This window comes from Pyrus communis, chromosome 3, assembly GCF_041283825.1.
Source record: "Pyrus communis isolate YQ-2024b chromosome 3, ASM4128382v1, whole genome shotgun sequence".
Lineage (NCBI taxonomy): Eukaryota > Viridiplantae > Streptophyta > Magnoliopsida > Rosales > Rosaceae > Pyrus > Pyrus communis.
In genome coordinates, this window is record NC_142567.1 from 20,108,930 (window position 1) to 20,181,018 (window position 72,089).

Below are 72,089 nucleotides of genomic sequence, written 5' to 3' on the forward strand. Positions count from 1 at the left end.
AAATATAGTGGATTTGAGGTTCTTCGGGCAGTCAAGTGTGAGAGCTTCGTTACTACGACAATATGTTACAATTCAAAGTATAAAGAATAATTTATTGAATGGTTAATGTCCAAAAGTGATCTTTAGGTCAATAATTTTGGATTCATTATCAGATTAATGGACTGCAGGTCACTTTTAATTAATTCAATAAATTAAGCCATACGGGGTTGATTGTAGAAGCAAAATAATATTAAAATAATATTATCTGGTTGAAAACATAGCCCCAAAAATAATTGGGCTCTGGTTAGGTGCCTTGAGTAATAGGCAGGGCCCTAAAAGGGCCTCGGGAGTGGACTGTAGGCCACGAGGGGTGGGAGAAACCCCAGCCGCAGCTGGGTTTCATGTCTGGGCCGACGGGGGGCAGGGGTCAAGTCCAGCAAAAGCTAGCCTGTGGGTTTGGGCGCACGAAGCCTAAGCCCAGCCTTGTGGGCTAGCTAGTGTGGGACGTGGGAAAAATCCTAGCCAACTGCGTTGGATTGGATGGCTGCAGGTCAAGGCAGCGATTAGGCTCGGGGCTTCAAGCCCTGCTAAGGTTAATTCTAGGCCGAGACCTGGTTGCCGCTTCCACAGTGATGGTGCGGTGGGTGTGCTATACCATGTCCAATTCCCTTTCTTTTTTTTTTCGAAATCCCTTAGGGTTTAGGAGACCCTATATATGCTTCTAATTTCATTTTATACATTGACTCACATATTCCACATAACAATTTAATTGTGCGATGCATGAAACAAATATATGAACATATACAATCAATATATATATATATATATCGTAAGGAAAATATAAATATAGAGGGGTTCATGCATCATGGGGAATGTTTTCATGCTTCGTGGACATTTCAAATATCTTCTTTTATTTTAAGCGTACCTGATTAGCAGAAAACGAAGGCTTTGAATTTTTGTGGAAGATCGCATCCTCCTACGATGCGTCAATTCCTCAACTTCTGGTAAGAGCGAGCTTATAACGTGTTGTAGGCCTATTTGATTGAACAATCTAGGGTTTAGAGAGAGGGGGGGCCGGCTACACTTAGAGAGAAGAGAGATTGATTTAATTGTGAGGTGTGTTGAATTCACCCATTGTGCCTTTATTTATAGTAGTAGGATAGGTAAAAACCTTTCCCTTTAGGATTACAACATTTAATAGGTAATCAACTCCTAATAGGAATATAAGATACATTCCCATATCTACTAGGATTTACACAATCACATTCCTACTCTAAATGTTACTACAACAATATTATGATTTATGAGATCTTACAGGCATACATCAACAAGGAGAATTCAACTTTGTCGTCCTCCTTGTGCACCATCTTCTCTTCCAACCACAATCTGCTATCCGTCCCACGTCTTGTTCTGAACATGAACACTGCATACCTTGATGAAGGATTGAAGAACCAGTTATGAACATCCCACATCAGATCAACAAGCAACCCATCAACAAAAATTGTCTGATTCCCTCTAAAATTCCACTGCAGCCTCTTCACTCGAATGACCGTCTTTTTATCGATGCAAACGGATAAAACCGGATGTTTTAAGCCTTCATTTTCCCCACTATATTTTATCAAAATGTCATGTTCAATGCCTGTGTCGCTGAATTGAGCTCTGGTGGAATAAAGAGCATTTCCGGAACAATGCTCTTGCCTCGAAACAAGAGAGGCTTTCGCAACACCACTGGTCTTGAACTTCGTGCTTACAGCTTCTCCGGCCATGTCACCAAGAACTAGGCCTATTTCTGAATCAATCATGACCAAAATGTAAAAACCCTCAACAGGTTCAGGACCACTAACATCATACTTTGCTCTAGAGAGATCCCAAAAGATTTCTGTCTTCAAATTATCAGATTCGATGACTTTGGTGCCTTTCTTCTTTCTGAAGATACGCGAATTCGTGTTCAACTTGAAGGATGCTGCTGAGGGATCGTCAGAAAGCTTAATGGTCAAGCCTTGTGCGTAGTGGTTTTTGCACCAGGAGACTGTGATCAAAAGCTGCTTTTGAGTGGAGGAGAGAGTGATTTTGTAGAAGCATGAGACTGCATTTTGGACTGAAGGAGTTAAGTTTGGAGAAACACAAGCAGTGTTTGCATAGCTAGAACATGAAGGATGAGACACATTTACTGCATATTCATTGAAACAAGCAACTTTGTCTCTCATTGTGTAAACAACAATTCTAAGTTTCTAAGCCAAGAAATAAAACCCTGCAGCAGTCACTACTTGAGAGAGAGAGAGAGAGAGAGAGAGAGAGATATTGGGGGGTGGAGGAATCTAAAGGGTTTGGAGAAATGGATGTGTCTGGTTTGGTTTCGGTATTCGAACTGTGTTTGCGTGTTAGAATTTTGCAAATGGGAAAAACTTGAGAGGCTGAGAATGAGAGGAAGGTAAGTAAGGAAGAGAAATTAATTTAGTACCTTTTAAAAACTGCATCTTATGAGAAAGGAAAGAGGTAGAAGGTTAAGACAGAAAACCTTCAAGCTTGCCTTGTTTGCTGCTTTGCCAGTTCAAACGAGACAAAAGATTCAAAAGAAAAATGAAAGGAAAGGCTAACAAAGGAGTGTCAGGTACCATCACTATTTGTGGCAGGATCATGGCTGCTTTTAATTCTTTCCATTGGGTTTTGTGATTGAAAAATAGATGTGAAAAAAAAATCATCCGCTTGTAAAAAATCCTTTTGGGGAGAACTTTCCATAAAAACAGCGACCTGCTCAGACTGGTAGCCCAATACTACCATTTTCTTCATCAAAAAAAAAAAAAAAAAAAGAAGTGAGAAAAAGGCAAAAGACAATTAATTATAATGGATAATACTTGACTCTTAACATGTGTCTAGAATACTAGGTATATATATTTGTATGTTATTAACTTGTGGAGGGGCACTTGAAAAAAAAAATCCCTACTGTATAATAATATGGCGTACCACTCCGTGTTCCAAACACATTAAAAGATCTCTCCTAACATTGGATCTTCTAAATAGCAATTTCGCTTTACATGATTACACATAGTACTGTTTCATAGTACAAATGTTAATATTCAAGTATTTAATATAAGACTATTTAGTCATCCATATGCATTGAACAAATTGACAGTTATAAATACAAGTAATATCCTCATGCTTAACCGTCAACTTGTTTGATTAAAATGGATGAGTAAACGATCTTCAAATCAAATGAAATTTTCTAAATATGATCTTCATATAATGAGAGGGAATATAAACGGTTTGAATTATGATATTTGTATGGCTTGTTTGATTGAAATGGATGAGTAAACGGTCTTCAAATCAAATGAAATTTTCTAAATATGATCTTCATATAATGAGAGAGAATATAATCGGTTTGAATTATGATATTTGTATGGTGAAATGATGTTACGTAATCATGTAAAACGGAATCGCTACTTGCATGTTAGGAGTCAGGCAATAGCCAACTATATTTTCACGTTCTCTAATTTATAAATGGGTTTTTATCACAAATGGTCCCTAGAATTGACCCTTACCATCAAAATGGTCCCTGAAATTGAAAATCAATCAATGTAGTCCCTAAAAATAGGTGTTGCAAATTAATGTAGTCCTTCCGTCACAATTATGTTAAAAACTCCGTTAAGCGTTGATGTGGGACATAAATGGATCTCATAAATCTTTTTTTTTTTTTTTCACACAAATGGTTTTTGAAATTGACCCACGACATCAAAATGATCCCTGAAATTGGCCTGTGACATCGAAGTGGTCCCTAAAATTGAAAATCGATCAATGTAGTCCCGCAAGTAAGTATCCCAAATCAATGTAGTCCTTCCGTCACAATTCTATCAAAAATTATGTTATGTGCTGATGTGACACATAAATGGATCACACAAGTTTAATTAAATTAAAAAAAATACAAATTGTTTTAATAATTTAATAGTTAATAAAAAGTTGTGAACCCAAAAACCCAGTCCTACAATCACCTTCGATACCAATCCACATTCCTCTGCCTCATTCCTTGTCTATTCTCTAAAAAAAATCTCAATACATCCATCTTTACACACTTCGACAACCTTCACCAAATTGAACCTGGATTGAAATCACCTTTGTTGACAGCTTGGCTAATTGGCAACGACTTCTAGGACATCACCGTTAATATTTAGGCGATCAACATCCTCAAAACCTTAATCTTGGAGAGCTTGTTCGGCGCTTCCCTGGTGGTCTAGTGACTCAAAGAACGAGGATGTCTACCTTGAGATAATGAGGTTATAACCGAGGTGCGTCTATTGTTGGTTGAAAATTATTTCCAAACCCCCTCTGAGGCCTTGGTTAAGCCTTGTGCCTTTGAGAATTATAGAAGGGGTCTCTCTTCGGAGTAGGTCCTACTATAAGAAAAAAATTTCATTGTGCAAAAAGGTATTTAGACAACTTTTTAAATTAATTATTAAACCCAAATCAGCACATAACAAAATTTTTTACAGAATTGTGGCAGAAAGATCATATTGATTTGCGACACCTATTTTCAAGGACTCCATTCATCGATTTTTAACTTTAGGGACCATATTGATAGTGTGGGTCAATTTTAAGGACCATCTTGATGGTGTGAGTCAATTTCAGGGACCATTTTTTATAAAAACCTATAAATTGCGGGGGCCATTTATGTGCCATTTCACATCCCGGCCCGGGACGGATCACTTCCCGGGCCCGCTCCACCACCGTAACACGATATTGTCCGCTTTGGGCCTCGACCATGCCCTCACGGTTTTGTTTCTGGGAACTCACACGAGAACTTCCCGATGGGTCACCCATCCTGGAAATGCTCTCACGTGCTACTCGCTTAACTTCGGAGTTCCCACGGAATCCGAAGCCAGTGAGCTCCCAAAAGGCCTCGTGTTAGGTAGGGATGGGAATATACATATAAGGATCACTCCCCTAGGTAATGTGGGATGTCACAATCCACCCCCTTAGGGCCCGACGTCCTCGTCGGCACACCACGACCAGGGTTAGGCTCTGATACCAATTTTCACATCCCGGCCCAGGGCGGATCACTTCCCGGGCCCGCTCCACCACCGTAGCACGATATTGTCCGCTTTGGGCCCCGACCATGCCCTCACGGTTTTGTTTCTGGGAACTCACACGAGAACTTCCCGATGGGTCACCATCCTGGGAATGCTCTCACGTGCTACTCGCTTAACTTCAGAGTTCCCACGGAATCCAAAGCCAGTGAGCTCCCAAAAGGCCTCGTGTTAGGTAGGGATGGGAATATACATATAAGGATCATTCCCCTGGGTTTGAATCCGACTTATATGCTAGTCATGATTGATGAGATATGGATAAGTCGTACAGGTCACTATAGGTGACTCCGACTTATATGCTAGCCATGATTGATGAGATATGGATAAGTCGTACAGGTCACTATAGGTGACTCCGACTTGTATGCTAGCCAGGATTGATGAGATATGGATAAGTCGTACAGGTCACTATAGGTGACTCCGACTTATATGCTAGCCATGATTGATGAGATATGGATAAGTTGTACATGTCATTTTAGATGACTCTGACTGATATATCACTTTGTATTGATTTAGTTCATTTGGCCTACTTATTAATGTATGGTGGAGTTGATGGCAAACCGTGGTTTTGGTCATTTCTGAGTATGGTTTGGATATATGTATATATGTTGTACTGTCTTATGGAAAACGATACGGGTTTTACATTTAGGGGCATTACTTTTAGAGAGGTAATAACTTTGGGAAGCTTGGTTTTATTGCTTAATCACACCTTCTGTTTGGTGCCCTTCAGGTTTTAGCTGCTGAGTTTGTATCGACAAGAATCTGTGGCGAATCTTAGTATTGATGGATATTTCTGAGGGTATGATTCTTACCCACACTACTGTACCTTACTTATGCTCTGACATCGCGTGTGAAATGGGTTCGCTCCCACTCGTAACGCACTCTGGTATTTAGACACTTTTAGATTCAAATTTATTCACTTTTTATACACTATCACATTTTATGGCTTCGTCACCTTCCAGGTGTCGGCCAGCACAGCTCGATTCAGGGTCCAAGTGGATTTTCTGGGTCAGGGTGTGTCAATTTGGTATCCCGCTCCACCACCGTAGCACGATATTGTCCGCTTTGGGCCTCGACCATGCCCTCACGGTTTTGTTTCTGGGAACTCACACGAGAACTTCCCGATGGGTCACCCATCCTGGGAATGCTCTCACGTGCTACTCGCTTAACTTCGGAGTTCCCACGGAATCTGAAGCCAGTGAGCTCCCAAAAGGCCTCGTGTTAGGTAGGGATGGGAATATACATATAAGGATCACTCCCCTGGGTAATGTGGGATGTCACAATCCACCCCCCTTAGGGCCTGACGTCCTCGTCGACACACCACGACCAGGGTTAGGCTCTGCTACCAAATGTCACATCCCGCCCTGGGGCGGATCACTTACCGTAGCACGATATTGTCCGCTTTGGGCTTACCATTCCCTTACGGTTTTGTTTTTGGGAACTCATGAGCAACTTCCCAGTAGGTTACCCATCATAGGATTGCTCTAGCCCCCTTCTCGCTTAACTTCGGAGTTCCTACGGAACCCGAAGCCAGTGAGCTCCCAAAAGGCCTCGTGCTAGGTAGGGATGGGAATATACATATAAGGATCACTCCCCTGGGTAATGTCTGTCACATGCCACATCAGCACTTAACGGAATTTTTAACATAATTGTGACGAAAAGACCACATTGATTTGTGACACCTATTTTCAGGGACTACATTGATTGATTTTCAATTTCAGGGACTATTTGTGATAAAAACCCTTTATAAATTAATTAATTTTTCAATTGCTATCCAAATCATTATATGGTATGTACACAACTAGACATCAATATTTTTTATCCTTTAAACCTTTTTCTATTCATTTCAGTGTTTATCTTTGAGATATAATTTTTTTTTATACAAGGTGTTTGAGCCCAAAATATTGGGCCTGGGCCAAGTAAGGCTGCTAGCTTGATACGAGTTGGAGATTCTCGGCCCAATTCTTATTCTTCTAAATTAGATCAAGTCCAGTCCATTGAGCTATGGCCGAGTCCTAGGAAAAGAATGACTCTTAAGGGATCAGGTTTAAGAGTGATTCTGCCAAATCCTAATATAGGTAAAATTGTTAAGGATCAGGATGAGCTTTGAATAATTCGTAATATTCCGATAATCAAGCTTCATATTTGATCAGATTGGGAGTTAATCAAATGCAAAAAAAAAAAAAAAAAAAAAAAAAAAAAAAAAAAAAGAGGACTAGGTTCAAAATCCAAATTCTAGTAGGAGTTACCAAAGGCTATGCATGGATTAGGATTATCTGATAAAAGATTGGATCAGGAGACACCAAGGAGTTACAGTCCAGGTAGGATTCTACTTCGGTGTGAGTGATCAACATGGGATTTAACCTTCTTAAATAGAAGTGGTTATGTAACATTTAAAGGACCTTCAACTCAACACACAAAATTGCCCTGTGCAAATTCTCGTTCTACGCAAAATCCTCTCAAACCTTTGAGAAAACACTAACTTCCCTAACTTCGTCAACACACCTTCAGTTTGGATTAACAATAGTGTTTTGGCAACCAACAACATGTTCACTTTGGATTAACATAACTGGAACCTTATAGTCAGGTGACCGAGGAGCATCTTCAGTTTGGAGTAACAACACTGCTTTAAGTTCGTTTGGCTACCTATCCAAGTCTCTGTTGGCAAGGAGTCTTTGGTCTTCTTGTTGAAAGAGGTCATCTCATTAGCCTCTCGATGAAGTGAAGTGTTACCATGTCACTTAGTGTTTAACGCATTAAAAGTCGAACCCTTTTTATAATTGGATATTCTCAAGTACACTTCAGAGTTTGGCATTTTGACGGCTGAGCAACATTCACCATCAAGACACTTATCTCTTTCAAATATTTGTGTCGTTATAGTTTGATACCGATTCGATGCACTTACATTTTCACAAATATAATTAAGGCAGCCAAACCTGGTGCAGGGGACCCTGAACTTCGCAATGACTAGCAGCCTTGTCTTCAAGCTTTAGAACCCAAAGGCGAGACAAGTTCCTTCCTCAGCTGTGATTACTCAGATATAAAAGTCAGCAGTGCATTCGACACCCCCACCTCATTCACTCTACTCACCGACCAAGGATATTAGGGATGGGGTTACGCTAAACCAGGCTATATGCTATCAATAATTTGGTATCGAATTTCCTATAAGAGTTTGAACCTAAAAACTCTCATCTACAAATAAGAAATAATACTATTATACAAGACTATAGTGCTAGTAGCAACATTAATGAGAGGTCCACATATATCTCTTTTAACATATTATTTCATGAAAACCAAATAACCTTTTCTTTGTTAATAACTAGCAATATGGCACATGCTATGAATTTGAAATATTTTTGTTGGAGGATTTTTTTTTATTTGTTAATCATAAATAATACTAAAGAGAGAGGAAGGGTTTGAAACTAGAACACGTTTAGTTGAAAAGAAAGATTAACTACTAAGACAATTCACTACATACTTTTTGTTAAAAATATATAAAAAAAATGAAGAAAAAAGTAGCCCGGAGAGTACAAAGGACAAATTGTCAAAATAGTTGACAAAGAGCCTTCTCTTTATAATAGTATATAGATATATAGATAGATGAATATTTCCACTAGAAATATCTTCTTGCATAAGTTGAAACAAACTCATCTTAAATTAAAATATCAAATTGGACAAACTGGACACAAAACAAATAACCAAGAAAGTCCTAGGGCTGGAAAAAAATTCCCGAAAATTCTGAACCACACCAAAAAGAATTCCAATCCCAAATTTAAAAAATTCCAAATCAAAATTCCTGAAATTTTCAAGATGAAATACCAAACCGGTCCCAAAATTTTGGAATGGGATTTGGTATTATCTACTCAATTCTTCAGTAATCCCATACCAAACCGAAAATAAATATTATATATATATATATATATATATATTATTATACATTTGAAATGTTGCTAACTAATTGTAGCAATATAATTAGTGTGGTCTACAGGCAGTAACCATAGCCCTTTATTGCCACATATGCCGGTACGAACCTCCCACAAATGTGCCTATTTCTTCAACACAAAATCAAAAAATTGTATTGTTAGTTTTCAAACATATTAGGTTTGTAACTTATTTTTTTGCTTTTGGGTTTGTTACTTATCTTATTTTATTTTCATGTTAATTTAACTTGGTATGAATGGTTGCAATTTCAATTTGTATGAAATTTGGGAACACCAAACCATCCCGAAATACCGAAAATATTTCAGAAATCTTGAAAATTGGGAATACCGAAATTTTGGTTTGGGATTGGTCTTCAAATTCTCATCCTGAAAATTTTCGATTTGGAATTTGAGATCCCATTTTCAATTTGGGATCCCATACTAAACCACCCCTAGAAAGTTCTATAGTAAGGAGGCTTGGATTTAGCTAAATTGTCAGCATAGCATTGTGCTTTGCCGCCTAAATTTAATTCGAATCTTCTCCTATCATTTAGATGAAGTTAATGTAATTATTTTATTATATTTTAAGAAGAAGAATTGATCAATACCTTGGTAGATATATTATGTGGAGGGAATATGTTATTTCTCCGAGTCTATTTATTTAGCTATTTTGATTTTACTAAAGGTGCTATGGGCATGCAGTAGGATTATTATGAATTTATGATAATGAGTGTAGACCCACAAAATAAATTCAGTCTGTAGAACCACCAACTCCTGCTCCCAACACATGACCTATAATTAAAAGCAAGGCATAATGTGTTTATGCAATGAGCTATAAAGTTTCCTCTATTTTTTTTTTTTTTCTCCATTTCTTAATGTATATTTGGTCTACCGTTATTCAGTCTTGATTTTGTCTGAAAATACCTTAGATTCAAATCTCATAAACTATAGCTGTTACTGTTAGATAGAAGAGAAATGAAAGATCAATCATCTGTGACTATTTTATACAAGTTTTGTATATATACATTACATCCTTTAATATATGAAAAATATCATGTGGTTGCTGGTTGGAAAGTGGGATTAGGAACATTAAATTAATGGGAACCCATCACATGAACCCTATTTATGGGTGCGTGAGCAGCTCCTGCTGTGTCCCTTCCTTGTGATTATTTGTAGGCTCCAAAATTTGTTGATATACTGATATCTATTAAAGTAGCACTAAAGGTTTTAGAGCAAAAGAACCAGCTATTATTTAAACTTTGAGATTAAGGCTTATAGGATTATTAGATTTTGATTATGCAGGTATTAGCTATGCAGCTGTTATGTTATCATATTATCGAGTTAATTACACACATAAACATCATAGAGAAATATTGTTACCTTGTTAGATAAGTTTGAGGGATTGTATATTGTAATTTGTGAGGCTATCAAATCTAATCATTCTTCATATTAATAATAGTTATTGTTTAAGTTAAGAATATGGTTCTTTTAAAAGAAAAGCTAGGAAAAGGGTTGAGTTTTATTTCCAAATGTGTTAATGTATATCGATTGAATTTGCATTGTAAATTTGCATTGTAAAAAAGTATAATTAATCATACCGGAGAAAAATTCAATATATCTGCAAATTAACGAGGCATTATATATATATATATATATGAATATTTAACTTCATGAGTCTTGTTAGTACAAGCATGACGCGTACTCCTGATCTATAGTCCCCAGATCTTAAATATAGAAATTTGATATATTGTCTGCAAACAACTTCGTACTGGTTATTGTCAACATTGTGCTCAACTAATTTCTCCTCATGTTACTCGTATGATAGCTGCCAAATGGATTTTAAGTTATATCAAAGGTACTTTGGATTTTGGCCTAACTTTGGCTCCTAAGCTTGCTTTTGCATAATTGTCTGTTCAGATGTTGATTTGGCGGGTAACACTAGCCGCTTCAGCACTGGCTACTTAATTGAAGGTGGTGTTATCCACACCATTTTTATTTTCCACACACCCCTTTCAATTTTTTATCATCGAATTGAATGAATTAAAGATAATCAAAGAACATAAATTAACAGAGAGTGTGTCGGAGGTAAAATGAAGTACGTTAATAACAATACCCCCTAATTTATCTTGGCATTTAATTTATCTTGGCACCAACCCCATCTCGTGGTGCTCCAAAAAGCAACTAATGGCCTCTCATTCTGCTAAATTAGAGTACCAGTCTCTTGCTTTGTGTGTGCTGAAACTACATAGATTTGTTATCTTCTACAAGAACTTGGTCATCGACGGAGACATCTTGGGCCCAGGGGGAGGATGCCTCCACTCATTTTTTTTTGGTAAAAAAATGGACATGCTTGTGAAATTAGCAAGATATTTCACTAGTTTATTTGTGCTTGTGACATTATCATTAACTCTTCCAGTTCCTACTGCCAACGTTGAAAGAGCATTTCGGCCATGAAATTTCTAAAGAATCGATAGAGAAATCAATGGATGAATGATAACCTGAGTATTTTCATAGAAAGAGACGCTTTCAAAACATGAAACATATCGAGGGATATTGTAATATGTTGTATATTAAATTTTATGGATTAATATACAAGTATTTTATTTAGTAAATTCTTTAGCTTTTTAATTTGTAACTTTGTTATTAGAAGATGCCTCCATCCATAAAAATCTCTAACTTCGTCTCTAGGGTTCGGTTGTCCTTTCCTGTATTCCTTTATTGTGACAACATTAGTACCAATATCTTGCTTCTAATCATGTTCATCATGCTCGCACTCGTCATATTAAACTTAATTATCAGTTGTTCGTGAGAAATGGTGCTTGTGAGTCATCGGGTTTGGTACATTTCTTCTATTAATCAACCTGCTTACTAAAGCTCTCCATTAGCCTCGTCATGGTGTTCTTTCCTCGTGTGGGTGGGAGAAGAGGGGGGGGGGTGGTGGAATGTTAGAATAAATTTACTTATTCTAGGAATCGTCTTCATAATTATAGAAATGTAATTCTTTCCGCATGTGAATTTTGTCAAACCTAGATATATTGTAAACATTGTATTACGTGTGAAGTCCAACAGCCATATGTATTCCAAGTCCAACAGGTTGTATTACGTGTGAAGTCCAACAGCCATATGTATTCCAAGTCACACGATTTGTGTTGTCCATGTGTTTGGCTTGAAAATTCGTTACAAGTAAGAGAATGTGTTTAGAATGAATGAATCACATTGTACAAAGAGTAGTGATACACTTATTACCTATTTGTACCATCATTTGACCATCTCTCTAATAGAGGTAGGGCTCACCAACACATGTGGGTCCTGTCTCTATAAGAGAGATAATACTAATAGATGGTAAAAATAACATTTTTTGTTGTAATCGGGTTTGGTACATTTCTTCTATTAATCAACCTGCTTACTAAGGCTCTCCATTAGCCTCGTCATGGTGTTCTTTCCTCGTGTGAGTGGGAGAGAGAGAGAGGGGGGGGAGGGGGGGTGGTGGAATGTTAGAATAAATTTACTTATTCTAGGAATCGTCTTCATAATTATAGAAATGTAATTCTTTCCGCATGTGAATTTTGTCAAACCTAGATATATTGTAAACATTGTATCAGATTAATTAAGGAGTCATATAATTACAACAAAAATGTTATTTTTACTATCTATTAGTATCATCTCTCTTATAGAGACAGGACCCACATGTGTTAGTAAGCCCTACCTCTATTAGAGAGATGGTCAAATGATGGTACAAATAGGTAATAAGTGTATCACTACTCTTTGTACAATGTGATTCATTCATTCTAAACACATTCTCGTACTTGTAACGAATTTTCAAGCCAAACACATGGACAACACAAATCGTGTGACTTGGAATACATATGGCTGTTGGACTTCACACGTAATACAACCTGCTCATATACTATAAAAGAAGTTGAGATTCCACAATAAAATCAATTGGCAATATGGAGAGTAACTCAACTCTTTATAAGTCCATGCAAAATTCTTCATTTCATCAATATGAGATTCATTCTCACCAATTGTAAATATGGAGGAAATTAAATCCTGCCAACCAAATTGGTTAGGCAGTTGCATTGTCAATACTGAAGATTATCTTTTCAAAAGTGTATGACACCCCAAGTTTCATAGACTAATATATACATAGATTTGATCTGTCATTCATTAACTAATAATCTACGTATTGCCAAATTAACAACTTCACTTTGCTTAATTAGTTTACCAGAACATTACCTGGAATTGCAGACTTCTTCAGAACCCTTTACAGAGAAATATAAAAAATAATCGAAAACGAACAATTAAGATAATGATGTGCACATTCAAAAGGCAGCCGTCATATACCTAATGTTATGAAACTTGCAGCCGTTATATACCTAATGTTATGAAGTACAGGTCGAAAGTGTATCAGAAAATAGAGTTTTGACCAGAAAAAGGTCGCTCGGTAACTATATATTTCTCGAACAGAATTGTACACATATTTTCTTAATAATGCTTCCCCTAAGCAGCCTAACCTTTCGGCTGGGAAGGATAAACCCTATAAAGCTTAACAGACAAATACAAAGCCTAACTAAAAAAAGAAAGTGGTCCTTCACACAACAAGAAAACTTTTGAGACTTTAATAGGAAAGAACTAAATATGGGAATATTTAATCTCAAATAGTTCGTCTACTCCTATTTTCTGTGATGATAGTGTGATTTGTGACTTTGTCGGCTTCAGGTCCAGAGTTTACTGCATTGAGTTTACATTAGAAACAACAATTAGAAGGAAAATACTTGTATTCATCTCTTCTTCACTCTTTATGGATAACGTATCTTCATTAAACAATTTTCGTAATCGGAACAATATATTCAATTTCTTAAGAATTGTTTGGAGATCATATCTTCACAAAATTGACGATATAAGTATCAAATAACACATTCATGATAAACCATTCATCATATTGATATAGCAATACTACTAGGAAAATTGTACGGACTTTTTTTAAAAAGAGAATCGGTACCATTTGTATTAAAAAATTATTAGCGGACATTATGGAATTGTTAATCATCGTTATTCATTTTTTTGGCTCCCTTCATGTTTAACTGGTTATAACATCACCTTAATACTCAGCGTATGAAATACATAAAAAATATGAGGTTACACTATGATCATCAAAGCTTGCAGTCCAAGACTACAGAGTAGTGATGAGGTTCTAATTAATAACATTGTTACTAGATAACAATGTTTATGTTGTGGACGTCTGTTGCACTATTAAGATAGCCTATTATATATGCATGAACGTGTATGGATTACAAAATTATTGTTCAGAATAAAGGGTACTGGTACTCTTTTTTTAAAGGGTATTGTACACTAGTTCTATTTAGAGACACAATATAACGCACGTGCTAGCACAATCTCTAATAGAAGTGACTCCACCATGTATGTAAAATCGATTTATATTTAGAGATGTGTTAGCAACTGTATTAATTTTATGTGTCTAATGGAGCTATTTAGATATTACATACCTAAAATCATCTCCAAATGAGATGTCAAATCTTAAGCAGAATGTCATGTAATCAAATTTGAATGTATGAGCAAGCTGCAACCGATATGTCAATCCTATGTGGATTGACATATGAGTTTTTATATGTCAGATCTGACATATGAGAAAATGTGATGTCAAATAATTTTTAATTATTTTATTGTGTATGTCCCATTAATGCACCAATTGTAGATCGTGAAAATTTATTTTAATTGATTTCTTTTTAAAAATGAGTCCTACAAATATCATTAATAACAAAAAAACGTATCAGTTGGAAAAAAAAAATTGACATTAACACATCAACCATCAAATTAACATTTGATATTTATTTTTTGATATCTCCATTGGAGATGCTTTAAGAACATTGGTGGAAGGATAAGTATTCCTAAGTACACTAGGGCTACGAAGGCTCCAAAATTCCAAATCTTATCTTATATTCTCCCATACACGAAGGCTCCAAAATTCCAAACATGAACACCTAAATCAGTGGCTGCAACGTGTGAGCAACGATGAAAACAGTTCTCAGGAAAAGTACCCTATAGAGTGGAATATTTTCTCATGACATTTGCCAAATCTGCAGAGTTTTGAATGTGGACCACTTGTTTTCAAAGGAAGATTTAGGCAATTTTTTATATTGGAAGAAGATAGACCACTTGACGAGGTCATGGACCTTTGGCCCTTCTTTCTGAGGAGGGTCTACCTAAAATTATACTAGTTTGGCAATTGTTTGGAAATTGGAAGGCTATTTATGTCATGCATGTTGCAATTTGCAATTTGCAATTGTGCATTCAACTGAAAAACGTGAAATAGTGTCAATATTATAGAGAAGGGCAGGCCTAGGTTGGTAACTTGGTATTGAGGAATGAAAGAGAAATTAATGAAACAACAAAGAAACCCCAACGGGTTAAGTCTAGTAGAAAGCAAGCAAAAATTTGGAATCTCTAATTTGAATTTGAACTCTTACAGACCTATTTTTTTAGGTCACTAGTTTTGCTTTGATGTGTTGTTTGACCCTGGTTCAAAAGTACGATACCGCCTCATATGAAACGAGAACTATATAGAAAAACAAATTAATCTACTATCAATTTGTGGTGAGATACCTCTTATATTAAAAAATAATAATAAACCAATAAAGAAATTGGTTAGGGTTTGCCCCTTTGTTTAAGTGCATAAAATTTCCAATGATCCCAATCAATATTGTGGTGTTCCGTGGGTTTTTGATGATGGGCAGCCAAGAATTTTTTATCTTAATAATCAAATCAGAAGCTCTCTGCCTCTCTTAATATAACATTGTGGAGTGTGCGTGAAAGCAGGCATGTGTGTTGAGAAATGGACATTAGACAGAGACAGATAGCTCTACACCGACAAGATAGAGATCAACCGCTAATGAACATTGGTTTCTTGAATTTCATCTCTAATGATTTTTAAGAGTGCTAATTAATCGTGTTTTCAGGTTCATCGACAAACACCAAGCTTTGGAACTTATTTTAGTTATACCTTTTTGTTTATCCATCATACATGAGGATTGGATGTGCTTCATTTACAATTCACATTCATGACATAAGTTTGAAAATACCTTTTTCATTTTTTTTTAATTCAAGAAAAATTCTCTAAAGTTAGAAAGAATTTCTTGTCGTGAATGCGTTTAGAATTTTTATTGTTATTACAAGCGATATTTAACATTAATTTACATTAAAATGAGAGTATTTAAACATGAGATACAATGAGTTAGACAATCCACTACTTTCATACGATTTAGGATTTAGTAAATATGTGTATCGACTACCCACTATGATATTGGTTGTTATGATTGCTGACAAGAGGCAAATTACATAACTTGAAGTTGAGTTTTTACCAAATGAAATCCATTTTCAATTAACAAGTAATGTTAACAATTTTTGTAAGAATCATGAAGTGACATATATACATACATATACATATATATATATATAGATGTTTTATTAGTGTTTGGGAATCAAGGGGAGGAAATTGTTCATAGTCATAGACTCATAGAGGAAAACTAACTTTAAATTAGTGAGAAGGTGGGTAAAGAATTTTTTAAGTAATCAAATCTTAAAATTCACTACCATTGGGCTATGAAAGTCAACTACTTGAATGATCAAACCAAAACATCTCATAGAAATTAACTAATCTACACTCGGAGGAAATGGCTCCACTCAATTAACTTGTACAACAAATTGGAAAACACCTATAGTTTGATCTAGACCGTAATATCATCGTGTGAATATGTGAGTGCCTCATTTATTATGTGCTCAAAGCACATTGTAAGTCAAAACAATTATATAAGAATTATATCTTCGATGTCATTCATTGTGTGACTAAATCACATGACAAAATTACATATACACGAAATACTCTCAGTGACACCGAAGCCTTCCAACACAGCGAACCTCTCCCACGCATGACAATAACTATAAGAGCGAGTTCCCCCTGTCGATCTTCTTTCTCTCCAAGTATTTTCACAATCACAAGTCACAACCGGTGGGATAGTTGAATAATTGGGCAATTAATTTATCAACCAAATTTAATATGACATCTCATCTACTTCTTAATCATATATATAAAGCCACGTGAAAACTTAGGCTTCCAAGTTAGTCTATGTTTTTTTTTTTAATATGACTGAAATAATAATGCACTGTATCTGCATCTGCCAATTAAAACCTGGTTTAGTACTGAGGTGATTCTGAAAAAGCTGCTATCAAAAAAAGTTGGGAGCTGTTTTTGTGTTTGGTAAACACTCAGCTTCAGCTTTTTTTTCACAGTTTTGGGTGAAAAAAAGCCATAAACAAGAAGCTGCAAAACCCAGCTTTGAAAAACCGGCCTTTTTTCACATCTGTTTTACATAAAAGTTTACCAAACACTCTAATACTGCTTTTTTTTTTTTCAAAAGCACTTTTACAAAAAAGTTTACCAAACACTCTACTGCTTTATTTCACAGCTGCTTATTCTCACAGCACAGCAGAAGCAGCTTTTTTTCAAAGCACATCAATACCAAACCAGCCTTAAGTCAAAGATATTGCATGTAACATAGAAGTTGATGATTCAATTATTACCTAAGCGTTGATTAACGTGCTTAATTTTTATTTGTGACATATCATTTAATTTGTAAATTTAATTTACAAATTTAATCTCTCTAGATACCTTAAATACCTGACGCATTTGTTGCTTCTTGGAAGTTGGTAAAAGTCCATTTAGTTTGTTAAATGAAGATTAACAATGGAAAACTGACTTTTGAAATTCCCATTCAATTCCTGCATCATTAGAATAATATTATATTTCAGAAAATATAATATAATCAGTTTCATTTGCCGGCACATTTGTATTACTATTTTTATATTTGAGAGTATTTTTGTCAATATATTTTTATTTAATGAAGAATTTTTACAGAATAATCAAAATGATTAACGGTGAACAAACTCAAAAATCACTTTTATCGATGTTAAATTTCAAGGACCAAAGTAAAAAATTATGTCAATCTTATGGACACTTTTAGATAAAAATCCATATGAATATGTTGCTAACCAAACCGTTCCTTTTTTTATTTTTTTTATTTTTTTATGTTCAAGTGTACATGTGTTTAAATGTTTTGGTGTTGAAATTGCATGCCTTTTTGCTCACCACTTCTAATCATAGTGTAGTATTATCACCTCACTCGATGCTTGTCGCATATTGTTATTATAGTGTATCATAATCCATCTTGCTAATTACCATTTAGTTTCTGGCATTGAACTCGTTCTACGTTGAACGGTTGAAGTAGGTTCTAAGTTCTAATTTCATGAACTCTAGGTGAACTCCATGTACATGTTCTAATGATTCTGAAACATCTAAATGCTGAACTAACTAATCTCAAAAATTGATGGGTATATAGGGGTAAATGATGAGTCTATGAGGGTGATATAATGAGACTAGACGGTATCAATAAAGGGTGGTGCTATCCATCCAACATTTTTTTTACCTCCTACACACCCTGTTAATTTCTGTCATTTAATCATCTTCGATTGATTCGATCCGAATATCAAAATTTAGGATGAGAGTGTAGAAGGTTAAAAAAAAGATGTGTAGATAGCAACATCTTAAATAAAACACGTAACATGAATGAACCGTAACAAGAGGTGTGTAGAAGTTTTAGCACAACTGAAAAGAGGTTATGCTATTGGGCCGATCCAGTTCACTCTTCTTCTACTCTGCATTTGCATCACAGAGGATTGTGTAGGAGCAGCTTGGTAGCTCTATGTGCTGTTTTACATCAAAGTGGAAGATGATGCGTGGGAAGATTTGATTTTCCAAACCTACTAGCTAGCCGAGAGGTGATTTTCGCACACTATTTTTAATCTCTCTCACACACTTCTTTTTATTTCTAACCATTGGATTCAATAAAACACAAACAAAAACAGGAGACAAGATTAAACAGGAATATGTGGTAGGCTAAAAAGGGTGTGTTTATCATTTCCTATGTAGTCATTGTACGCTGCAGAGTTGAATTTTGTGTCTCAATTCTTCCAGGTTTCATCACACTTTGGTCACTTATATAGCTTCTACCACCAAGGCTCACCTCTCAAACTATTTGTGTCAAAAGAAGCAAATCATCTTGGCACAATGGCAATCAGGCAAATTACTCAATCCTAACATTCTTGTTGACACATTTTACTGGCAAAATTAACTGAGATCTAGGCTCGTTAGCTTTAAAATCAAAGTTCATCTCCAGGTATATAACTCATCCGCATGCACAAATAAAAACAGTTGCAACAGGAGCTATATGATCATTTAAGGATCGAAGCGAAACAAGAAAAGCAATGAATGATCGATTGTTACTTGGCAAATAGCAGTAAGGGTGTTACGGGAGTGATTCTAAAAATAGGAAAGTTTACCATGACCTCTGATCCAACAACTAATAATAGATTTATGCAAAGAAATAAATACAAATGACAGAAAACAATGGATAATATGAGTCCAAGAAAGATAATTCAGACCAAAAAGACAATTTAATCTAATTACCCGAGAAAACAAAACAACTTTTTAACTCCGAGACAACCCTTCTCTTTGTGCTTAAAATAGGAAGCCAACAAACTTCAACAATCCCAAACCACCGTGTCTCTAACATAGTAAAGTAACTACTGCTTAGTAACCAAACGCTTTGCAAGACTAGTTGATAACTTTGCATTCTTTTCGTCTTGCCAGTTGCTACTACATAAAGTTGCATGCAACTCTACAGAAAGCAGCCAGTTTAATAGATACTAATATATTTGCCTCTTAAGCAAATAGAGGAAAAGAGACATGTCGATCTCTCATACGAAAATTTCTCTCATAAATCAATTTTATGAAAAAGGAAGACTAGGTTCACAAACAATTCAGACATTCCAACCCAATAAATGAAGGAGGAACAATTCAGACCTAGACTTTAGGCGTTATCATTCCAACATCAACATCCCTTTTAGTAAAAGTATTTTCCCCAAAAATAAACCATCACCTCATCTTATATTTTATTGATTACTTTGATACAAATTTAACATGACATTACTTCAAAACAATACAAGTACATCATCTAACTAGTGAATGTTAAATTGAACTCCCATGTAACAAACCAGAAGAATTTCAGGAGATGCAAAAGATTTGCTTTTTAATTCAAAACAAGCATGTTCAGCAGTTCACCTCGAAAGACAAGCATTTCGTTTCGACTTTCGAAAGAAACTTATCAGCAAATTCAAGAATAGTACAAGAACTCTTGATTTCAGCATGCACACGCTCCTAGATAGGACTGATATAGTTCACAAATCTGCCTGTGGACCAGGGAAAGAAAGAAAAAACATAGTACCATCAGGTAACTCCCAATAACAACTAATAAAGCTGTAAAAGAAGAAAACCGAAAGTTCAAAGTTCAAACTCACATCTCAGCACATAAATCAGGTAATGTTGCCATATGATTCTTTCCCCTTGTTTCTTTTTTTTTTTTTGTCCATTTGGTTTTGACAGCATAAACCAAGAATGTTCCCAAAAAAAATTTGTTTATGCTTAGTTTTCCCCTTAAATTCCTCATCCCACGTTAAGTTCTAATTCCTAAGTTTTGAACAAAACTACTTGTAAAGCTGAAACCCACCTGTGCAAGTATGTCTCACCTCTGCGAGAGATATAGTCATACTACTATCCTTTATCCAGTATAGACAATTTAACCAATCAATGAGAAAGGATGCTAATTTATGATACTGCATTCAATGAAATTTACCCCTGTTAATTTACTTTTCTAGTTAGAGATTAACCTTCCTAAAGGACGTGTCGTTTGTTAATTGCCTTATCTCGAGGGATGGACATCATATAACAAGATTACAGGCTGAATGACAATTAGCAAACGACACGCCGGTAAACGGATAGGAAGACGTAAACATGGATGCAAAAACACCAAATTAATAGAAAATGAGGACATTAGGGACCTTCGGAGGAGGTGGCCAGGGCCGGAAGCTTGGAGATAAGGCAAGTGGACGCAATGGCATTGTGGAGAGGTTGAAGAGAGCTCAAATCTCGGCGCAACAGCCTTCCAATGCAAATATAAACAAGATTATTACATTCATATACATTTCAAATGTGTATATACACAATATATATACATATGTCAAAGAAAGAAACTACCTTGAGGAAGAGGAGCGACGAGCCATGAAATTGGACGGAATCGAAGGGCATGGCGCTGCTGAAATTCTTGTTCTTGTTGTTGATGTTGCTGCTCGGCAAAACGCGCGCAGAATTGTCGATCTTCCGGCGATTGAAGCTGACATTTTTGTTCTCTGTTCGTCTGTGTGTTTCGTTTCGAAACCCTAAAACCTCTGTAAAACCCCAATTTCAGAGACGAGGAGTGACGGACGCTGAGCTCAATTTCACGTCCTGCTTTGTATTGGGTTGGGCTGGATCAATTCGCATCGTATTTGGGCTGAAGAGATTGTGGGCTTTTAGTTTGAAGTTCTTACAAACGTGTCAAGAAAGTTTTCGTTTTTTTACAAAGCGATATTCTAAATTATTCTAATAAGAAGGGGATATTCGAATTTGGGTGAAAGATGGTAAAAGGGAGGCATCTCTCATGACCAGCTGGCTTATCCCACATATGTGTTGTGGCAATTTATTTATAGAGACACGTGTTACTACCTAGTTTGATATGTTATGTTGCTAAGCTTTGTCTAAACTATTATCCATGCATGAGTGCAAAAATTTACTGAAGTATCTAGTTTACATTTAAATGTATGGGGCAGATTTGTATATAAATGAAGGTAGTTTACTCCAGTGAAAAAAACTACGTCTATTCACCTATAACCTGATGATAGCGTTAGTAGAGTAGGGAACTCTCCAAAAAAACCAATTGCCATGTGACATGCTCATCTATGAAATGATCGTGAATGCCGCACAAGCACATGATTCTCCTATCACGTATCGCACTCTCAAAGCTCTTCTTCTCACTACTGAAAGAAGAATGGTGGAGCCGACTGTTTCGTTGGTTGAAACTGCTCCAGTGAATGCTTATGTGGCTACAAGAGGATGTGGTGGACGTTCTCAAAAAACTAGACATGGTGTTGGTCGGTCCAATCGTGGCATTCCTGTGAATCAGCAAGGGTATGCTCCCCACAACAATAGTCAACAATAACTGCCCGAAGAAAGGTTAGTTTCTAGAACTGGTCGTATAACTTGTCAAATATATGGAAAAGAAGAGCATTCAGCCCTAAACTGCTATCAGCATATAAATGCAGCCTACAAAGGTTGTAATAGGCTGCATCCCAAGGAAGCGCCTCACCGCTATGGCTTCTTCTTCGATCACACTTAATCGTCAACAAAATGGATTTTGGTTATTTGATACCAGGGCAAACACATATATTACTCCTGAACTTCAGAACTTTGTCAATCCCAATGAGTATAATGGTAATGAAAACATTGGCAGAGTAGGTAATGATATTGGACTCTCTATTGCACATTCTAGTTCAAATACAATTATGACTGATTCTTGCTCCTTTAACTTGAATAATATATTACACTATCCCTCGGCCTCAACAAGTTTGATTTCAGCCCATAAATTTACCCTTGACAACCATTGTTATATCCTAATTTTCCTATACTTTTTTCTTGTTAAGGACCTCAAAACCCGAAGGACGCTTTTCCGAGGAAGGTGTGAGAATGGGTTATACCCATTACCAAATGGTGGTGGATCATCCAAATATCCCTTTTCAACATTTGTAGGCGTTCGAGTGTCTACATAGAAGTGGATTGCTCATCTTGGTCATTCTGCGTCTAAAATAATAAGATTTTTAATTGTAAATAAACAAGTGCCAATTAGTGGCAGCTCTGATGAAATTTTTGTCATTCGTGTCCGTTAGGCAAGAGTACCAAGTTGCCTTTTAATGTTTTAGAGTTTGTTTCGCAATTTCCTTTAGAACTTTTGCATTTCGATGTTTGGTGTTCACCTATTGTTTCAATTGAAGGATATCGCTATTATTTATTGTTGGTTGATGATTTTTTAAGGTGTTCTCATGCTCATATTCCTTCAAAATATTGGTTTGATGCGTGTCAAACAACAACTTAAATCATAAATAGGCTACCTACTCGAGTTCTTTTCGAATGAGTCACCTTATGAAAAAATGTTTCAAAGAACACCAAAATATGATTTATTAAAAGAGTTTGGGTGTAGATGTTTTCCGTGGCTAAAACCTTATACACAAAATAAACTTGAAGCTAAGTCAAAATCAAGGATACAAATGCTTGGATTTATCCACGAGATGAGTTTCTTCATCTCGCAGTGTCCCATTTGATAAGGACTTTTTTCCATTCCAGGATTCTACACCTTCAAAGGAAGGCGTCAACACCATAGGTAGTTCTTCTCAACCTAAACTCTAATTTGTTTTTCCTAGTTTATCTCATCCATATCCTGCAACCACCGAGACCCAAGCTATAGTCTCTCAGTCACATGTCATGTCCTTACTTCCTAACATAAGTAGCCTTGCACAACCTCAGAGCCTTCATTGAAAACCATAGCGTATCTGAATCCAATCTTATTGTAGGTTTCCCCGCTATCCTAAGATTACCAAGTGAGCAAGGATCAGCCCCCAAACCTATCCCTCAACAGCCACCTACGTGTGTTCCCACTCTAGTTCGTTCCATGCAAACTCGCTCCAAAACTAGCATACAAAAACCCAATCCAAGTATGCATTGCATGTTGTAACTAATGATAAAAGTGTTTAGCCAACTTGTTTCAGCCAAGCAGTTAAACACCAGGAATGGAGGAGTGACATGGTTCAAGAATTCAATGCATTACAAAGGTGCGGGATGTGGAATCTTGTTCCTTATAAACCCCACATGAACTTGCTTCCAAACAAGTGGGTTTACAAGATTAAATGACACACCGATGGTTCCATCGAAACACATAAAGAACGGCTAATGGCTAACGAATTTCGTCAAAAGCAAGGCATGGATTATGGTAAAACATTTAGTCCAGTGGTCAAGCAAAGTACCATTCTCCTGGTGCTAAGTCTTGCAGTTTCAAATCACTGGCCAGTTCATCAACTGGATATCCAAAACATTACATGTCTACCTGATGGAGGAAGTCTATATGAAATAGCCTGTTGGTTTTATTGATCAACAATACCCTAATCATGTGTGCAAATTACAACTGAGCTTGTATGGTTTGAAATAAGCACCGCGAGTGTGGTTTAAGCGCTTCTAAGATTTCTTGCTTCATTTGGGATTTCAGGATTCAAAATGTGATTATTCACTATTTGCTTTCAATCAACGAGGTGTGTATTTGATTTTGTTGATTTATGTGGACGATATACCGCTTACAAGAAATAACCCACACTAAATGCATCACTTAATCAAGAAGATTAGTACTTTGTTCTCTATGAAAGACTTGGGGCCTCTCCATTATTTTCTGGGTGTTGAAGTCTCCTATGTGAAGAATCATATGTATCTTAGTCAAAAAAAAGTATGCATTAAAGCGGACCAAGTTCGTTGATGCAAAGCCTATCTCTACGCCAGTTCCTGCAGATCAAAAACTAAGTCTTTATGATGGTGAACCGCATCCTGATACTCATAATTACAAAAGTGTTGTGGGTGCTTTGCAGTACCTCACAATCACATGTCCTGATATTTCTTATGTGGTTAATCAAGTGTGCCAGTTTATGCATGCTCCAAACAATACGCATTGGATGGCTATGAAATGAATTCTACAATATGTTAAGTCTCTCTATGATCATGGACTTCTGTACAAACCTGGTAACATGCATCTCAATGCGTTTTCAGACGCTAATTATGCAGGAGATCCTTACACAAGGCATTCTACAATATGTTAAGTCTCTCTATGATCATGGACTTCTGTACAAACCTGGTAACATGCATCTCAATGCGTTTTCAGACACTAATTATGCAGGAGATCCTTACACAAGGCATTCAGAATGAGGCTTCGGTATATACTTGGGTTCGAACCTAGTTTCATAAAGCTCCAAGAAATAGAAAATAGTCTCGCACTCAAGCACAAAGGCTGAATATAGGCAGCTGGCCTATACTGCAGCTGAGCTTTCATGGTTGCGTTCTTTGTTTTGTGATATGTAGCTCCCTCTTCTTCTTCCATAGATATGATGTGATAACATTTCGTCAATAGCCTTGGCCTCTAATCTTGTGTTTTATTCACGAACCAAACACTTGGAGGTTGACTATCATTATGTCCGAGATAAATTGGTTCTTGGTGAGCTTTCTGTTAATTTTATATGTTCACATGATCAAGTTGCAGATTTATTCACGAAAGGTATGTCATCATCAAGGTTTAAGCTTTCGATTTCCAAGCTTCTAGTTATTTCTCGTCCTATCAGCTTGTGAGGTGATGTTAGACCAAGTCCTCGGTCTGTTAAAATCAAATCTGTTTGAATCTTTTATTCTCTTTGTAATTATTATCTCTAAACAGTTTGTTAGGCATAGGACTTTGTCAATATTCTTAAGCGCTCTGATTATATATTTAAATTTCAAACCTTCCATGTAAATAGAAGTTTGAAACCCTATATGTAATCTTCAGTATATTATGAATACATGCAACCCAAGCTTGACGGGGTATGCAATTGACTGTGAAAAACCTAGCTGCATATTTTACAACATTTAGAGTTCTTAGTTTGTACAACAATTCCCCATATGTGCTATGTGCAATGCAGGATGACAGACAGCTAAAACAACTCTTTCTTGTTTGGCTTTAGCGTCTAGTTCATTTACGAGAGACTCCCAGGCCTTCTCAGATTGATCCCACACATGTCCCATGACTGTGTTCTCTAATCCATTTAGCCATCCAGCCTGAAGAAGCATAATATTACCTTCATCCTGCAAAAAAAAAAAAATCAAAAATCAAAAATCAAAAATAATCGATTGGCGAAGTTAACAAGGGCCACTCTTAACGAAGCTTTTTTAGTACAAAGTTAAAAGACTAGCTTGTTTCCCTACCTCGTGGACTTTATTGCATTAACCAAGAATGAAAGAAGAGGTGAAAACATTTATGTTTGATGCTATATGTTGTTCTATCGAAAAATGAAGCCGGAATTGAAGAATGACAAAGTGTGATTCTTTCTTGGAATCTAAGCAAGAGAGAAAGATTATGAACATCAAGTTTAGATGTCTCACCTTAGATGAGCATTAAACGGTGCAGGGCCGGCTCTGAGGGAAACCGGGTAAGGCGGTCGCCTAGGGTCCCCAAATTTTTTTATATAATCTACAAATAATATAAATATATCAGAAGTAAAAAGCATCATCGTTGTGTTGTTAGCGTAGTGGAAGTTTGCCATCTGTTTTTCCTTGAGGGGTTTAAGTTCGATACTTGCAGTTGCGTCTTATAGCATTAGTTTCTTTTTTATTTTTTAAAATTGAAATTAATAGCCTAATCAAGGAGTTGATGACAAATAGCCATCATCCTAGTCCAAATGTATATAGACGCATTAGTTTCTTTTGCCTTCCTCTTCAACATATAAAGTTACAAAACCTAAGTCCCTTTGCAATCCTCTTTTTCATTTTACTTTCCAATTTCTCCATTTTTATTGAATGTTTAAATCAACTCTCACATGTTCTTGAAGATTGTAATTTGAGGTAACCAAAATTATGTTTTTTTTTCAATAATTTATTATTCAACTAGATGATTCTAATATCTTGGCCTCGTTTGGTGGGTTGCATAATGAAGCGGATAAGATTAATAATACGAACCCGATCATTTGGTGTCCTCCCGTATTAAACAGTTGCTGGATTAATTTAGTCAGTTTGCTTATTTAGTAGAGTATACACCTGGATAACAAAGCCTTCCAAAAGGAGTGGATTATTAGTTTGGTTCCCTTCCCTCTCTCTTGCACTTCGTTCTCCATGACACCTGATTGAGCGCCAACACCTGCATGTACAAAATTCGATTGGAGACGACGGGGAGTCCCTAGGACCATGACTCGAGTTCTTAGGGAGATAAAGCTTCGGACTTTTTGGGGGTAGACTTCTTGGGCCCGCACTTTTTCTCCTTAACGACGGTGGGGATTTGGGGGAGGGAGGTGGAGATTACTGTCAGAGTTACAGAGAGCTTGAGGAAATCAAAATTGGATTTGTAGGTTTTATCGTTTTCATCATCATCATCGGCGGGTGAAATGTGAGAGGAGGAGACAACGGATGGAGGGAAGGGTTTTGGTTGGGTTTTGGTGAGGGGTATTGGTTTGGGGTATAGGGATAGGGAAGAAGATGAGCCTAAAAGGCAATGGGAGTCCATAGAGCTTCTCTCTCTTTATCTCTCGCTTCTACATTTGATTAAGCGAAGGTTTTGTGGACGAAAGGTGTGACTCCATTTTTCAGCTTCTTCTCTTTCAGGTTTTTGTGAAGGTGCTGGGGGTGCGACGAAGAGATATGGGGAAGACAAGACTGAAGAGATTATTTTAATTTTTTTTAATTTTATTTTAAGTTTGATTTAAATAAAGGAAGATTTTGTTCTTTTTTAATTTGACCCATTTGGTGGTCGTGAATGTGTAAAAAAAAAAAAAAAAAAAAACCATTTTTTTCCATTAATCATCAATTTTTATCTTAAAAGTAATAATACTATAAATTCCTCCTATCCGGTATAGTATCAAACACAGTATAAATAATACGGTCGTTAGTCCGATACTGCACCAAACGTCAGACAAATTTAGTCAGTACTATCCAATGACTATTTATCCTATCAGACTGAAATAGTCAGTACAATCCGAGCTGCTAAACGAAGCCTTAGTGTAATGTTGATTTTAAAAAGAACCATGGCATTGTTGAACTTATTATATTCATCAATCAAGTTTAGTTGTTATTTACTCTATCAATCAAAGTTTTATTGTTATTTACTCTCTTTATCATATATCGTTGACTGTAAATTCTTGGTACATTTGAGTCCAAAAATGTGAGACGTGTATTATTTAAGTAATATTTGTATATATGTCTTCTTTGATATTAATTTTTAAAGATATTTGATGTAAAACTAGACTTTTTCATGTATTTAGAGAATTCTTTTTTATACATAATCACTATACAAAATACTAGAGGTCAGAAAATTTTAAGGCCCCACTTCAAAGACCCGCCTAGGGCCCCTAAATTCTCAGGGCCGGCCCTAGAAGGATGTCTTCAACATCAAGGTTCTCCATCTCTTTTATCTCCAAGTCACGTGGCCAACAATCAACATCCAAGCAATCTACAACTTCTTGCACCTACAATTGCTTTAGCATATAATTAACTAGGGAGCAAAATTTATAACTCTTTTAATAAGAGGATTTAGATCACCAATTCTTCCCCAATCCCCTCCTAAAAGGAATTAATAGAAATTTTAGTCTCGTCGAATAAGGAAGAAAAAAAGAGAGGGAATACAGCATTCTACAAACTGACTTGAGAACATCTAGGATGAACTTACTTTGGAGATGGCAATTGCTGTTTCAACACAAGCTTTCTTTGGACTACTGCTAACTATAGAACTCACTTCCAGATCCAAAAGTAGCGCCACAGTTTTTTGGGACTGTAATGTGTCTGCGAAAAGTGCATCAAATTCCGATCATATGACAGTGATATATGAAATTGTGAAAATAAAATAAACAGTTGGTGGAGTACCTTCATAACCCCAAACATGTCCATTGGTTGATCGTTGGTCGAAGGAAAACCGGTCTGTTTAACATCGGAGGTGATAATTCAGAAACATATATGAGGAATATAAAGCTTGGTGGTTTCTCTTGACAGTCCAACCTTGAATTTATACTCAACCAAACCAACAAAAGAAGTGAGAATATATCAACAAAAAAATCACACAGCACTTCCAAATGTTCTCCTCATACCTCTATGTCGCTCTGTGTGGATCCATGACAAACAAGTATAATCCCTTACCTATTTTCCTTCCTCTTGAACTTCCACCAGCAACTGGTGAGCTTGGGGTCTGCATTAACATTGCAATATCATTTAGAGGACAACATATCCACTTACACAACCTACATAACAATAAAAGCTTCATGAACTACGCGAATAAATTTAAACAACAGAAAGAGAGACAGAGAGGGAGATGTTTGTCTTCATACTTATAGCTCATACCAGCAGCATAGGTAATTACCATGATGGCGAATGTAATCAACATCCTTTTTCATCAGTAAAGATGCCCAATACCTGGTACAGTCGATTGAGGCAAATATACGGTGATCCACCCTCAACTCATGGGATGAAATCCAACACACTTACACCACAATTGCTCTGAATTAAAACCCTAAAGTACTATGTTCCCAATCCTGATTTTTCGAATGGAAAATTTTAAAAAGTGAGGGCGGTTGTGTAGCTTGTTGCTTCACAAGAGAGCCCAACATATGGAATTCCACAATTTGGAAGGTTGTGTTTCGTTTTAGGAATTCGAACTCCAAATTGCGCTTTCTAATATCGTGCTAAGGTTTTCTTTGAGTTACTAATTTTTCAAAACCTTACAATTTAAAATGTGGCATGACAATTATACATATTCAAATAGGCTGAAACAAGACGGCTTATTTGGCTCCGACTACTCTCGAACTAGTACGGAATCTATTTTCTTAAAGCCTGACATAACAATTCAATTGGATATTGCTCCAAATACTCCGTTTTCCTCAGGTTTTCTTTGGGGATTATTTTCCTAACAATTCAATTGTTTCTCGGGCATTACATAAGCTACAAAACTAATCAAAAATGCAGCAAGTCAAATGTAACGCCCCGACCCGAAAATTTTTATATCGGAAAATAATTGCGGTGATAGGTCAAATTAAAATCTTGTTTATTTAACTATCATAATTTATATTTCTTTATCTAAATTTATTAATCACTCACAAAATCTATAACCAAAATTTAATTACCAAAACATAAGATTTAATTTTACAATTAATCACCAAATTTATTTTCTTAATTCAAATTCCCAACAAAGGATTAATCTCAATTATTTAAGGCTGCATCTAACCCCTGTTAGATTGCCTACGTACCCTTGATGCGGGATCAAGCCTTTCGTAGTTCGCCTTTCATTTTCAATCCATTTCCAAGGACATTCAAGTAACCGAAATAACCAACATTGGGTTTAATAATCGAAACACATTAATTGAATACCAAATTCATATTTAGAATATCAAAATTTGCACAAAATGTCAGCATCGGCCCACTGGCCAAACGCCGCCGTGGGTGGCGGTTAGCCGCCCCTACTATCCGGAAAATTTAACTATTTCCAAAAATTACCAAATTTTGTAGGAATGTACAACTAAAGGAGAGGAACATTTTTCATACTTGGACTGAACCCTAGTTCAAACGAGAAGTGCTCGGATTTTCCTCGAACCAGCCGGAACCCTAGATTTTGGGTGTCCTTGATTCGTCGAAATCGTAGCTCCGCCACCCCCAAACTTGTTTGGGCTTTGATCCAAGCCTTAAGGGGAGTTGAACAAGGGTGGTGGTCAATGGTAGTACATGCAGAAATGACGGAATTGTTGTCGACACCCATGAACTGTCAAGGTGTTTTCCACTAAAATAAAACCAAAATCCTTCTAATTTTTGGTGGAAATGGAAGGAGGGGCTAGATGATGATTAGGAGTGGTGGATTGGTCCAAATCATCAGAAAAAATGGTGGAAAGCCACGGAAAGCCGCCGGAATAATGGGTCGGGTCGCACGATTTGGGTGAGGGATCCATGATCCAATGTCTCCTTCTTCTCTCCCTTCCCCTCATTTCTTCCTTCCTCATTGGTCCACCCTCTCCCTCCTTCTCTTTCCCGCAATCTTCTCTTCCTCACAGCCACACACGTGGCATCATCCCATTGCTCCAGATTTTCTAGAGCCTTCCAATTTAATGGTAAAATGCCTATTTTGCCCTCCACTTCAATCGTTAATAACTTCTTCGTTATAATTCTGTTTCACGAACGGTTTTTGCCCACACGCTCGTGAGATCGAACTCCATCCAAGTATGACAAGAAAAATGATAAAATATGCGAGGATAAAATACGTCCTCATAAATTATAAAAATTCCTGAAAATAAAACTTTAAAATTTCTCAATTAAATTTTCATAACTATAAATTGATTTATTTTCGATTTTCTTCACATATTCATAATTAAGAATACCTAATTTATGTATTTAAATTTTCAGGGTATTAAACCGAACCTGGCAAAGCAGACATTAAAAGCATCATTGATAAGTATCAGGTGGGAAGTCTCGGCCTGGGCCTCACCTTTCTTGGTGAGCACGGAAAAATTGGAGCTCCCCTAGATCCGACCCTACTCGTTCCACGTACTCTGCCCGTGCCTCACCAGCCCCACCTTCTTTGCCCCCGTCACCGCTGAGAATGGCATCGACGCGTAGAGCTCAAAGCTCAACTCGCTCTCCTCGGAGGACTTGGGCGCCTCCTGCACGGCCGAACCGGCTAAAGAGCATCGGATCCTGAAGGGCTGCCATTGTTAGGGAGCACCCTTGTGGGGTTTGGGATCAGAAAGACAAAAATGACGGCGAAGCTTGTGCGGTGGACGGGAGAGGGAGTGGGAGTGAGTGAGATCATAATCTAGCATTTGGATTTGGAAGTGTTTGTTTCTTGTGATTTGGTTGTTTGGCGCTTAAGAGTTGGAAAAATCAATTGGAGGAGTTTTTGTTTGGTTACCGTTGCATCTGTGGGCCAGGGAGATGAGGGAGAAGCTAAGGGGACTTCCTTGGTACTTCGGATTATCAGTTACTCCAGTTGTTTTAACCGTTACATTTTTGTTTTAAAATATAAAAAATAAAATTCAAGGGTTAAAAAATCCGAAAATACAGCGATGCATCTAAAATTTTGTGGGAAGCTAATAGCACGTGGCACTCTCAAAGTTATATTGCTTCATGTTCAAGGGTGCATTTTTGCATGTTTGTAAGCATCACCACAATTCATTATCGTTGGATGAGTGATTTAATCGTTTTCCTGCACAAATATTTTTCTTTGCCAACGTGGTTTGAACTCACGCCGAAATGCAAAGGCACAACTTTCCACAACTGTGGAAAAGACCACCTACTTCCAGCACAAATTTTAAAATTTAAACTTGTCAAACCAATTAATATGATGGTAATGCTCGTCACCAATTAAGGGTTGCGAACCAAAACGTTCCATATGCTCCCATGTTCAATGAGGTGCTATGGGCAAAAGAAATAACAGGCTATATTTTGAATGGTTCATGTCCAAGAGAGAGCCTCAGGATGAAATAAAAAGGCAGCCGTCGGGCCTTGAAAAGTGAGCTCTTAACTAAACAGGTATTAAAATGATTCGTTAACCAGAATGTAACTGTTGGTATCACAGTAACACCCAAGTTTTTCCCATATCAACGAAGGTGCATTGACTGGGATATGGCTGATATGAATTCTTCAAATGACGCAATCCCTATGCAAATATAACTACTCAAATAAAATGTATAAAGTCCCAAAACTGCTCAAATCAAATGTATAAAGTCCCAAAACTGTTGGACCATAAATTCAAAAACTTACATATAGTATATCTTGTTATAAACGTTTTACGACAGACCTGGGACTCGACGAACATAATTTAGATCCGACGCTACAAATTCATGAGAAGGAAAACGGGATCCAAAACTTCAATCCACACAGAAACAATCGTCTTGCTACTTGTTGGAACTATGGATGCAAAAGAGACGGATAAAACCATGACTGCTGAAACAATAAATTCACTCCTCCATGGCAACGTGTTTCTCGAGATGCGGTTGGGAAACCTTGACGAGTGATGGCTCTTGCTGTTGTGCAATCGGAGATATGACCAAGTGGAGGCTATGGTCAATCTCTTTCCTTTTCTCATTTTGCTCTTTGACATTCTTGCCCTTCATCCTGCATAAGTTTTTAACAAGTTTCGTAAGATGAAGAAAACCAAAAACAGGTTTGACTGTTTTCTACAGAAGGTTAAAATGGAACAGGAGGAATGTACCTATTCTTGTGATGTCTGGCCTCTCTCTCGATTCTGACTTTATCGATCTTCTTAATTGCCTTCAGAGTGTCTTCTGTAAGACTCCTGTCGTATCTCTCCGGCCTATTTCGTTTTCTCTCAAACTCAAAGGTTGAGTCCTGCAGATAGAAAGAAAAGAGTAACATAACTAACAGGATATTACCCAAGCAATTAAACGATATTTACTAAAATGTCTGTAACAATAATAGGATTAAGAGAGATCAAAGTTAGTTTACCTGCGTCATGTCCTTTCCACGCAACCGCCTATAGGCCTTAGTCCACTTCACCTTTCGCGGATTCCTCTTCATCTTAAAGTTCTTGTGGCATTTGGATCTGCAGAATCGAAAAATCTAGAAGAGGAATGGTGTCAGGTTATCCGGTCACACATCATATAGCCTCAGGAGCAATGTGAGTGTTATCAGGAACCATCATCCGTTTCACAGTGAAAGCATAAGATGCTAAGAAAATGCAAACTATTTCTGGAGTAAATCTGAACTAAAAGATCAAAAAATTAACCCGACTTGAGGACCTCAGTCCAAAACAAAACCCCAAACTGAGTGCCAAATAAATTGACTCATCGTAGCGTCAACCCCAAATGGAATTAATATAAATAGCATCCTCGACATAACCATGTAAACTAAAACTAATCTAAGCTGACTTAACCAACAGTAAATCAGGCACTGTTTGATTATAGGAATGGAAAACCATATAGGTTCAGCTGTTCAGGACTAAATGAGTAACATTTTCAAACTTAAGGCTCACGAGTGCATCTGTATGGCTGTCATAGTCCATGTTGAGATTACTACAATTAGAATACAACTACTTTTGTGCTTTAGTAGAGAGTAGATAACAACTTTACCTTTGCATCGTTGCGAACAAACTGAATCCCATGTCCAGGGTATACGGTAGAGGAACAAAACCAGCACTTTTCCAACCTCATTGTTCCCTTAGATCATATAGTCCTACTTTCTGGGAAAAAAATTAAGTACACCATCATTAAGAATTCACAACCAACCACATCAATTATTATAAAAGTACATGGAACCCCTTTATTCGTCTATCCAAATCCATCCATGAATAACGACCTAAATGATTGCAATGATTTTGCCGAGCAGTATCACATATACTCTCCATCCACATTAATCTAGCAGGCATTAGATCGATTTGATATATCAAAAGAGCAATACATTCTCAAATCTCAATGTTAGCTCTAACATTATTCTTCTAAAGTCCCACTGCTACGAAAAAGTTAACGAATGGAAACCAGCAACATAGTGGACAAAAAATAAAATCTCAACTGCGCCACCGGAAACAGGAACAGGTAGAGCAATACAATGCGATACAGTGATTCAGGAAAACTCAAAAATTCAGATACACGTATGGCATAGATAAGTCAAGCAGAAATATTACTTACAAATTTTAGCCAACAATATTCAAATTCACAGGAAAAAACTGAATCAATATTAATTTGGGCATTATTCTAAATCAGATAATTCAATTCGTAGCCAGTTTTCAATTTTTCCCCAGAAGAATATGAGGGGGCAAGAAAAAAGCAAAATTTTCAACATGAATTTGAACATACATTTAGCCTATCAACCAATATCAAGCAGTGAATGACATTTCCAACAGCACAAACACGAAAGCAAAACATAGCGAAATTTATAAGTGACATCAAAGAATCGATTGAGATTACCTAATGAGAGAGAGGGAGAGAACTCACCGACTGAGAAGAGAGAGAGAGAGAGAGAGAGAGAGAGAGAGAGAGAGAGACGAGGGTGGGAGAGGGTGAAGCGCCTGCAAGAGGCGTCGCAGGAGACGAGAGGTGGTGGGTAACACGAGAGATGAATCGAGTTTGGGGTTTTAGTAAGAGTTGGGCTGGGAAATTAGGGTTTACATGACAACTGAAAAAATCTTGACCTTTTTTTAGGGGAACCAAATTTTTTCAAACTAAATTTGTAAATCAAATGATATGATTGTTGATGATTGAATTATTAATATGTTTATTTTCTATTTGTACCACATCATTTGATCAAAAAAATTGTAAATCAAATTATACGATTGTTGATGATTGAATTATTAATATACTTATTTTCTATTTGTACCACATTATTTGATTTAAAATTTGATCTCTTTAGACCAACTCTAATGGTGGGCTAAAAGCCAAATTACCCCCTAAAATTCTCCCCCAAACCCACTCCAACCCAAGGGGAAATTTTGAGTTAAATGCTAAATGTTAAACCAATGCCAAATTCTCCCCGAAATTTAGCCCAGAAATCGAGGTGGACTCTACCCAATATTTATCGGAATTTAAATTTTTTTAGATTAAAATGTTCATAAAATTAATTTACGATAGTCTACATATTTATTTTTTTTTTTAAATTTAATTTAACAAAAAAATTAGCCTAAGTTCATTCTTTAATAATCTCAAGCTAAAATTTTAGACTAAAACGGTTGGAGCAGAAAAGCTATTTCTGGGCTAAAAGCTAAATTTTTCGAGCTAAAAAATTTGGTTTTTAGCCCAACCATTAGAGATGGTCTAAGACCATCTACTAAACCTGGGCTATTTGGCCAACCTGAGCATTGGTTTAGCATTTAGCATTTAGCATTTAGCCCAAAATTTCCCCTTGGGTTGGAGTAGATTTGGAGGGAAATTTTGTGGGGTAATTTGGCTTTTAACCCACCATTGAAGTTGGTCTTAACATTATCCTCCTTTAAAATAGAGCACTTATTTTAATAGTCAGGCCTTTATCGTAAGTCAGAAAAAAAAAGTGATCGGGAAATTAATATATTGAATGTACGTAGAAATCACATTTACACGGTAAATTAGAAAATTTGAGTGTGATACTTATATGTTGAACTTGTCACATCTCGGCCTGGGGCGGATCACTTCTCGGGCCCACTCCACCATCGTAGCACGATATCGTCGGCTTTGGGCTTACCATTCCCTCACGATTTTGTTTTCACACTAATGTAGCAATAGTGTTATAGATAACAAAATCAGGTTACCTGATTCCTATGTGTATATGTATCACACTCACTCAAACTATTATGGAATGCGTAATGACACGCCCTGACTCAAAATGTCCACCTGGACTTCGAATCGAGCTGTGCTGGCCGACACCAAAATGGTGATGTAGCCATAAAGTGTAATGATGTGGAAAATGTGAATAAATTTAAACCTAAAAGTGCCTAAATATAAAAGTGCGCTTGTGAGCTGGAATGAATTCATTTCACACGTGATGTCAAAGCATAAGTAAAGTACAGTAAAGTATGATGAGAATCATACCATCAAAGGTAACCATCTATACCAAGATTTGCCAAGAATTCTCGTCGACACGAAAACTCAGCTACTAAACCTAGAGGGACGAAAAATAAGGGTGAGTGGGTCTAAAAATAAAGTTTTATAAAAACCTTTTTCAAAACTTTATAACCCCTCACTGTAAAACAAGTATAGTTTCCAAAATATACATACTACGTATAGTATGAAAATACTTACCATAGCCTGCAATATCTCAAGACTTCAATACATCACAAAATTCGTAGATAAGCATATAACTTCTAGAAATCCCAATATCTCCCAGAAATAAATATATCACATCGAGTGTTCATCGGCACATGCTGACACACGAGTTCATGGAGAGGTATTCTGACATGAACAGAACTCGGTGTAATAATGATTTACACTCTATTACTACAATCACGTAAAGACTAGCGTTATACGCATCACATACAAGTCCTAATTGCCTATAGCAATCTAGGATATGACTGGCACCTACAATGGATCCAAAGTGAGCGTATGGTGCGAAGTGAACATACACGTGAAAGATTGGCCTTAGCCCGGGGGAGTACTAACACCGATACAGCAATGATGAGCAGATAACGTAAATAAAATCATACAGTGGTAAATTGATAATTCACGTCACCGTGATATTATTCTTGGCCATAAATATAATTAAGGTATCAATAATAATACGCATAATTGTGCATCTCGTAGGACGTAGCATAACTTCATAATTTCTATCATTGCGCTAATAAACGTCACACTAATCTAGACGTACTATAGAAAAATCTTTAAGAAATGTATAAATGGAAACTAACAATTATACATATATTATATAAAAGAAAAGACTCACTCACATGCAAGGTTCTAAAAAACACTAGGTGCTAGTCGGGCGACACGCTGGCGCCTAGTGCCTAGGCGGCTAGGCAGGGTCTAGGCGGCCTAGGTGGATTTAGGTAAATTTCTTGTATATCTTGTAAATAAGTGCATATTGACACTTACAAAAAATTATACTTGTATGAAATTCATGGATAAGATAATAAAAGAATGATAAAATACAAAAAAATTATTTAACAAATCCAAAATTTAAAAACACATTAAGCATATATGTCATATAACTTAAGACATTTTGAAAGATTATATGTAATTTTTTTTTTTAAAAAAAGTAAAAATCTCACGTAGTGGGTTGGGTGGTTCATAATAAAGAGAAAATTTTGATGACAATATGGGTGGTTCATAATAATTTGCAAAATATTTTTAGAGATCATATTAATTTATGTTGAATTTAAAGAGAAATAAAGGTGTCAAATATGTGGATGTGGAAAAGGCACACTAGGATGCATAAAGATGGGACTCTGCACCAATACTTATTGTTAATGACATTCAGCCTAATACCCCATCAGTTTTTATGAGCTAGGACTGATAGCCTATGGCTTTTTACAAAAAGCAAGTAATTTAATGCTAGGTGTCCAAATTTGATTGGAGAGAAACTAAGAAAAAAAATTAAATAAGAATAACATGTAGAGTGGTCACGTGGTGTGAAAGGAAGAAAGAGAAAGTCATCATCTTCATCTTTCCTCTTCGCCAAACCGAGAACCAGAAGAAACCCAGAAAAGTGATCTGCATTCTTGAAAACATAACAAAACCGAAATTCCTAGACCACCTAGGCCACTCAACGACCCACCTAGGCAGCCTAAGGGCCGCCTAGGCCGTCTCGGCGGCCGCCTAATCCCTATCCTGATTTTGAGTTAATCCCCACGGCCGCCTAGGCCAATTTTTAGAGCACTGCTCACAGGTACATGCGATGTCACATCCGTTCAAGCTAGGAAGCCGGAGTCTCCAATAGTAATTGCACTTAAGTAGAATATTAGGACCCATTAGTAAAACTCAACTAAAACGATTAAATTTGGAAAAACGGAGTGCAGATTTGGAACTAGAATGTCAAGATACGCTAAGAAGGGTCCTCCTGCAAATTTTGTAAAAAGTCAACCAAAAGTTAATGGTCAACCCTAAAAAGCCAACTGAGACGCCCCAATGGTTATCTATGTTAAAACTTTAGAATTTCACTAAATAGATATCAAAAATGGACTCGAGACGTCGAAATTAGCCTATGAGGGTTTCCAAGAAAATTTTGAAAAAAGTCAACTAACAGTCAACAGTTAACTTTAACGAAATATTCCATTCTCAGATGGAATATTCCAAATCTGAAATGGATCCAGGTCGTATCCAGGTTTGGGCTAAGTCGGATCTGGGTTAGGGTTAACGAGTCATGGGTCTGGGCCCTTTTTTTTTTTTTTTTGAAACAAGTCGACCCAATCCCCGTCGATGGTCCGGTTATTGGTTTCTGAGATGGTTGGTTGGGATAGCTTCTCAAGCTCAAATCTCAACCATAACTCACCATTTAACTACCAAAATGAAGCTAGGAGGGTAGGGATTTGAATTATCCCATTTTTGTTCTTAGTTGTGGAAAGAAAGTGGCCGAAAAAGGCCTGCAATCCACGAGTCCTTCTCTGGAAAGCTGGGAAATAGTTTTTCCAAATTATTTCTGTCATAAAACCTACCCAAAATCACTTATCACACTTAGATTTACACTGAGCAACTAGAGATATTCATCCCAAGGTATTTCCGACTCACCTTCATCGGAAATTTACGACATCTCGTCCGCTTGTGGTGGATGCATCACGATTTGATTACATCTGTGCAGTGAACGCAGGGAGAAAAAAGAAGGCCTCGAGGTTTGAGATAAAGAGAAGAGGGAGAACTGGTGAGGGTTAGGTGGTCGCTGGCCTCGGTGGCGGTGGTTTCAGTCTCACGACGTGGGTTCGACGGAGAGAAGGAGAGTTAGAGTGAGAGAGAGAACCGGAAGAGATGAGAGAATGAGTGAGTTTGAGGGAAGAAAGGGCCGAGAGAGACAATGTGAGGTGGCAGTAAGGAATAGGTCCCAAAGGTCTAAAAAGGGACACGGGAGCAAGGGAAGAGTGAGGTGTGGGCCCCACGTGGCTCACAAAATAAGACACAAAATATCTCTAAATATGAAATTACCAAATCGCCCTTCACGTTTCGTAGTTCCGTAAAATCTTCATCGTGGCTCCAAATTCATTTCCTCTTACGCCTACGCATTCGTATTGTCGAGTACTTCAAGAATACGGTAAAATAGTGGCTCGTACACCTCACAAAATAACAGTCAACAAAAGTCAACAATCTCACCTCTAGGGTATTTTTGTCAATTCATTCTTTTAAAATTAATAAAATCGTAAAAGTAGGGACGGGTTGTCACACGTAAGGTGGAGATTCCAACCTAAAAACTGTTATTTATAAATGAGGAGAAATCCTATAAAACATTGTATAAGTTACAAGACAAACTTGAGCCAATGTTTTCTCTTAAATCTTTTATCATAAATATTTTTAATTTTTTTTATATTACTATACAATAGGTCATATTTGTCACGCCACAATGGTCAACAAAAGTTAACCTTCTAGCTTTTAAAGGCATTCTAGTCCTTTTACAGAATTTAAAATATTCTAATTTCAGGAACGACCAATGACAAAGGTCCATGTGGAATTGGGTGAAAAGAGAATTGATTCATTGGATTTCCAAAGAACAAAAATTTTAGGAGAGAAAATGGTGACCGGAAGAAGAGGGTGATGTCGTCAACGACAACATCATAGTCCCTTTATTCTCTTCGACAAACCTAAACTCATCCTGCAGGCACTTCGCCTGACATTGTCGAAGGCCACAATCACCCTTCACTATATTTTCATCGTTCTGTGATCACTCTTTTCAATTCCGATCCCATGACACCATTTACCATTTTGATCTACCTATCGTTGATTGATAGTTCAATAATTTATCTATAGACCCATTTTATTTTATGGTATAGTTAAAATATAAACTCATTTTAGCGCATTGTAAGACTAAATACACCCCCACTTTCTTAGTGTAATAATATCGTTTGTTCAAAAAAAAAAAAAATATATATATATATATATATATATATAAACTTATGTTAAAAGTTGTTTGTCAATAGTTTCTCTATAGACCCATTTTACTCCACCCGTCCTTTTGTTTGTCAAAATAAAATATTGTTTCCCGCCATTTAGTACTACGATCTAGCGATATTCCTCTTCACTTGTAAGTGAAAGGTCTTAGGTTCGATTCTCGTCAAGGCAAATTTAAATCACATTATTATTAGCTCATTATGAGGCTATACCCACCTTATTCTTCTTAGTTTCACTTTGAAGCTCTAAATATGTTATAAGTTGACACAAGTCATAGAATGGCTAAAAAAACATATATTAGAGTTACTACCTTGACGAATAAACGAAACGACAATGGCTAAAAAATCTCAATAGAGCAAGAAAGTTCTTGGCGATAGACTAATGAGGTCAAGAATAAACGGCTCCCATGTGAAATAAAAAACCATAGTTAATACCACTTTGGTACTTCAGGAAGAAAAAAAAACCCACTTTGGCACATTTTGGAAGATAAAATAATCCTACAAATTCCATAAGCTTTAAAGAGTTCCACACCCTAAAAACTATCAACATCTATTTGTATAAACACCGAAAGAAGCGAACTTGAAGAGAACTGTTGGATTAATTTAGCACTTGGCGCAGTTATTGCGCTTAAATGATTTATATGTTTTTTAAATATGAAATAATATGAATAATGGAAAAACTCTTCGAAATAATTGTATTCAAGATTGTCAGAGCAAGGTCCCACCTTAATTAGTTTAAGACCTTAAGCTTAATAAAGCATGATGTTAACGGGCATGTGAATCTGCTATTAAACCTTAAATTATACAAAGTATATTGTTATATAAATAAATAAATAATTGTCATGTACATCAAAGTAAGCATTAAGTGTCGTATGAAGGGGTTGTAGAGCGATTGCATTTCAAGACTTTGTTCTTCTACCGTTACATTGAGCGATTGTCACTTAATACTACAATCTAATGATATTCCTCTTTATTTGTAAGTGAGAGCTTTTAACTTTGATTCTCGCCAAAGACAAATTTAAACCACATTATTGCTAGCACATTGTGAGGCTAAAGTCATTCATTTCTTTCTTAATATAAATAATATCGTTTGTTCAAAGCAAAAAAAAAAAAAAAAATCAGGTAGTGACAGGACCTTGTCCATAAAATGAAGGTTTGTATATGGACAAGAGGTTCAAAGCCTACATTCATCATTTAATAAACCATTAGGATATTAGAGTGAGAGCATAATTGGGCGTTTCCATACTCCTCAAAGCTTGCCCGACTAAATTATTAGAAATCATGTCAACTTCAACATGGTTGTCGTGACGATCATAAAAAATTCCCTTCATGATTTTTACGCCATCAACGGTGGTACAAACAACCCCAATCATAAAGGATATCATAATGAACATAATAATATAGGTTCTGAGGGTTATATGAGTTTGTGAATTAATCTTTTGTCTTTTACTCATGTCACATGCATTCTACTAGCATGCACAACAAATATTTAATTAATTTTTAGTTGAAGAACTAAAATTTTAACAAAAGAAGAAAAATAGTGAAATTGTTGTAATTAATATTTAATGTTGTGTGATTTTGTAAATCCTTAGTAGATTTGGTTTAGGATTCCAATATAACCTCATGATTCTATCCTCTTAGGTTTTGTATTACTTGGAGAGCAAGTATCTCTGTTTATGGTTTACTATAAAAAAAAGGCACTGACACAAGGGAAACGTATTTTCAAATTTCGTGGAGCAATATCCTCTCTTTCTCTCTCTCTTTAATGCACCCTCTCCTTGCAATCTTTCTTTTGCTGAAATCTCATTGTCTCTGACAATTTAATTTGAGATTCACGTCGAATCTAGTCGAGATTTTGTGAGATTTAATTCGAATCTCCATGAATTTGGACCTCGACATCCAGACATTCTTCCCAGTTGCAATTTTAAGGTTCCTAGACAAAATTATGACTCACATCAACCTTTTTGGGTTAAGATCATCGCCGTCTGTCGCGGCGCCACTAGATTCTCCGGTGAAACCTCACCCAGCCTCGCTGGGCTGTTCTCTAGTGTACTTGAGCCATGTTGGGCTTCCCTTGCACTCGGCCCACATGAACCCAACCCAGTTTTTGGGCTTGGGCACCATGCTTCTTGTTTCGGCTCCCATTGTGACCTTGTTCTACTAAACCAACCAAAATAGCCCAGTTTCTGAGCTTCTGCTCTCTGCCCGTTCCCTATGTTGGCTTGCAGCGCAGCAGTAACTAATCAGCCCCAATTTATGGGTCGTGACACATCTCACATAGTTGGCCCTATAAACTTCATTTACTTGTTGTTTTATATATTATTGTTCTGTATATACTGCGTTTGCTTGCAGGTTCCCATGAACTTGAAGTTCATAAATTCAAACCCAAAGTTTCGAATAAGTGCCATAGAAACCTGAAGTTCACTTAATACACTACACCTATGAAACCCGCAATTTTCATGTAAGTTAAACCAAAACATGTATAATAGAACCTAAATGTTATACTTCGTGTGTATGGACGATTTTTTCATTCATTTCACTAATCACAACCTTGTTCCCTTGGTTATAGCAACATGTCGAATTTGAACAAACTTGACTTTACGCTATGGAAGTCTCTGGAAGAAACTACCTGAAGTGGGTCCATGATGTGAAGTTCCACCTCACTGCAAAGAGTCTTAGGGCCACCATTCAAGCTGATCCAGATAACCTGGTTGGCAAAGCTGAAAAAAGCAACCACCATAATCTTTATATGAAGCCATATGCATGACGCACTCCTGGCCAAGTACCCGGCAAATCAAGTACTCCACTGAAGAAGATTCAAGAGCTTTATGGCTCACTTTGGAAGAGCTCTTTGATCATTACATATATATCTTATTGCCTGAAGTAAGACACGACTAGCAGCATTTACGCTTCCAATACTTGAAGTCTATGAATGAATACAATTCTGAAGTTTGTTGAATCCAATCACTTCTCGAGTTTTTTAAAGAGGACTTGACTAAACAGAATCTCCTAGAGAAAACCTATTCAAGTTTTCATACCACCAGTATTGGCCTAAAGTAACAATATAGGGCACAAGAATTACAAACTTTTCGAATTTGATCTTTGTCTAACTACTTGCAAAAAAGCAAAACTAGCTGTTGATGAAAAATTATCAAATTAGACCTACTGGCTCAACTGTTGTGCTTGAAGCACATGCCAATATGAATCGAGGCCTAAACGGATGCCATAGGCGTGGTAGGTGCAGTAAGGGCTTAAACCTTAAGTCAAAGGCCCAAGGTTTACAGAGCAATGACCCATGCAAGGGAATAAACCAAGCCTCAAAGGGTGACAACCTCACTCCTAAAGTCTCAAACTTAAAGAATAAGGGCAAAGTACCTGCCACCATAGAAGCAGATATGTGCATCGCTGTGGTGTCAAGGACCATTGGTCCCGTGTTTGTTGAGCCTCCGCTTATGCTATAACTGAGTATCACTCATGTCCTCAGATGATTGAGACTAATGTTGCTCAAGTGGAGAATCCCGAAGATACTACCCTGGAGATTTTTGATTTTCAAAAGGCATCCGCTTTAATGAAAGATTAGATTTTTAGACATGTGGCCGAGTTTCCCTAGTGACCAAACCTCTTTAATTTTTTTGGTTTATTTGAACAATTTCCTTTGTTTGGATTATTTGTTTTAAAATTTTGGATATTATTTATTGCATGGTTGATTGAATGAAAATTTAAATTTCCTTATACTTACCAATTCAATTAATTTATTATAGGTCTGCCTTGTGTGGAAGTTAGTTGTCTGACAAATCATGCAAAGCGTGAACGCATCTATTTTACTAACTTTATACCTAAAATATAAACTTTGACAACCCTTTCAAGCCCATCTAATCTGATTAAGGAGTATGACATTGTCTATATAATTTTGTCTAATGGTACTGAATTAGGTCTTGTTTGGATGTACTTTTAAAATGACTGAAAGGGCTTTTAGAGAAAATATTTTTTGGTTCCAAAAGCACTTAAAGTGCTTTCTACAAGAAGCACCAATTGCCTTAAGCACTTTAAGTGATTTTCTAAATTTACTTGCATTTTTACTAAGGATTGGTTCCAAAAACATTTTCACCAAAAACGCTTTTAGTCATTTGAAAAGCACATCCAAACGAGCTCTTAAACATTAAAGAGGCTATTTACTCACCCCCATTTCGGAAGAAGGTTTTTGAGCTTTAAAGATATTTGAGATAGTAATTAGGACAAATTATATTTTATCACCTCAATTTTGGGTCACATAATAAACTCATACCTCAAGTAACTTTCGTATCTTGTAGCAGTTTTTGAGCTCGCTGCTGGTGTCAAGGATCATCGTGACTTGCTGTGGTGACGAGCCGACGAAGAGGGAGATTGTGAGAATGGGAAAGGGATTTGCTGGGAATTGGGCATCGAAGTGGGTTGATGACATGTAGAGCCAACATTGTGAATTTTATTTTAATTTTACAATTTTTCTTATTAGTTTCTTGTCCATGTATCTCAAACTTGACATTTATATCAGTAAAAATGTGGGTCTTACATTTTTCACGTCATTATTTAACGGTCAAATTGATAGAATTATACTAATGACACACAGAAAAACCCCTACACTTTTTCCACACTCTCTTTGCCGCACCTTCTCTCTCCCTTGTCAGTTAAATAGGCAACAACAAAGTATACCTAATGGAGAAACAAAAAGGGTAATGTTAGGGATACTAAATTTGCAAACAAATTTTGCATACTAAATTATGTGTCGCTTATAAGAATGAGTACGTTTATCAACGTCTAAGTAATAATATCTAATAATCACCTTTCCATGTCATGTAGTTTATAATATTTTACTATAAATTTAATGTCCCTGACATTACCCAAATAAAAATATGAAAATGAAAAAGTAAGATGACAATACCAACATTTCTCAAATTCATAACTTGTCTAACAGACAAGAACAAGATTTGATATTAACTCGTATTTGTTTGACCAGGAAAAAACTAGTATTTGTTAAGTCTATCCTTCAATCTCGGGAAACAAATTTATTACGGAAGAAATTAAAGAAACGCGGTTTTAGCTTCTCCACCTCCTTCTTAGTTGTCTCTCTCTCGCTCTCTTTCTCTCTCTCTCTCTCCTATCTCTCTGCACTCCCCCTTCCGCACTCACTCTCACTCCAAAGGCAAAACCCTCCATCTCTCTCTCTCTCTCTCTCTCTCTCTCTGGGTTTTATTTATTGGTGTTGTACTTGGTGCATTTCTTAGAAAGTCGTAACCTTGGCGTACAACACCAGATCTGCCCTGTCATTCATTCAATTCAAGCTATGCTCCACTAAGTTCAGTCACCTCCGAAATGTCCAACTCCGACCCCAAAACCCGACCCCGTCTGGGCCCATGGCCTCCAGTCCCGGAGTCCTCCCCAATGCCCCCTTCTTCCTGGGCTAAGAAAACCGGCTTCCGCCCCAAGTTCTCCGGCGAGACCAATGCCAGTGATTCTGGCCAGATATCCCTGCCGCCGCACCGGCCCCGAGAGCCCCAAACCCAGCCCGATCTCGAAGCTGGTCGGGCTCGACCCCAACCGGCGCCCAATGGTGTACCCGAGCGCGAGATGGCTACCCCGCCACCAGCGCCAGGGCCGCCTTCAGAAAAGGATAATAAGGTGAAGAGGAGGAAGGAGTCTGATGGAGGGTCGAAGAGTGCGGCCAATGGGCCCGGTGGGGTTAATGGGCAGGCTGCGACTACGCCCACGGAGCCCAATTCGCAACCGCGGAGGGCGGCCAGGAGTGAGGAGGTGGTTGATGTTTTGCCACACGGGGTTGATGATGATGGGTATGTGGCTAGGCACTCTCATATGAAGTATGAGCTCAGAGATACACCTGGTCTTGGTGAGTGTTTTTCTCATACAAATGTGCTATCTTTCGATAAATTTAATTGGTATATTTTGAGCCCGGTGTGTTTGTACAATTGTTGATCGTCGAATTTGATTCGGTTTATTGATAATTGAAAATGTGTTGTGCTTGTGTGTGATTATTCGGACGTTTATTCATGTATTTGTCTTGATTAAGCCTTGTAAATGTAATGAGTTTAGCTTTTCTGAAGTCAAATTTTTATGTTTTTGATATGATTTGTGTTTGTTGGTACAATGTTGCAGTTCCCATTGGCCTCTATGGGTTCCAGCATTATCTCTCCATGTTGGGTTCGATAATTCTAATTCCACTCGTCATAGTTCCAGCAATGGGTGGTACTTATGTGAGTAGTTGTGCACATATTATTTATTTTATGTTACACATTTATTTTCTGAGTGGTACAGTGCTGGATAGTTTGATTTGACTGGATTTAGTGTATGTAGGAGGATACTGCAAATGTTGTCTCCACAGTGCTTTTTGTTTCGGGAGTGACCACTCTCTTGCAGACATCGTTTGGATCCAGATTGCCCTTGATACAGGGCCCCTCATTTGTTTACCTAGCTCCTGCATTGGCGATAATCAACTCCCCAGAATTTCAAGGACTCAATGGAAATGTATGTTGCTGTTCTTGTTTTTGTTTAGTTTGATTGGGAGTTTAGTGAATATCCTTTTGTATTTATCACACCCCAATCAATAGTTAAGTCTGCAGCCGAAACAAAGTGAAAATTTGTAGTGTTGTCTTATAAAATTTCTGAGTGCTTTAAATAATGCACATCTTAGAGATGGCTACAGGCGTGATGTCTGCCATCTAATAGTATTGTTTGCTCTTCTTACTTTCTGTCCTTTGTTGGTTAGCCTGAACGGTTATATTATTAAAAGTTGTTTTTTGTTGCTTCAGTAAGAAATTTGCATTTTACTGAGGTTCATGGAAGTTATCAGGACTCCTTTCCATGGAAGGAAGAAATTCTATTTTATTGTTTATTTTGTGTGTTCTATGAACCATTACTTTGTCCTAATTCTGAAGAAGAAAGACTCACTGATTAGAAAACTGTCTTTCAGTGGTTCATATCAGTTGGATCTTTCTTTTTCACCTCTACTTTATTGAAATGCCTTTTTATTCTTATAGGTTAGTTCATTCAAATTGTTTGCAAAATTTAATATTCATCTTAAATTGTAAATAAAGATGCACACACATGTATTTACATATGTATAAATTATTACTCTCCTTTCCTTCCACTCTCCTCTAGCCTACTAGCCTTTAAGACCTGGCTCGAATTCTAAGAAATAAAATTAGCCACCAGCAGAATTACATAAGAATACCACGGATAACAATACCAAAACGTTAAGACACTATTGCTTTCCAGATAGTCCCTAACTCTGGAGAAACAGAAGCCCATAGGATGCATGAAATTGGACTTTCTCACAAATTGTCGACCTTCATCCCCCTAATGTCTTCAACTACCCTTCTATTTCTATCCTCCTGAACTAACCAAAAACCAGCCATCACAGCACAACTCCCCATTACCACTCCCTTCTTATCTCCAAAAAACAGAAAACTCTCCCATAACAAGGAAGCACATGAGACTGGAATCACCCAACTCAGGCCAACCCTAAACAGCCTCAACCATTAAGACAACACGATTGGATGGTAGAGAAGAAAATGCTACAAGCTTTCAGCCCCACTTTTACACATAGCACACCAATGAAGAGGTGGACTAGAAGAATATCAGCTCCTCTAGGCCATGTCACAAGTATTCAACCACACATGAACTTATCCAAGTTTTGCACCTGTACATTACCTAGGCAGTACTTGAGGCTTCCAAATTACATGCCATGTGCTAAATGAAGGGAATATTTTGTAAGGTTTCTTAATTATTTGGTGCCAAAGTGTGCTGAATGTACACTGGGTAGCCTTTATATGTAAAGCATAATTAAGTACTTAAAGAAAGGTCATTTTTAACTAAAAAATAATTGACATATATTGGCTCAAATAATCTCAATTGATGTATGTGTGTGTCTGTGGGTGCGTGTGTGGGTGCGTGCGTGCGTGTGTGTGTGGGTGCGTGTGCATGTGCGGGTGCGTGCGTGTGTGTCTGTACGTGTGTCTGTATGTACGTGTGTGCGTGTGTCTGTCTCTGTGTGTGTGTACGTGTGTCTGTATGTGTGTGTACATGTACGTGTGTCTGTATGTGTGTACATGTACGTGTGTGTGTGTATGTACGTGTTGTGTGTGTGTGTGTGTGTATGTGTGTGTGTATGTGTGTGTGTGTGTGTGTGTGTATGTATGTATGTACGTGTGTGTATGTACGTACGTATGTATGTATGTATGTACGTGTGTGTATGTGTGTATGTACATGTGTACATGTGTGTATATGTATGTATGTACGTGTGTATGTATGTATGTATGTATGTGTGGATGTATGTATGTACGTGTATGTATGTATGTATGTATGTGTGTATGTATGTGTGTATGTATGTGTGTATGTATGTACGTATGTACGTGTTTGTGTGTGTGTATTTCATGATATTTAGTAACTGCGACTAAGTAGTAAACTAGAGGTCATTTTCACAAACAAACATCAGTTATACGTTATATGAAACAAACTGTGCTATTCAGTATTACTATGAGTGCCTTAGAGTTGCTGTTTTCTTTATTTTATTAGTTTCATTCATCTTTTACTTCCCTTTGAAATTGAATAGCTGTTTCACTACTGGCGAATTCTTATCAGCAACTGATGGTAATCCTTTGTCATGGCAGAATTTTAAGCATATCATGAAGGAGCTACAGGGGGCTGTAATAATAGGTTCAGCTTTTCAAGCAATACTTGGATATAGTGGACTAATGTCAATATTTTTGAGGTTTGATTCCAGCATCTTTACCAAATCCCCCTCATGTTTGGTTATTTATATTATTTTTTTCTTTTTGCTAATAGGGAAAATCAGAATGCTCAGTATTTGATTAGTTTACTTTGAAATACTTGCCAAACCGACCAACCAGGATTGCCTAATCGGAGCTTGAGTAGATGGATGGAAATAAGTTTCACTTGTTATAGAGGTCGTGGTTCGAATGTTTGTGGGTGTTTATTAATTATATGTTACGAATGTAATGATCCTTAGTAGATAGCAGCGTCTTCTTTTTATGTGAGATCTGTGGCTTGTAAGTTGTAATAATTACTTTTCAATTCTGGCAAGATAGGTAAGGTGTTCCTGAATATGGAAAAAAATGTTGAAAACAGACAGTTTTTTAGTGTAAGGGAAAAAAAGTGATATAGGATGCCCCTTGGAAACCACCAATTTGATTTTCAAGTCTAGAGTTATTTAATTTATTTCAGACTGGGTATATGGATTGAACTATTTGATGCAGCTTAGTTGGCAGTGATCAAATTATTCCATAGGGTTTGGTCTTAGCTGTGGATGATTTGATATGCCATCATTATTATACATGAAAAAGGGGAGTGAACAGTGGGATGACTATATGGAATAATATACACTGAGTTTTAATGTATCAAAGGGGATCAAGTATTTGTGAAGAGGGCAAGTAAGCAATCACATGAATAATGTAGAGGTGCATAGTGATATTGTAAACTAGCCTAGTGTTTAAACCAATTGATAGATCATTAATATGTTAGAAATATTAATCTTGGTAGTGGCTTGAGCTGATTGAATTAAAGGCTTATTTTTTCGTATACCCTCTAGACTCTAGAAAAAAAATCTCACTTTACCCCGTGTACTCATTTTTTATGCCCCCTATTACCCCGTTTTGTCAACTGCGTTGAAAGAAGTATTAGTTTTGCTGATCTGCTAACGTGACACTGTTTCTTTGGTGTTTTTCAGCCGTGAATTATAGGGATAGGTTAATAAATTGTGTGTTTTAGACCACACAATTCATAGGGCCTTTCAATACTGGGTTTTCTTTGAATCACTTTTCACTAAATGTTTGCCAAATATGACATCTTATATTCAAAATATTTCTTTTGGATTTGGTTCCTAGCTTTTTGTACAACACTTGCAATAGTTGGGTCATGTACTGCAAAATCAATAACTCAATGTCAGTTCGTTTGCCTTTCCTATTCAGGTTGATAAATCCAGTGGTTGTGTCACCAACAATTGCTGCTGTTGGACTTTCTTTCTATAGTTATGGTTTCCCGTTAATTGGTAATTGTCTTGAGATTGGTGCGGTGCAGATACTAGTGGTCATTATTTTTTCTCTTGTAAGTATATGAAGCTACCCTTTTATTTGTTTTTAGTCATTGCTTTTATAGGTATATAATAGATTATTCATGTCAACTGTTTTTTTCTCCGTGCCAAAACACCTAACGCACTATTATTTTACTTTCTGCAGTACCTACGGAAGATATCCGTTTTTGGTCATCGTGTATTTCTGATATATGCGGTAAGTTCCTCCATGTAACACAATAAAAAAGATATACGCTGTAAGTTAGAAATATATAGGTTTATATCATACTCACTGTATGGATGCCTTCTGTAAATTGTGTAAATTGATACGGTTCCGTCTGAATTGCCAGGTTCCGTTGGGTCTGGCAATCACATGGTCGGCTGCTTTCCTACTAACTGAAGCTGGAGCATATAGCTATAAAGGTTGTGATATAAATGTACCTGCATCAAACATAGTATCTGAACATTGCAGAAAGCATGTTTTGAGGATGAAGAGCTGTCGAGTTGATACTTCTCATGCACTAAGATCTGCCCCCTGGTTTAGGTTTCCCTATCCATTACAATGGGGTACTCCTGTCTTCCACTGGAAAATGGCCCTTGTCATGTGTGTGGTATCAATTATTGCATCAGTTGATTCGGTTAGTTTTCTTGTCTTTCATTTTGGATATAAGCTTCTTGGAGTTATAGTTGCTTTATAACATGAACTTTTATATTTTCATATTTTTTTCTAGTTTCACTGTTAAGCACATGCTGGACTCGTGAATTTGATGGACACCGCTATAGTATTTATATAACAGTTCCAGATTTATATATGTTATTAGAATGCTAGTTCCATTAAATAGATGAGTATGAAATGAATGAGTTGGCTTTAACCCAGTTTTGATAAATTAGTTCTTAACTCTGCTTGATATGTGAATGCAAGGTTTGATTGATGTCCTGGACTAATGCTTGATAAAAAAATTTCTCTACATCTGTCTTGGTCCCATTAAACTTTTGAGATTGAAGATGTTGGCGATTGGAACAATGTACTTGGTAGGATAATAAACTGAGAGCTACTCATACTTTCTTTGTTGATAGGTGAAAACTTATTGTCTCATGGTCTTAATTGTTCACTTTAGAAAAACACCAGTCTGGTCTTTAAAGATCTTGGTTACATCAGTGTATGGGATTGTCTCTTGGAAATGCCCTCTATACTTGTGTCGTGGAAATATTAAAGAACTACTAAATTACTGGTTACAATGAAAACTATTTACAACATTAGGTATTATTCTTTCTTTTCCTGTCAAGTTGCTAATTTAATTTGTCATGTCATACTGTCTGATTAGATTGGTTGACCTTTTGCTTTGTGTATGAAATTCCTAGATTGGCTCATATCATGCATCTTCATTATTGGTGGCATCCAGACCTCCTACTCCTGGTGTTCTTAGTCGAGGGATTGGTCTGGAAGGTCTTGCTAGTGTCTTGGCTGGTCTATGGGGTACTGGAACAGGGTCCACGAGCTTAACTGAAAATGTGCACACAATAGCCGTCACTAAGATGGGAAGCCGTAGAGCTGTTGAATTGGGTGCATGCGTTTTGATCGTCTTATCCCTTGTCGGTAAGTGTTTGTCAAACTTCTGTTTTCAATTGTAACAATGGGCTTGTACCTAAACAAGAATCTGTATGACTACTAGTCAGTTTCTCTTTTGGTTGGGCATTGCAGCATTTAGATAGTGTGTAGTTTGAATATCTATAATAGCAGGTTATCTATTGGTTTTGTTAGAGGATTATAATTGCTCATATGATATGTTTATGACCCGTTTGGTTACACACTGTTCTCAATCTTCATTATACACTTTTCGGGATTACCATTTGCTTATTCTGCAGTTATTTCACCGCCAGGATCTTTTCTGTGCTATTAAATTGTTAGCATATAGTTGTCCTCCACTGTTTAAAAGATATGAACAAAGCTTGTCTGCTCATGTAAGAATAATTGCAGGCATATGATGGTTTGGGATTGTGATTTTCATGAAATACTACTCTTCAAGCATTTTTAGATGAATTCTTTCTCTCATTGCTGACTGTAATCCTGGTCTGTTTGCTTTATGGGCTGATTGAACCATCAAAGGGTTTGGGGTTGGTCTCAAAATAATTAAATCAGTGAAGCTCAAACAATGCTTTATACATGTTACATTATTGGACTTGCAAAGATTATGTTGGAATATGTTTGTACTTTTTTATCTTGGATTGAACAGATCTTTCTGCCGTAGAAATTGGCTATTTGATCCTGACCATCGTTATCTATATTAGAAACTTATAGTCAACATTTGTTTTGAATGTTTCCTCTGTTTCTCATGCTACTTCATATCACCACATCTTGGTGATTTGGTATCCATTACCCCTGGTACAACTTAAAAGATGCGAGTTACATGTAGAATCAAGTGCATATTTTGCATTGCATCTAATCTCAGTTATTGTACTTGCAGGTAAAGTTGGAGGCTTTCTAGCATCTATTCCTCAAGTCGTGGTTGCCGCACTGCTGTGCTTCATGTGGGCGATGCTTGCTGCATTAGGCCTATCAAATCTACGTTATAGTGAGGCTGGAAGCTCTAGGAATATTATCATAGTCGGGTTATCGTTGTTTTTCTCACTTTCAATACCGGCCTACTTTCAGCAATATGGCATCTCTCCAAACTCCAACTTATCTGTTCCGAGTTATTTTCAACCATACATTGTAGCTTCCCATGGACCCTTCCGCAGCAAATATGGAGGGGTATGCTTCTACTTGACATTCTGCAATAAAAAGAATGTGTTCTGTATTTTGTTTTTCTTTTTTTTTTAATTTTTTTGTGTTTCATTTTTGAATAGTAGGAAAAGAACAGCTTTGTGGTCAACTGACCCATTTGGACTACTAGAGGAAAAAATGGAAACCAAAATAAATAACTGGCATTCTACAAGTAAATCCAAGTCCTTTGCACATGATAGTAAAGATAACCAGCTGCCTTTCTTTATCCATTCTACTGTTTAAATAGAGTTCATACAATCCAATTAACATAGGAAAAGTCAAACAAGTTAAGCTACTCTTACAACTTCTTTTGCCCCCCACATGTTACTTATAAAAGACTCGATACTCATACCATAACTTTCTCCCTTAACATGCTGTAACACCTGGAATTTACTAATGTTGATACCTCCTTTTCCCTTTTTGCTCTTCTGTGTGTTAGGTGTGGTGCATACATTAGTCATCAATTCATTCAATCCTGAATCCCTGATTCTCCCTCGTTTTCCCAGATAAAGCACTTGGTGGTTGGGAAATAGAACCAACCACCTTACTTAGATTACTTGGGACATTTTCAGATACTGATAGCCATTTTGGTAACTGGTCCTTTTCTACTTTATTCCTGTTGGGCAGTTTTATAATTCTGTTCAGTGGTTGTCATTTATTGTGAAGATGAAAGCGGTTTGTATGCTGAATAGCATGGTAGATGGTTGGTTTCAATTATTAGATATAACTCTGCATATCAACCATATAGAAACCCGAATGTTTGTCGCATCATTTCCCTAGCATATGCCTATATTGTTGGCATAGTCAATCTAATACACATGCTGGCCCTGCATATGTAATAAGCTCCGCTTAAGATGTTCTCTTTGCATATGTAATAAGCTCTGCTTTAGAACCAATAAACTCTACTCAAGATGTTATTTTTGCAGGTGAACTATGTGCTGAACACGTTATTCTCATTACACATGGTGGTTGCATTCCTTGTGGCTTTTATCCTGGATAACACTGTACCTGGCAATCGTCAAGAGCGCGGGGTGTATGTGTGGTCTGAAGCTGAGGTTGCTAAGAGGGAGCCTGCTGTTGCCAAGGACTATGAGCTGCCCTTCAGAATTAGCAGGTTTTTCAGATGGGTGAAATGGGTTGGCCTTTGACAGAATTTTGTGGTTGGTGTTGGCATAGTCAGAAGTTAAAGCTTTTCGAGCAGCCATTTTCAGGTGACGATTGTACTGTACTGTGATTCTAAATGTAAGTTCGGGGCACATACTCTTAATTATTGGCCTGGAAACTGTTTTTTCCTGCACGAACAGAGTTGCGACTTGTTAGACTCATAGGTCTTGTAGAGATATTGGTGTACATTTGAGGAACCAGAGGATATGGTTTTGCTGTAATCTTAGATAAATGTATCTAGTTTTGAGTCATTGGGAATATCAGGTGGGACTCTCTTTCATGCTGTCAAGTGAGGTTCATGTATATGTTATTTCGTTTCTTGTTTCGCTTTTGTTTTCCTTGATCAGCTAGACAGCTACTTCCACAAATGTCGGATTCTCAATGAAAACAAAAATATTCACACCGCGGGAGATCTGCATGCCGGAATGTTTTACTTTATGTAAACTGTTTACATATATGATCAACTACAACTCCGACCGATCAAGCTTGTAACTCCGCCGTCTCTAACACCGCACCTTGTCGTGAAGATTGTGAAGAACCCTATTTGTGGAGTCAATTGGATGATTCCGTTGTATATTTTGTTTTCGGTTTCCCGATTTGTTAACAGACTAATCTAATTGACTTGGTGCAAACCTTGTGTTGAAAAATCTTTTTTCATTGATTTCGTTCGTGCCATCTTGTTCTGGTGAGAGGGAACACGACGAAATAAGCCGTAAAATGATTGCCGGAAAATACATAAGATTTGGATGGAATCCAAAATCTGCCAATGTACCAACAGGGGCTGAGATTTTTTAGTGCTAGTGTACCGGAACACACAACTTATAGACCAAGCGTCATAATTGAATGTACTTGCAAAAGAAAGTTAGCAATCATTTGCATTGTAACACTTTTGTGTAAAAGGCTATATTCTAAGTACATTGAAAAATTTCACCAATGACGGTGAATACACTCTCATCTTTCGATTTGTTAGCTCTCCCAAACATTAAAATCGAGATAGAAAAAAAATGAATTTACCAAATGAAAAAAATGAAAATCAATTGAAAAGTGTAGACATAATGAGCACGATGAGTGGTGATAAATCCGTATGATGAGAGCTAATGGATTATGGAATAGAAGTACAAATGATTGGACTAAAAGTATGTATCCGGATTCTCGCCGGATCCTCCTTGTGACGATCTCAGGATCTGTGAATCATATTCATTTATCGTACATCATGCGATCAGAAATCATTTTAAATATTTTTATTCAAAATTAAAGGGAATTGTTATTAGCACTTCAAAAATTTTATTTGGCACTCCAAACTTTCTATAATTAGAAAGAAAAATACACTTGCAAGGAGTATAGAATGAAAATTTTGAAGTGCTAATAACAATTCCCAAATTAAATACAAACAGTACCTAACAAAAACTGACCGCACGATGTACGATGAAATGATACAATTTACGAATTCCCAGAATCCTCACCAAAAGAATTTGAAGAGGATCCTGTTGGTAAAAGAATGAAGCACTTTCTGTTGAGATTTTCTGCAATGCCTCGGATAAGGACACGTGGCAAAATCTTATTTAGTTGGTTTCCTATCATCATCGGGAATTGGGATGCCGAGTTAACTTGAGAAACAATCTATTCTTGTTTCTTGATTGGAAACCCTAACCCACTAACCATTCGCTTATAAATACAAAACCGCATCCCCTTTCTTTTGGGCACCCGCAATTCCCCCTCCACCAATTCTACAAACAAAGGCACTGCACCTACTGATTTGGGACAAGATTCAGAGGAAGAAGTCGATGTGTGTGTGTGTGTGTGTGTGTGTGTGTGTATGTGTGTGTGTGTGTGTGTATATATGTGTGTGTGTGTGTGTGTGTGTGTGCAGATGATATAAGAATCATCATCATGGGGAAGAACAAGATCGACATCAAGAAAATAAAAAACAAGAACTACCTCAAGGCCACATTCTCCAAGTGGCGCAAGGGTTTGTTCCGAAAGGCCACTGATCTATGCTGCTTGACCGGCGCCACCCTCGCGGTTATAGCCTTTTCGCCTGGTAACAAGCCTTTCCTCTTTGGCCACCCCTCCGCCGAATCTGGCATTGATCGATTTCTTGCTGAACAAGCAAGGTGTGCATCCAATGATTGCAAAGCGGAGGTTCTTGTGTAAAAATTTGGAGTCGAGTCGAGAGGAAGAAAAGGAAGGGGGCCAAGGTATGGACGAGGAGAATGGGAATTTTTGGTGGGAAGAGCCAATTGATGAAGGGTTGGAATTGCTGGAACTCAAAAAGTACAAGTCTTTGTTAGAACGTTTGAGGGAGAATGCGGCTATTAAGTTAGATGAGATGAATAGGAAAGAATTGTGCACAAAAGATTATCTCGGTATGAATTGGGGTTTCGAGGTTGGTTTGAGTTCTTCTACTCCTAGTGAACAAAGAGATGTATAAGATTAATGGTTGTGTTGAGAATTTTGGGTTTTAGTTTTGGGGTAGCTAGAGACGGTGGTGGCGCCACCTTCAGCAGGAGAAATCACATCTCTTTTGAGAAAGGCCACGGTTTAGAGAGGTGCGCGGAGCTGAGCCTCATTCTCTAAATGGAGTGTGATGTTTTTTGGTTTTAGTTTTAAATAATTAGGGAAGTTGTAGCTATTGTGATGCAGAAGACAGAAATTTTAATGCAGTTGTGACTTTTTCTTGAATCTTTCTTTCTTTCTTGCAATATTTTTGGGTACTTCAATCTTAAATTTCCGGAATTCTGGTTGTGTTAGTAAATTTTGTGTTGTTCATGTAATTACAAGTGCTAACGTACAATTCTCTATGCCTAAGTTTGATCTTTCTCAAGTTTCGAGTGTGACGCCAATAGATTGGCCAGTAATTACTAATGAATCGGCATGAATATCTTGTGAAGTTCTGTCAATTGAATTCATATGCAAGAGGGTTAGTAAGGCTAACATCAGATGTAGACTTCAAGTCTAGCTAGAGTCGATTTTGGTCTTTGAACTTGGGTTCGTGGCTGGGTGTCACTGCCATTTTATAGTCGTTTTTTTTTTTTTATATACAAACGATATTTTCTACACTAAACATTGGGTGTGTTGGCTAAGCCTTATTTGCTAGCAATAATGTGGTTCAAATTCATTTTTTAAACCGTAGTATTAAACGCCTGTCATTTGCTAGTCTTGTGGTAAGTTGTTTATTTTTTTTTTTTTTTTCCGAGAGAGAATCTCTCATGTACCCAGGACAATTGCCCCACTTGCTTGAGTCGACCTAATATGGTTGTTCCGCAAGGTTGAGCTTGTGGGCCTATTGTTGACACTTGGGCTGGTTTTCGGCTGTCCTTATCATGCTTATTTTTGGGCCTTGGCCTTAAGGAGTGGTTTTGGGCATTAACAGTCCACACTTCAATTATTTCTAATTTCCTAAACTACAACTCAAAAATAGCAATTGTTTAAAACAGTGAAAAGTTCCTTAATAAGACAATTATCCATAAGAAGGAAATTATGGTAGCGAAATTCAAGCATGAGATTTGAACCCCTCAGGAAAGCCATGTTGAAGAATACAACCATCTCACGTCAAAAAATTGACGAAGTTTAATATAACTTATACTGATGAGTGGTTTTACTTCTAATTACAATGAGATATTTTGTGATAAAGTCTCGCACTTGTCCTCTTTACGGTTAATACTGAATACAATCCATGCACTTGTGAACCACCCCAAGAAGTAAGTTACATAGCGTGAAATTGGTGCCCCTTTTTTGGGCCCTTCTTCCTGCATTTGCAACTGCAAAGGACTAGTTGGAGGCCTGGTTTGGTACTGAGGTGATTCTGAAAAAAGCTAGTATAAAAAAAAGCTGGGAACTGTTTTTGTGTTTGGTAAACATTCAACTTCAGCTTTTTTTCACAGTTTTGGGTGAAAAAAAACCAAAAACAAGAAGTTGCAAAACCCAGCTTTGAAAAACAGGCTTTTTTTCACATCTGTTTTACATAAAAGTTTACCAAACACTATAATACTGCTTTTTTGTTTTCAAAAGCACTTTTACAAAAAAGTTTACCAAATACTCTGCTGCTTTATTTCACAGCTGCTTATTCTCACAGTACAGCAGAATCAGTTTTTTTTCAAAGCACAGCAATACCAAACTAGCCCGGAGACTCCTCAAAACTTCCTTAATATTTGTAGAAACTGTATATCAAATATTTTAAAAGCTGGTAGTTCATCAAATGTTTAGCAATTAATTAATTATTCACATATTTTAAAATACTAGACCACATTCCAGAAATTTCACGATGCAGAAATCTCCTAAAACTTTTGTTATCTTTGAAGTTGGATAGGGAGTGTGATTGGAGATGAATTTTCAGTATTTCTTCTTAAATTTTGGTAGGAATTTATTTAGAGAGTCCATTAAGAATGCAAGTAGTCATAAAAATATATTAGACTTGGTTCACTAAATAGAGGAAAGCGAGTTGAAGAGCGAACTTCTCATCCACTCTGTCAAAGAAAAGAATAGATAAAATACGAAAGCCTAAGAATAGTTTATGTATAAAAATTAATAAAGTTACAATCTCCCATTTAGTGGATGACAAGTTCCCCATTTAGTGGGAGGCCTTGAGTCTAATTTCGTGAACGATAAGTTTGATATTATTTTATTATGACCATTTCATTATGTCACTTAACTCAAATTCTCTTTTTTAGTGTATATAACATCGTTGTAACAATAAAGTTTGTGTCTCAAGTCAACAATTACTAAAACTCGTAGAGGCTTTTAAGCACCTTTTTAAGGCCTGGTTTGGTACTGAGGTGATTCTGAGAAAAGCTAGTATAAAAAAAAACTGAGAGCTGTTTTTGTGTTTGGTAAACATTAAGCTTCAGCTTTTTTTTCACAGTTTTGGGTAAAAAAAAAAGCCAAAAACAAGAAGCTGCAAAACCCAGCTTTGAAAAACCGGATTTTTTTCACATCTATTTTACATAAAAGTTTACCAAACACTATAATACTGTTTTTTTTTTTCAAAAGTACTTTTACAAAAAAGTTTACCAAACACTCTGCTGCTTTATTTCACAGCTGCTTATTCTCACAACACAGCAGAAGCAACTTTTTTTCAAAGTACAGCAATACTAAACCAGTCATAAGTGAGCATCGGCTCATCTTCGCACAACGCATCGTAGAAGACCAGAAGCACTGTACAATTTCTTTAGATAACATTTTGACTTGACTACATGGTCCTGAGTCCCTTTCTCCTCCCAAAGGTCGTCCCGAACCGACAATTTTGCAGTTAAAGTGGGTCAGAAAGTATAAAGAAATCTCCTACCATGTCCTACCATTTACAACTTGATCGTTTTGGTGCATGATTGCATGGCCATTTGAATTCTACTCCACCAAATAAAACTATCATAACACGTTTTTCATGTCACGCACCAAACAGGTTTGCAGCATTTAGCTTGTCTCTCTACTGGTACCAATAATAATAATTCATTAATTTGCTAAAAGTGGTTGTTGGAAGCTAGCCTTGTCAAATTCCACTACACTGATTTGACCTTCTACAACAACCGCAGAAGGTACGTGAGTATTCTTTGGTTTACATGAAAGTTCACTTTTAGTCTCAAACCCTAGGTTCTCTATCTAACTCAAAGTGTCTTTATTAACAACCATTTCGTTTTCAATTTCAGTATTTTAAATCAATTTAAAAAATAAATAAAAATTGAAATTCAAAAAGTGAAAATTCAAGATCAAATTAGTTTTCAATTTTCATTTTATAAAAAATTGAAAATTGAAGGTAGTTACCAAATAAGATTTCAGTTTTTAGATTTCGAAAAAATGAAAACAAAAAATGAAAAATGAAAATTGAAAACGAAATGGTTATCAAACGGCCCCTAAAGTTTTATTTACAGTCAATAGATTTTAAGAGACAAGCTAGATTTTAAGCCACAATGAACATTCACATTGTAGCTTAAAATCTATTTTCTGTGACATGACACTCCCCACTTTAATCCCTGATATTTGAAATCAATAGAAGTAGTCCCTAAGTTTGTCCACTATCAATCATTTTGGCAATTTCCTGAAAAATCTGCATTAAATAAAGATAAAATAATAAAAATACCCTCAATTTTTGTTAATATTGTGGCCCTTTGATTATTAAATTGAGACAATTTTTGTCATTTTGATCCTTATTTAATAATACGGAATGACTAAAATGATTGATGGAGGACAAACTCAGGGACCACTTTTATTTTTTTCAAATATCAGAAACCAAAGTGAGAAGTTATGCAAACCTCATGGATCATTTTGGTTAAAAAGCCTTTTCAATGTCATCCTCCACAAGTGAACATTAATGTCCATGACAACATGTCATGTCGGTGTTTTATTTAGAAAGAAAATCACAGTAAGGAAAAGGCGAAATCAAATCTTCTACACTTAAAATGAATGTAGTCCTTCTGTGGCCTTAATTGTTGTTTGATATATATTAAATTTATGACAATAAAGTTAAAAAAAATTAAATTTATAAATACGTATTAATCAATAATTAGGATCAGATAAATATCACATTATTTTGGATGCAGAAAATTTTGCTTTCGGAAAAGGCACACACATGTATGCATGGATTGGATGGTAATCTCAAACTCCCAAGCTGGCTCTCCAGATATGGGCCAACATCCTTATAAGGACCACAGACGAGTACCAAACCCACCCACCCCCTCTCCCTAATTTTGAGGACATAAATTCTTGGGTTTATTACACAAAACAATCTTAATTATGAGTTGAATTACAATTTGAAAATTACACTGTCATACATTATTATACGAATTTGTTGCAATGTTAAACTTCTGTCAGTTTGTTTATTAATTTCTCTATTAAATGCTGACGTGGTTTGAAATGGAACCCACTCACCCGTCAATTAGATAAAATATTAATTAAATTAATGGTAAAATCATTTAAATATTAATATTTTATTAATGCTCTCTCTCTCTCTCTCTCCGAAATTCAAATCAGCAACTCAACCCATTTCATCCTCAAAATTTCACAACCCATAGTTGAAGTAGTTAATGGAAAGACCTCAGTTGGTCATGTCGCATCTAAGTTAAATTATTCCGGGCAGATGGATCTGGATTTATATTATCACACTAATGACAGAGATGCCACTAGGTGGAGCGATGAGCAGAAAATTAAAAATCCAAGGCGTAGAGAACATCCTCAAGAAGAACTGTAAAAGTTCAAAAAAAGAATTTGAAGCATGGAAAGCTTCCAGGTTTAGGAAATGCTTGAGGATTGCCGAAATTGACAGCGACCTCAATGAGGAAAAGACGGCAGTTTCAGGGCATAGAGCAACGAAGAAAACTTTAGACATCACGCGGTGAAAGCAATCTCGCATGAAGGAGGTGTGCTCCAAAAACCGTCGGCATACCGAGACCTACATCAACTGGACCTACCGAAGAAGCCACGGCGGAATCCGGCTGGTAAAGCGAAGTTCGAAGGTTGAAGGCATGAATGAATGTCGAATCGATCAGCAACAAAAAAAAAAAAAGAAAAAAAAAAGTCGTGTTTTTTCTTTCAAAATTTATTTATTTTTTTCTGGGATGAGAGGAGGATAGTGGTGAACCAATCACGTTGAAGGGAAGACTGGGGAAGGGGAGTGGGTTGTGGTTTTGGTGGTGAAGGAAGGAAGGAGGGGGTGACGGATGGATTCGGGAAGGGTGAGGTTGATGAGTTTATAGGGGTGGGTCCTGTATTTTTAAATAAATATATTTAAATGATTTTATCTTTAATTTATTAATATTTAATTAATATTTTTATCTAGTTTGGCAAGGGAGTAGACCTCACCTCAAGTCACGTCAACATTTAATAAAGAAATTGACAGACAAACTGACAGTGATCTGACATTGCAACAAATTCATAAGATGAGGTATGACATTGTAATTTTTGAAACATGAGGCATATGATTGTGACTTAACTAATAGTTGAGATAGTTTTGTGTAATTTACCCTAAATTCTTTCTCAAATGCTAAATAGAACAAATTAAACACTCAATAAAGTACTATTTATTATGAATCTCATTTAATATGTTATTGTGTAAATTCCAGTTAGATTTGAGTTCTAGATTACTCATTATTCTAGTGATTCTTATTTAAATTTGGGTTTTTGATTCTTAATCTAGTGATTCCTTCCCTTTAGAATTGTACTTACTTGGAGACAAGTTATTCTCTTCCTCTTGTTTACTATAAATAAAGGCACCGATATAGGGAGAATAACACAATTCCTATGCATTCTACAATTTCTCCATTATCTCTATAGTTGCCGCACTCTCTCTCTCTTTCTCCCAGATAAAATAGGCACGTTATTATCACGCTTCTATGCTGCGCTACGAAATCGAATGGGAAATTTCTCTGACAAACCAGTTCATAATTATTATCATGCAATCCAAGTTTTTCTAAAGCATGATTGACACACCCTGACCCGGAATCTCCACTAAGACCCCAAATCGAGCTGTGCTGGCTGACACCTGGAAGGTGACGAAGCCATAAAGTGTGATAGTGTATAAAATGTGAATAAATTAAAACCAAAAAGTGCTTAAGTACACGAGTGTGCGATGAGCGGGTCTGGACCCATTTCACGATTTTATGCATGTCATCCTTGCGCAAGGGTCATGCTAATCTTCTCTGTATCGTTCAAATTTTATCGAATGTCCCTGAACTAAAATTGGCATTTTTGGGACATGTTATATCCGCCCAAGGTATTCTGGTTGATCCTCAAAAGGTAACAGCCTTTGAGAATTGGGAGCAACCACGAACTATCATGGAGGTACAGAGTTTCCTTGGTTTAGCAGGTTATTATCGACGGTTTGTTAAAGATTTTTCAGTTATTGCTTTACCACTGACGAGGCTAACTAGGAAGGATGTTAAATTTGAGTGGGATGATAATTGTGAGGAAAGCTTCCAACAGATGAAGTATTGTCTCACTCGTGCACTTGTTTTGGCTCTCCCAGATAATAGTGGTAATTTCAAGATCTACAGTGACGCTTCCTTGAATGGTTTGGGATGTGTGTTGATGCAACATGGTAGGGTGATTGCTTATGCTTCACGACAATTAGAGCCGCATGAGATGAATTACCCTACTCATGATATGGAATTAGCAGCCATTATCTTTGCTTTGAAGATTTGGAGACATTATCTTTATGGTGAAAAATGTAAGATTTATATGTATCATAAAAGTCTTCAATATCTTTTTACTTAGAGGGATCTTAATCTTCAGCAGCTCTGACAAACTATCACCATTGTATGGTCATCTTTGGGTGTTGTATAATTAGTATTCGTCCTGCTGGACTGCACTTAGGTTACTCATGCTCTGGTTGTGAATTCACACATATTTCGTCTTGCACCTTATCTTATCTAGTGCTCTAGTTAGTTAGGTTTTTATTATTCGCATTTCTTATATTAATATTGCTTCCGCACTGTGCACATGGCTACGTCACCTTCACATGACGGCCAGCACACCTGATTTCGGTCGGCGTGTGTCAACGATCTTAATTGATTTTTTTTTTCATGCATGATTGCATGAACCTTCACCGTAATGCATGAAGCCAACCTTTTGTTTTATGAAAAATATTCTTTTCAAATTGAGTTTCCATTATATTCATAATATTTCATATTATGCGAATTGATACTTTGAAGAAAAAGAAAAAAAAAATTAGGATTTCAAAAACTCATGCGAGCAGCGGCTTTGAGCCGCACTGTTAAGCCATGCAAGCCACCAACTTCAAGCCAAGCAACTTGCGCAGTTGAGCTATGAGAATTAGAAGAACGAAGCAACAAACTCTTAAACAAGAACGTAGAGAATTAGAAGAACAAAACAACAAACTCTTAAACAAGAACGAGGCACTGCAAAATGAGTTTACAACTCGAATTCCAATATGATAAATCAAAACAACTTCTCCTCCTTTTCTTTACAAATACATGAATTTACAAATTCTTAAAACTTAACATGAGATATGAAAAGACAAATGAAATAAAGACTTACAGTATAACTCCTAGAAACTAAAAAAGATTTAAGATAATCATAAAACACAAACTTAAGCAGGATACATGCATTATAGCTCCCAAAATGCATGTATCTTATTATACTTCTTAAATCCGAGCTGCTACTTATTAAAATAATGTCTTTTGTTTTCCTTGAGTTTTGTTTGGTCTTCTCAATCTTTTAGATGTCCCAAGGACTCTGGATCGTAGAGCATTCCAAATGAAATGATAAGTATACAAATGATAGATAGGTAGGGTTCACTATCTCTTAGTGCAAAGAGAGACTTTGAAAACCCCAAACACTTCGCCTTTAGCACCACCCTGCCGCGTAGAGAACTAGAAGAACAAAGCAACAAACTCTTAACCATGAACCAGGCACTTCAAAACGAGTTTACAGCTCAAATTCCAATGTGATAATTCAAAACAACTTCTCCTCCTTTGATTTACAAATATATGAATTTATTGAAGGGTAAATTACATAATACCCCTTCAAGTTTGAGGTCTATTACAACCTCATACAACATCTTTAAAACATTTCACTTTCATACCTCACATACTATTTTATTTCAAAATAATACCTCCGTTAGATTTTTCATCTATGGGTCTGTTAAATGCTGACGTGGCCGCCACATTTGTGCTAATGTGGCTGCCACATTTGTGCTAATGTGGCTGCCACATTTGTGCTAATGTGGCTGCCACATTTGTGCTAATGTGGCTGCCACGTGGCAATTTTTTATACATTAAAAATATTATAATATTAACCCTATTTTAAAAAAAAATTAATTAAAAAAAAAAAAACCAGAAAAACCCGAACCCAAATCCCTTTCCTTCCCCCTCACCTCTCTGCAACTCCCATTTACAAAATCCACCGCTCAGCCCGCGGTTCATCCCCATCTTCCATACCTAATTCTACCCACCAACCAACCCATTTACAAAATGCCCACTCCGAAACCCTAATAACCTAACCCCCCAAACTCGTAGAGAGTCCTGCCCAGGCCGTCGAAAAAGTTAAAGTCAACGAAGAAGCTCTGGAGGTAGGCAGCAGTGGCGATGGAGCCGGAGGAAGTGATGGGCTTTGGGGTCGAGGAGAAGGGGTTGGGTGGTTGGCCCCCTGAGGAGTCGTTGGACTTGAGAAACATGGCAGAAGGTTGGGGGAAGTGAGGCAAGAGAGGTCGAGGTTGGAAGGGTCGAAGAGGAGAAGGTCGTTGAAGTTGGGTACTTGAGTGATTAAGCAAAACATGGGGTTGATTAACTTGAAATTCAAGAACATTAAAAACCTGCTGAGGAGGGTAATTGGGAGTGTAGGGTCTCGTAATGTGACGCCGTGTCTCGTAAAACACCGTGCGAACTGATTCGTCCATGGCGTAATGATTCGGCGTCGTTTTTCCACCCTCCAATATCTCAAACACTAGACCTCAAAAACCACACCCGCATCTCAAATTCCACATTTTACAGAGGAGAGAGAATGAGGGAGGGAGAGAAAGAGCGAGAGGTCAAGGTGAGACCTGTACTAAGGGGTGCTCGGGGTGGAGGGGATGGATGGACAGGAAGGAAGAGATAGGTAAGGGGGTGGGGGTGGGATGTGGGGTTACGGGGAAGGATTTCTGGGTCTCGGTTTTTCTGGTTTTTATTTTTTTAATTTTAATATTATAATATTTTTAATGTATAAAAAATTATTTTTTTTGGCCACGTGGAAGCCACATCAACACAAATGTGGCAGCCACGTCAGCATTTAATAGACCAATGGATGAAAAATCTAACGGAGGTATTATTTTGAAATAAAATAGTATGTGAGGTATGAAACTGAAATGTTTTAAAGATGTTGTATAAGGTTGTAATAGACCTCAAACCTGATGAGGTATTATGTAATTTACCCCTTATTTAATAGGTGAAAATGCTCTTATATTTTTCTCGCAACTTACTATAAGTTTAGATTCTTGCACTTCCTATACGAATTGAATAATATACTGCATGAATCACCTACGCATCACATGCTGAGTTGCAATATGTTTATTAAAAATCCAAAAAAAGTCAGTGATAACATGACGAAATCTTTACAGAAGATCACAAACACACACATATTTATATGGGTAAATTACACTTTCATACCTTAGGTTTGGGGTCTATTTCAATTCCTTACAACATCTTCAAAACATTTCAATTTCATACCGTAAGTACTATTTTATTTCAAAATGATACCTCCGTTACATTTTCCATCCATTGATCCGTTAAGTGCTGACGTGGCAAAAATAATATTTTTTTATTAAAAAAAACCACCTGAATCTTAAAAAAAAAAAAACTGAAACCTAGCTCCCCCCCAAACAAACCCAGAAACCTTAAACCCTCTCCCCCCCCTTGGGGACCCACCCACATCCTCCACTCTCTTCACCTCCCCTTCCATCAAGAAACCAGCAAACCCCCACCTTCCCTGAGCCCTTTCTCTTCTTCACCCCCACCCTCCCTTCTCTTATCTGCAACCCCACCTACCCTTAGCAAACCTAACTCCATCCAGACCACCACCAACCAAGCACCGAAAAAATTCAAAATTTGAAGGACAAAACTAAATGCATACCTCGTTGTCAGAGCCGACCGACTTGCCGATGAGCAAGGCACGGATGGGGGAAGGAGAAGAGGGTGGGTGTTGCATATGAGAGGAGGGTGAGGGTCGAGTTATGGGAGAGGTGGGTCGCCCGGGTCGAGATCTGGGTGAGGTCTCTTGGAGGGAGGGGGGAAGGAGGGTGAGGTCGCTGGGGGGGGGAGGGGGTGCGGAAGCAGGGTAGGTAGCGGGGGGGAGACGTCGAGGTGGGTCGCGCCGTAGGGGGTGCGGGCGGAAGGAGAGTCGGGGTTCTAAAAAAATTAGAAAAATATTTTTATTTGCCACGTGGCAGACATTTGGCAGCCACGTCAGCATTTAACAGATCAATGGATGGAAAATGTAACGGATGTATTATTTTGAAATAAAATAGTACTTAAGGTATGAAAGTGAAATGTTTTAAAGATGTTGTAAGAAATTAAAATAGATCACAAACCTGAGGTATGAAAATGTAATTTAGCCTATTTATATTTATATTAATTATAGTCGAGTCTGCATGTTCGTGCTTTCAAGTAGATAGTGTTGTATTCCAACAAAAGAAAGTAGATCGTGTTATCCCATGCTATTCAAAATACGTCCTGCCCACAACGAATCACATGATCAGATAACTAGAACTCATTTCCAGGACTTTGCTTAGGCTATTAATTAGGTGAAGATTCTCTACTCGTCACCTAAAACTTTAAATTAAATAAGTTAAACTAAGAGACCTGAAAGTATAATGTCCTTATTGTTAAGTTGACATTTCTTTTATCACTAGTTTCTAATTTTAAACATGTCATATATATATATATATATATATATGTATGTATAATAGTACGCATATGCATGCCCTAATTGTACCTAATAATTGATACTTTAAGATAAGAGACAGGTGTACAATTCATGCTGCGATTTAAAACAATGTTACATGCTTCCAATAAAAAATGTAAACCAACATGAGATAATCCTATGGTTGTAGACGAATTTCAAGTTTGTATTTTATACGGCATATTTTGGATTCAATTCCTGCCGTTGGTGAATTACATGATAATGGTTAGGAGAAGACTGAAATACCTCTATGAGTCTTCTCAACCTAAAAAAAGTAGACTTGTTTAAATTATATAATTCAGGTCTAATAGCCATTCACGACGTAGAGAACCATGCATAGAGAAGAATAGAATCCAGCATTATTATGTTTTAATAAATGAGGACAAAAAATGAAGCAAGGAAAGAAGATTGTGAGATGTATGGCTGCATGTGTATTTCGGCTACTTGCACGTTTGAAAAATGCAATGTGAATATGGTGCGCAGCTTTTCATATTACAACACATGTATGTCTTTCTTTGTACTATATTTAGCAAGGGAAAGGATCCTCGCCGGATGGGATGCTAGGAATTTCATGATCGTAATCTTTCATTGTATATTATGCGATTAGTTTTTATTAGGTACTATTTATATTTAATTTTAAATTTTAAATTTTGAAATATTTTCTGACCGCACGATATATGATATACGGTCATGATCACATAATCTCTATGATCCCTAGAAAAATGATCCAACGATGATCCTTTTTCATTTAGCAAATACTAGCAATTGACAAGTGGATGGTTGTAAAATTAGTACAAGTGGACGGTTGTAAAATTAGGATGTCCTTCTCTAAATTTGAGTTGGTTTTTTTTTTTTTTTTTTTTTTTTTTTTCTTTTGTCAAACGATAGATTTTGTTAGATTAGATGTTAGATCAACCATCACCATGATTTGAACTCACGCCATTATACAAGAGTTCAACACATTTTTATCACTGTGATAAAAGACCATTTGCAATTGTATTTTTTTTTTCTTTTTCAGTTTTATGAAATCGGTCTTCATTCAAATAAGAAAAAAAGAACAAGTTGTACAATTTGAAAATGGCTAAGAGACCATGGAAACTGATATGAAATTACAGACTCTACAAAATAATATAAGAGACTGATTGATAAATTTGCATGCCTAAAAATATTAAGGGACTGAAATTCGTGCAGTTGATCAAAATACAAGCGTATTAATTAATTACTGGATAAATGCTTTGATTGTCTGGATTTGAAATTTAGGAGAGCTTCTAGCTACTTATTTATGGTTTATTATGGGCAGTTTGATAGTTATTATTTTTTCATTAATAAATATTATAGTAATAGATTAGGCTTAATATCATTAATAATTTTTTGGAATAAACTTGATATTGATACATTCTCAAATAAAAATAATAATGTATTCATATAAGTTTTAAAAAGGGGGTTTTAACAAAACACTCATGGTATTGTTCACTTTTAACGAAAAACCGCATTTATACATTTCTTTGCTACTATTCACTATACCTTTAAAAAGGGCTTTTCATTAAAAGGGAAATTTTTTTGGACTTTTCGTTAGTTTTCCTTTTTAAAAAATGATTAAAATAATTGAATGGATTTTACATAAAAAAAATTTGGTACATTTTACATTTAAAAAAATTGGTACATTTTAAAGAAAGAGAATCAAAACTAAATATTCATGTTGTAAATTACTTATGAGATTAACAAACGTGTGAGTATTACAATCTTAAATCAATTACCAACTTTTATTTAAAAAAAAATATTTGACTGACATGTAAATTCATTAATACATTAATGTTAAAGACTTCGATCAAAACTTAAAAACCAATAAAAATTTCAATAAAAAAATAAGGTAAATTCCATAAAACTCCCTCAACTATTGGGTCAGTCATAGTTTCATACACCATCTTTAAAAAATGCCAATGTCATACCTCATCTTACGAATTTGTTACAATTTCATACCTTCCGTCAATTTGTCTGTCAATTCTTCCATTAAATAGTGACGTGGTGTAACATCCCACATCGCCCAGGGGAGTGATCCTTAAATGTATATTCCCATCCCTACCTAGCACGAGGCCTTTTGGGAGCTTACTGGCTTCGGGTTCCGTAGGAACTTCGAAGTTAAGCGAGAATGGGGCTAGAGCAATCCCATGATGGGTGACCCACTGGGAAGTTGCTCGTGAGTTCCCAAAAACAAAATCGTGAGGGAATGGTAAGCCCAAAGCGGACAATATCGTGCTACGGTGGTGAAGCGGGCCCAGGTAATGATCCGCCCCGGGCCGGGATGTGACAAATTGGTATCAGAGCCAATCCCTGGCCGGAAGTGTGCCGACGAGGATGTCGGGCCCCTAAGGGGGGGTGGATTGTAACATCCCACATCGCCCAGGGGAGTGATCCTTAAATGTATATTCTCATCCCTACCTAGCACGAGGCCTTTTGGGAGCTCACTGGCTTCGGGTTCCGTAGGAACTCCAAAGTTAAGCGAGAAGGGGGCTAGAGCAATCCCATGATGGTTGACCCACTGGGAAGTTGCTCGTGAGTTCCCAAAAACAAAATCGTGAGGGAATGGTAAGCCCAAAGCGGACAATATCGTGCTACGGTGGTGGAGCGGGCCCGGGTAGTGATCCGCCCCGGGCCAAGATGTGACACGTGGCTTGAGATGAGGCCCACTCTCTATTAAAAAATTAATTAAATATTAAAAACTAAAAAAATAAAATCATTTAATATATATTTTTTGCATAGGGGACCCACCCCTTATCCCACTTACCTTTCTTCCCCGCTCTCGTCTTCCCCCAACCCAAAACCAAAACCACCCAACCCATATCCCACCTGTCTTCGCCTCTTCCACTTTTAGCTTCTCCTCCCGCTCCTCCACCTTCTTCAACAGCGCCGCTTCAGCCCTCCCCCCCCCCCCCCAGCTGAAGGAAGAGGTTGATCTCGGGGCCACCGTCGTGGACGAAGATAGGCCTGAGGCCGACGCAGGAGAGGAGGATGAATTGTTAAACGACAGAGGCCTGAAGGGACCCGAATTTCATGGCGGCGCCGCCATACTTGACGACAATGGTCTTGCCTCGGAATTTATGGATGAAGGGGAGAGACTCGACGAGGATGTCAACTCGGAGTTGCCCCGAAGTGGGATCAAGAGACGAACGGGATTGGGGAGAGAGTTACAGATCGAGAGAGAAAATGAAGGTTTGTGGCGGAGGGAGGGGTTGTTTGGGAGCTTGAGTGATGGCGATGGGTTTATTAGCGTTTTAGCTGCCAACATTGTCCTTTTTAGTGAGGTAGTGGAGGCGTGAAACTGAAGTGAAAATTGGGCGGATGAGGCCGCGGTCGTGATGTTGAGGCGGCGCGGGGGGGGGGGGGGGGAGGGTGGGGGTTGGGGGGAAGTGGCAAGGTGGATGAGCGGGAGGAGAAGCTGGAAGTGGATGAGGCGAAGGCGGGTGGGATCTGGGTTGGGTGGTTTTGGCTTTGGGTTGGGGGAAGACGAGAGCGGTCTCAAGCCACGTCACTATTTAACGAAAAATTGTTTGACAAACTAATGGAATGTATTAAATTGTAACAAATTCGTAAGATAATATATAACATTGACATTTTTTTAAAGATGTGGTATGAAACTATGACTGACTCAATAATTAAGGTAGTTTTATGTAATTTACCCAAAAAATAATGTCAAAGACTTCGATCAAAACAAACTGAACTTCGATCTTAACTGGTTGAGTGTGTTGTCGACCGGCCGCCGGAGGTTCGGACAATAAAGCTTCAACCAATTACAGACACGATTGCTTTTGTAGGTTTTCAGTGGATGCGGAAACCCATGACCCAAGTCAGAATAATTGCAGGTGCAGATATGATGATTAGACGAGTCATGACTTTGATGGTTAACGACACTACCGAACAGTGAAAATAATATGACGTTTTATGGACAAACCTAAATTGTTCTGTAAGTTTAAACTCTTATAATATCCTTCGAGATTTCTTGAGATGTGATTAACTAGCCTCATATCATATGTCCAGTAGTTTCTTACCGCTTAATCGGTCACATAATACTCCTTTAAGAATTACTTTGCCCTAAATTTAATTAATGCCCTTGATGTTTTTATTTTATAATCATATTGGAGAAAGAATTTGAGTCAAGCTATTATAGGTGACCGTGTTTTGTTTTGATTCGATTTGACACCAACAATATAATTAAATCAATTAGCATTCCACGAATAATGGTCTGGTTTTGACCAATACCACCATTAAAAGCAAATCATTTTTAATCGATTTAGTTCGATTTAGTTCGATAAAATAAATCCAACATTTCAAAAGTTTTAGTTTTCTAAACCAATCAAAATATTATGTATCTTAGAGTATAACAAACTCATCAAGGCAATTAGGATAAATGTTTAAATAGGCGAAGGTGTAGGCGAGACATTCTATGGAAACCCCCATCTAGGCAAAAGCCTTGAG

General features: G+C 37.0%; 4 protein-coding genes, 1 non-coding gene and 2 pseudogenes across 6 annotated transcripts; 2 read left to right on the forward strand and 5 right to left on the reverse strand.

The window, feature by feature from the left end:
• Positions 1-1,079: 1,079 nt before the first annotated feature.
• On the reverse strand, positions 1,080-2,595 carry LOC137714224 (uncharacterized). The gene has a single exon (XM_068453487.2). The coding sequence runs from the start codon at positions 2,184-2,186 to the stop codon at positions 1,281-1,283; it is 906 nt and encodes a 301-aa protein (XP_068309588.2). The 5' UTR covers positions 2,187-2,595; the 3' UTR covers positions 1,080-1,280.
• A 17,367-nt stretch (positions 2,596-19,962) lies between these two features.
• Positions 19,963-21,379, reverse strand: LOC148698112 (uncharacterized). The gene is made up of 3 exons (XM_088691236.1): positions 21,141-21,379; positions 20,945-21,045; positions 19,963-20,296 (listed from the first exon to the last, which is right to left on the reverse strand). The coding sequence occupies exons 1-3, from the start codon at positions 21,281-21,283 to the stop codon at positions 20,265-20,267; spliced, it is 276 nt and encodes a 91-aa protein (XP_088547362.1). The 5' UTR covers positions 21,284-21,379; the 3' UTR covers positions 19,963-20,264.
• A 4,258-nt stretch (positions 21,380-25,637) lies between these two features.
• Positions 25,638-31,327, reverse strand: LOC137714351 (2-carboxy-D-arabinitol-1-phosphatase-like; annotated as a pseudogene).
• Positions 31,328-32,422: 1,095 nt separating this feature from the next.
• On the reverse strand, positions 32,423-34,827 carry LOC137715869 (putative ribosome biogenesis protein RLP24). Of its 2 annotated transcripts, none has more exons than XM_068455222.2 (5): positions 34,643-34,827; positions 33,809-33,918; positions 33,186-33,299; positions 32,932-33,068; positions 32,423-32,834 (listed from the first exon to the last, which is right to left on the reverse strand). In XM_068455222.2, the coding sequence occupies exons 2-5, from the start codon at positions 33,887-33,889 to the stop codon at positions 32,678-32,680; spliced, it is 489 nt and encodes a 162-aa protein (XP_068311323.2). In that variant the 5' UTR covers positions 33,890-33,918; positions 34,643-34,827; the 3' UTR covers positions 32,423-32,677. The 2 variants fall into 2 exon arrangements, with proteins under 2 accessions (XP_068311323.2, XP_068311322.2); XM_068455221.2 differs by having other exon boundaries at positions 34,670-34,812.
• A 10,366-nt stretch (positions 34,828-45,193) lies between these two features.
• NAT12 (nucleobase-ascorbate transporter 12) lies at positions 45,194-54,558 on the forward strand. The gene is made up of 10 exons (XM_068455753.2): positions 45,194-46,108; positions 46,375-46,472; positions 46,573-46,743; positions 48,888-48,988; positions 50,205-50,340; positions 50,472-50,522; positions 50,656-50,943; positions 51,668-51,902; positions 52,771-53,057; positions 53,996-54,558. Exons 1-10 carry the CDS (start codon positions 45,577-45,579, stop codon positions 54,215-54,217), a joined length of 2,121 nt encoding a protein of 706 aa, XP_068311854.2. The 5' UTR covers positions 45,194-45,576; the 3' UTR covers positions 54,218-54,558.
• A 1,494-nt stretch (positions 54,559-56,052) lies between these two features.
• LOC137714986 (agamous-like MADS-box protein AGL61) lies at positions 56,053-56,797 on the forward strand (annotated as a pseudogene).
• Positions 56,798-62,795: 5,998 nt separating this feature from the next.
• LOC137716645 (U6 spliceosomal RNA) lies at positions 62,796-62,901 on the reverse strand. Its single transcript, XR_011065710.2, has one exon. It is a non-coding gene; the product is annotated as a U6 spliceosomal RNA (small nuclear RNA).
• Positions 62,902-72,089: the final 9,188 nt, after the last annotated feature.

Bases quoted from the DNA above. Each gene is read 5' to 3' on its own strand.
- NAT12 (XM_068455753.2), top strand. From the start codon at position 45,577: ATGTCCAACTCCGACCCCAAAACCCGACCCCGTCTGGGCCCATGGCCT. The intron at 50,341-50,471 runs GTAAGTATATGA...TACTTTCTGCAG, and splicing joins TGGTCATTATTTTTTCTCTT to TACCTACGGAAGATATCCGT. The intron at 51,903-52,770 runs GTAAGTGTTTGT...TTGTACTTGCAG, and splicing joins GATCGTCTTATCCCTTGTCG to GTAAAGTTGGAGGCTTTCTA.
- LOC148698112 (XM_088691236.1), bottom strand. From the start codon at position 21,283: ATGTCAGCTTCAATCGCCGGAAGATCGACAATTCTGCGCGCGTTTTGC. The intron at 21,046-21,140 runs GTAGTTTCTTTC...TTGCATTGGAAG, and splicing joins CGTCGCTCCTCTTCCTCAAG to GCTGTTGCGCCGAGATTTGA. The intron at 20,297-20,944 runs GTCCCTAATGTC...CCTGGTCCACAG, and splicing joins CCTGGCCACCTCCTCCGAAG to GCAGATTTGTGAACTATATC.
- LOC137715869 (XM_068455222.2), bottom strand. From the start codon at position 33,889: ATGAGGTTGGAAAAGTGCTGGTTTTGTTCCTCTACCGTATACCCTGGA. The intron at 33,300-33,808 runs GTAAAGTTGTTA...TTCCTCTTCTAG, and splicing joins TTGTTCGCAACGATGCAAAG to ATTTTTCGATTCTGCAGATC. The intron at 33,069-33,185 runs GTAAACTAACTT...TTCTATCTGCAG, and splicing joins GTGGAAAGGACATGACGCAG to GACTCAACCTTTGAGTTTGA.
- LOC137714224 (XM_068453487.2), bottom strand. From the start codon at position 2,186: ATGAGAGACAAAGTTGCTTGTTTCAATGAATATGCAGTAAATGTGTCT.